The sequence below is a fragment of the Heterocephalus glaber genome, unplaced genomic scaffold (assembly GCF_053883595.1).
Source record: "Heterocephalus glaber isolate CG9 unplaced genomic scaffold, H.glaber_assembly_v1.0 deba00000621, whole genome shotgun sequence".
In the NCBI taxonomy this organism is placed as follows: Eukaryota; Metazoa; Chordata; class Mammalia; order Rodentia; family Bathyergidae; genus Heterocephalus; species Heterocephalus glaber.
In genome coordinates, this window is record NW_028258153.1 from 5,293,328 (window position 1) to 5,362,697 (window position 69,370).

General features: G+C 44.4%; 1 protein-coding gene, 1 long non-coding RNA gene and 1 pseudogene across 3 annotated transcripts; 2 read left to right on the forward strand and 1 right to left on the reverse strand.

The window, feature by feature from the left end:
- The first annotated feature begins 15,490 nt into the window (after window positions 1–15,490).
- On the forward strand, window positions 15,491–19,099 carry LOC101697706 (wings apart-like protein homolog pseudogene; annotated as a pseudogene).
- Window positions 19,100–42,190: 23,091 nt separating this feature from the next.
- Window positions 42,191–54,306, reverse strand: LOC110345733 (uncharacterized). The gene is made up of 4 exons (XR_015449139.1): window positions 54,141–54,306; window positions 51,426–52,543; window positions 43,455–43,584; window positions 42,191–42,856 (listed from the first exon to the last, which is right to left on the reverse strand). It is a non-coding gene; the product is annotated as an uncharacterized LOC110345733 (long non-coding RNA).
- LOC101705254 (Golgi-associated RAB2 interactor protein 4-like) lies at window positions 54,168–56,540 on the forward strand. Of its 2 annotated transcripts, none has more exons than XM_013065458.3 (2): window positions 54,168–54,432; window positions 54,627–56,540. In XM_013065458.3, exon 2 carries the CDS (start codon window positions 54,683–54,685, stop codon window positions 56,438–56,440), a length of 1,758 nt encoding a protein of 585 aa, XP_012920912.2. In that variant the 5' UTR covers window positions 54,168–54,432; window positions 54,627–54,682; the 3' UTR covers window positions 56,441–56,540. The 2 variants fall into 2 exon arrangements, with proteins under 2 accessions (XP_012920912.2, XP_021099908.2); XM_021244249.2 differs by having other exon boundaries at window positions 54,168–54,407.
- The last annotated feature ends 12,830 nt before the right edge of the window (window positions 56,541–69,370 follow it).

Consider the following 69,370-nt stretch of genomic DNA (forward strand, 5'->3'; position numbering starts at 1 on the left):
TGTAAGTCATCTGTCAGAATTCTCAGTCCAATTGGTCACTACCAGTGAGTCACTCCGATTCAAAATTACTAAACAATCTAGGTTTGGTTTTTAAAAATCTCCCCTAAACAATACAATTATTGTCCTTGAGTCTCCTAAGTATCTCAAGCCTTGGCCATATCAAGACAACCTACCTGTATAGAATAAAATTGGGATAAGATGTTGGAGAATGGGATGAAAATTCCCTGAAACTAATTTAAATGTGTTTCCAGTTTCTTTTAATCAAAGAAACAAAGCACATGTACAGATATCATTTTAGTTTTGAGGGTTTTTTTTCTATTTTCCACTTTTAATTACAAGACTTTCACAGTTGTGTCAGCAAGGAATGAAGGATACAGGAGGAAATGGGGCAGAAAAGAGCCATTTTTAACCATTTCAAAATAGAAATGCCAACCCTCCCTCTCTTGTTTAAGCCTCCCTTAGCTTCCTGCACCTATTTCTGCTCCATCTGGGGCCCCCACTTCCAGCCACAACTAATTTTGGTAGAGGTGCTTTTGCCTTTCTCCTTATGTTTACATGGTCTGGCCCCAGAGTAAGAACATATGCAGGCAAGTGTCCTTGTAAACAGGGTAATTTGAAAGGCCCAAATAGTTGGGGACCTGTTTTATGCTTTAGGGAGGTCAGAATCACACTTGCTAAGCCTCATGTGTGTTGGTGGGAAAATGCGACAACACTCACACAAAGTCTGCCTTATTCAGGGCTGTCTGTGAATAGAACATTCATGGACTCCTGAGCTGCTTTTCACACTCTGCTTCCAGCCAGAACCCTTCTAACTATTCCGCTTCAGGAAGTTGGTACAGTACTTGAGGATTTCCAAAAGTAACTGGAATCAAAACAATCACATATGGAGAAGTAGGAAAAGGCAAGGAGGAATGGAAGACACAATTCTATCACGAAGTGTCTGCCTTAGCATCACTCTGCCAGGCTTCTTATTCTTGCTGTGAAAACTAATTCCAGAAACCTGTCTTTTTGGAACAATTCGTCTTGCCAACACATAGTAGGGTCTTCTAAAGGGTCTTTGCAACACTGTCAGGAACTAAGAGAGAGCAAAGAAAGGGAAAACAGTAATTGACCTTCAAAAAGTTTACTGATTTTTTATTGAAAAGTTCTTGTCATCTAATGGGGGAGTGGGTTAGGGGGACACAGTGGGAGAGAAGTCAAACAGCACCTACTAAGTTCAAAATGTAGGGGATTCGGAGGAAAGAATTCTCTACTTGTAACAGGCAGAGCTTCACAGAGGAATGTTTTCCAAGTTCTATTTTGTTCCTATGTCTCAGTATTGAGGTAGAGGCTGAGAGAGTTTGTGTTTTGCCAGGGTCAACTCTTCTTGGCCCTTAAATTACAAGGTACAGGTGTGAGGCAGTGGGGAGGCAGGATGCCTCCTGCACACTGCATTTTACCATCCCTGAACCAAGGTACCTTTGCTGCTCCGGGCAGAAGTCTGTGTGCAGGAAAAACATCAAAAGGCTCTGCAGAGGCTCTGTGATTCCTCCCATATCTAATCTAGGGTACCACAGCCTGGTTCCTTGTTTAAGAAGCAAACATATAATATAGCCCAACGCTCTTGGTCAATAGGAGACCTTGTTCTCTCCAGCCAAAGAGAGCCACAGAGAATAACTTTAAGGCAAGGAACATCTCATGTACTCCCAGTAGCTGGATAATTTCTCATGTCAGACCTCAAGCAGACATCACAAACCAATCCTAGAATGCATTCTCACCAAACCCAGATGCTACCCCAGAATCCTTCTCAACATAAGACCCCAGGATGTCACTACTATCACCGGGACTTGTCACATGAGATGAAATCCAAGGTGGTCTCTGCTCTCAACTTTATAGCAATTCAGTGCCGATCCTCCTATGTAAAGAAGTATGAGATGGATAGCAATTAGAGCTTGGGCCCTGCCCAAAAGCCTAATGGAAACTTGAAGTAAATCACTAAAAAAATGGCTACATCTTCTCAAACAAACTGGATTTCTTAGGTGCAGTCTTCCAAGGTTCACTGAATAGATGATACTTTCACAGTTTAGTTTGTTAACTTAGATTTGAGTTATGAAAGAGAACATATAGAGATTCCAACTTTCAGAGCAGTTGACTTGGGAGGTTGTAAAGTCAATTTTCAAAAGGGTTAACCAAGGATTTCTTTTTTTTTTTTTTTTGGTACTGGGGATCGAACTGGGGTCCTTGTGCTTGCATAGCAGGCGGCGAAACCTCTGAGCTAAATCCCTGGCCCTAACCAAGCATTTCTTTAAATGCCAAGTTCCTCTCCACCCAATGTGCTAAGTACTCTTAACTACCCAACAGGGAAGGAAAGGAAGAAGATGATTAAATACATATAAGTCTCATCAGCAGCAAGACACCATGGCCACTTAAAAATGCATCTCAAGCGACCAGAAAGCAGCAAGGAGAAAATATAATTCTAGTTGCACACATCTTTATCTCTACACACTTCAGAATGAGTGGACTCTGAAACAACAAATTGCTGGGCTGGGCGTACAAGGCCTTGTTGCTGAATAGCTATCAAGTGTAAACCACAGGCCAAGGACAGAATAACCTCCCAGAGAGGCAGGAAAGAAACTGATCATCTGTCACTGAAAGCATGCATTAAGCCACGTCCAAAACGCACAAGTCAACCACTCTGAAGTAATTCTGAGCTTTTCACCCAATCGCAGAACTCATTCTCACTCAGCAGTTACTAAGGTCAGTTGAATTTGCCTGGTTTAATTTAGAACAGTGGTTGCCAAACTCGTCACTGGAGGTGCCTCAGGGTTGCCCAGCTGCGGTAGCAGGTGAGGTGGACAGGACGCTAATCCACCCCCACCAAGCACACACGTGCCTCCTCTCAGCGCTTCTACCGCTTGACACTACACATAAAATTCTATTTGAGGGCCGGGGATTTAGCTCAGTGGTTCCGGCGCCTGCCGCGCAAGAGCAAGGACCGGAGTTCGATCGTCGGTACCAAAAAAAAAAGAAGTTTAAAAAAAAATTCTATTTGAAATACAAAGAGGGAGAGACAAGAGAGAAGGGTGGGGGGAGAGAGAGAGATTGATTTAAATTTCTATGTAACCTGAAAAGTGCTCAAACATTAACAAGCCCCGTGACAAACCAACCAACAGAATAGTAGGGAAATAAATGCTGCTGAATCAAAGCAAGATGTGCAAGAATGAATTTTTTTTCACTGGGAAATAATTGTAGCAAGAAGAAATGTAGTAAAAGAACATCTATGTTTCTTTCACCAGGCTCACCGATTATTAACAGATTGCCCAGCTGTGCTTGCTCTTTCTCCTTTCCTTGCGTATGTTTATTTTTCCCTCAAATAATTTTAGGGAAAGTTAAATAGACCATTGCCTCTTATCCCCAAGGAGGTCCATGTATTTCCTACGAATAGAGACATTCTCTTACATAACTAGAGTGTGGTTATCAACCTCAGTACATTTAAATTAAAATAATGATTTGACCTAACTCTCTCCCTATCCCATTTTTGTCGACAGACCCAACAGTGCACTTCCAGCACTTTCCTTCCAGTAGAGAATCCAAACTGGGGTCAGGGATTTCATTTCGCTGCCACGACTCTTCCTCCTTCCTTAATCTGATCTCTTTCAGAGAGTGTCTTGGTCATCCATGATGGCGTTTTCAAGTCTGAACCGAGTCTCCCTCACCCTGCTTTTCACGGAGCGCGTCTCATCCAGAGTCGGTCTAATGTTCCCTCATGATTCAAGTTGTGCATTCTTGGCTAGAATCCTACACAGAGGCCCTTGTGTCCCTCTCAGTGTCTCTCCTCTGAAGGCACAGGATGTCCATCTGCCCCTGTTGCTGCTGCAATCCGGTCGAGGTGTTGAATTTCCCTACAATATATTTGTTATGACTTCTTTCTTGCAACTAACATCTAGTCTGTAGGGAAATTCTTTAAAACCATAAGAATATTCTTCTCTTTATCTAAATTTCCCCCCAAATTTAACATCATTGATGATTCTTGCTTGATCTAATCTTTGCCATAATGATTGAAAAATAATAACTTTCCAGCTCTAGCATCAGCTCCCAATTTGCCAGTTGGCATTCAGCACCTCGCTGTATGTATGCAAGAGCCCTGTCTTCTCCCCATATAAATGAAATCAATATTTAACCATTAATTATAAGTATGGAGTCATAAATTCCTATTTTCAATTATTTGGAACTCATTGTTTTACTTCACCGCTTAAATCACCCTAGATATAGCCATTTTCAAGCTGGTACTTGTTTCCTTGTGACATGCTCTCATCTCTATTATTTGAGTCCTTTAATTTTTAGCATAAAAAATGTGCCTGGCCCATCTGGTACAGCCCTGCCCCAGCACTTGAATCAGCTACTTCTCTCAGGAGCCCAGGTTCTTTTTGATGCGAACTGGTATTAGAGACCAAGTTCAGGGCACTGGGTGTGCTCATTGCTACTGCAGTATTTCTGTTTCTTGGCCCTTTCAACAGACAAAACTGGGTAATATGATCATGTACACAGGCATGTACATACTAGCATACACACATGCATGCATATACTAGAAATATGGTACACATCATTACTTCCAATTCCACTCCATCTCAACAGAGCTTTTATTTTTACTTCCTCCCACTCCATTGTATCTCCTTTCTTCCTAGTGAAAACCTGGGTTGCCAATAACAACATATTTAGTTTTGATTTGTGCAATCCTATAATGCAAACGAAATTGGTTTGGAATTCCTTTTCACTGCCATGAAAACACAAGTCTACTATACAAGGTTCAGAATTTGTGTGCAATTCCACCTATTCCTTCACCTAAAACTGAGGGTAGGAGATGGGAATATCACTCAATGGTGGAGTCCTTTTCTAGTATGCACAAGGTCTTGGGTTTGACCCCCAGAATGAAAAAAACACTTTACTCAGGATACATAATCAAATACATATTTATCTTTTTTCTTCTCTTCAATGTAGTTATGGTATTCATTTGGGTGATTTGTTTCAGCTTGCTTTCAGTTTTAGGGAGTTTTTCTTTTTACATCCTTATCAATTTTACCTTTGAATATATAGGATAATAATTAACATGCTTCTGAGGATCAAAACTACATAAAAATAGGGGCCAGGGATTTAGCTCAGTGGTTCCACTGCCTGCCTTGAAAGCGCAAGGTCCCAAGTTCGATCCCTGGTACCAAAAAAAAAAAAAAAAAAAAAAACTACATAAAAATATAGAGAGATAGAAATAGGCGTTTATACTCAGTAGGGTCTAGTAGCTCATATCTTTAATCTCAGCACTTTGGGAGGCTGAGACAAAAAGATCACAAGTTTGAGCCCAGCTGGGGAAAATTTGTGATTTAATAAGACCCTGTTTCAAAATAAAGAGTAAAATCAGAACTGGGGATATAGCTCAGCACAAAAGCCCTGGGTTCAATCCATAGATAGATAAGTAGGTAGATAGATAGGTAGATAGATAGATAGATAGATAGATAGATAGATAGATAGATAGACAGATCATTCAGAAAAATACTACTCACTCCATAATTCTTCTGCCTTATTTCTTCTACCTCTTGTTGGTAACTAACATTAATGTTTCCTGATTATCCTGTATTTCTTTTGAAGAAATAAACAAATACATGATGTATCCTTGTTTTTCCTTCTTTCCTACATAAGAGGTAGTATACCATATATATTCTTTTGTCCTTTGATTTTTTTCATTTAACAGTTATCTCCTAAAGCCACAGAGATCCTCACTCTTGTTTACAGCTGCATAGTATTCCAATTTAGTCAGTTGATCTTTCTGTGTTTGGTTTCCAATTTTTTATAACAAGTAATACTACAAAGAATAACTTTGTGCATTTGTATTTTCATATTATTGGAAATATATTTTCAGGATAAAGTACTATCAGTCAAGTTGCTGGGTCAAAGGGCAAATATACACATAATTTTGTTATATATCACCAAATTCCCTTCCATAGAAATTAAACTATTTTTCATTTCCACCAACAGTCTATGAGATTATTTCTTTCCCTATAGTTTTGCCAATGAATGTTTTGTCATGCTTCAATTTTTTCCAAATCTAATAGGGCAAGTTTGAATTTTAAATAAACACAGTTGCGCACATTAAAGATTTATAATGGAAAATAAAAATAACACATAGACCACTGGAGAGATTGGTGCAAGAGTCTGCCCTACTAGGGTTCTGCGTGCTACATGCATATATTAGGAAGCAAGAAATCCAATACAATGAAAGAAGGAAGTGACAAGAACTAATAAAAGCCCAAAGTTATTTCTTAATCTTTGAAATTACTAAGAGTGTTAAACTGACTATATAAATAAGCAAGAAAGGGCCAGTTTTGCTAAGTGGTGGATAAAGTCTAGGATTGCACATTTACATGGTGATAACAAACCGTGTTTTCTCTCTCTTGAGCTGCCACCTCTGTGTCCTACATATTTATCATTCAGTGGCATTTGTCTCACTGAATTAGCATCATTTTCTTTCAAGTTTCTTTCCCAGACTGCAAGCTTAGTGAGGATGGAAATAGCAGTTTGCTCTCCAGCAATTAAATTGTTGTGTTTTTTTTTTTTTGGTACCGGGGATCAAACTTGGGACCTTGCACTTGCGAGGCAGGCGGCAGAACCACTGAGCTAAACCCCTGGCTCCAGCAATTAAATCTTAATTGAAAAAAAAGAAAAAAAATATGGAATGGAAGATGGAAATATTTAATGTCAATCTAGAATGGGGTGCCATTTATCAGAACATCATTTGTTTCAGTGTTATATTTCTGTTCAAAGAAACTCCACCCCATCCCAGCTGACTTACTATAGCTTTCCTACATATTTTTGTTGAAACAAACATACTTCTAAATATTTGTATTTAAATACAATTTCCCATCAGAATAAGAGAAGGATGTCACATCCTGGGGATGATGGTTAATCCCTAGTGAACTGGGGGGAAAAAATGAAAACTTCATGAATTTTGTCGGGATTAATCCTTTGGTGCCTAAGTAAATCACCAAGCTTCAATTACAGGTGTCAGAGCAGAGTGGCATCTAGGTGAGAAATAGAAGTCAGTGGGATCCAATGAAGCATGAAATTTAAGCACAGAATCACTTACTAGCAGACATTAACGGCTAGTAAGCCATCTTTATCACTCATGTAATAAATAACTGACTTTGAGAGCCTGTCAACATTTTCACATATTATTTCTTTGAATCCTTCTTGCTGTGGGAAAAAAGTTTTGTAATAGTCATTTTCTACAAGGGGAAATCAGGTCTTACTGAATCCAGTTCCAGGGGGTTCTGATCTTCTGAACTCTGATTGCAGAACACTGCAGGCCAAAAAAGCTGAGTTAAAACCTAGCAAGTGATTAGAATTGACTGTTGAAACAGGAACCCAACTCTAATTAAGGAATTTGCTAATTACCCTTCTCTTTGCAGACATTACTCCATTCTTGGTCTTTAGCCCTGGCATAGACTTGACCTCAATCAGGTTTTCTGCAAAACAGCAATGGCGGACAGAATGTGTTGTTTTCAAGTTACATTTGGCCACAAAATAAATCCCTTCTGTCCTTTTCAGAGCCACAACCCCTAGACCACAGAGCATAGAGATGCCAGCTGCTCCCTAGAAACCCAATGAGCATTAAGTGCTCATCTTCTTAACACCCCATTCAGGCTTTTCCAGGCATACGATGTACAGGTCTGGGCCCTACCAGCCTCCCTCCTGGATTCTCCTTCCTCTCTTGGCCCATTTAGACCTGATAACATAGATTCTAGAAAGTTTACTTCCTTGTTTGATATAATTTATCAGTTAAAATGTATATGAGCCTGCTGTTGTCATATAGGTAGGTTTTCAAGCTAGGAATATACTTCCTTTAATAGATGCTATTCAAATTTTATATTTCCTCCAGAGTTAGTTTCGTTAATTTGTCTTCCAAGGTACTTCTTAGAAGTGGTCAAATTTATTTTAAAAAAGATTTTTGTAATATGCTTTCTATATCCTTTTAAATTCTGTAAAATCTGTGCTAATGTCTCCTAGATCTTGATATTGTAATTTTAAAAATGTATAATTGATATTGTGTAACAGGAAGAAAAGGTCTAAAGGAGCAGGGGAAGTGGGAGGGGTAGGGGAAAGGAAAAAAGGGAAAAGAAAAAATATGAGAAAAGGAATAAAATGGAAACAAGGTCTTTGCAAATAGAGAAGGGTGGAGGGGGTGAAGGGAGGGCAAGGGAAGGGGAAAAAATACGAACCAAGATACTCATGTGATGGTACAAGATCCCAATGATGAATGTAACTGTATTTTATACCTAAAATGTACCAATAAACTCAATGGGAAAAATATATATATATGAAAAAAAAAAAGGAAAGAAAGAAAGTTTACTTCCTGAGACCAACTGAGAAATTTGGGACATAGCTTCCAAAACTACCTCCAGATCCTAAAAGGCTTTATCAATGCTCAGTGTCCACCCCAGGCTAGACACCAAAATTGTCAATGGCCGGAACAAAGGACAAATTGTCAGCACTTTGCTCTTCCAAGCTCACATACAAACATCAATTCAACAAGCTTTCTTTACCATCAGCCACTGAACACTTAGAAGGTAAACATAACCAAGGGAAAAGAAGAAGAATCTGGATGAAAGAAGTAGTTATAAGCACTCAGATCTAGGTATTCCTGTATTTCTCTATTCATGGAGCCACACAAGCTTAGTGGTTCAGGGCACAGGTCCTGTAACCAGCTGCCTGGGTCCTAATTTTGGTTCTGCTACTTACTGTATAAGCTTGGACAAGCAACTTGCCCTACCTACGTGTGACAGTTAAGGTGGATTGCCAACTTCAGTGGCCTGGGAGTCTCCCAAAGGATGAGTGAAACATATTTCTGGATATTTCCAGTTGGATCATGGAGGCATGGCCTTAGCTACTAGGTAAGGTCCCTGGTCCCTCCGCTCCGGCACTGTTCCCCTGCTCTGCTTCCCAACCACCAAGAACTGAACAGCTTTGTTCTACCATGCCCTTCCACCATGATGTTCCTGCCCTAGCGCCAGCTGACCAGGACTGAAACCACTGAAACTATGAGGCAAATAAACCATTTCCTCCTTTAAGTTGTGGGTGTCAAATATTTGGTCCCTGCAATGAGAAAGCTAATACACCATGCACCCATTTTCTTTGTCTGCACAATAGGGCCGGGGATTTAGCTCAGTGGTTTCGCCGCCTACTGCACAAGCACAGGGACCCAAGTTCAATTCCCGGTACCAAAAAAAAAAAAAAAAAAAAAATAGAGATAATAATAGTAGGACCTATTTTAAAGAGTTATGATAGGGAATCAATGTGAAGTGCATGTGAAAACATTTACAACAGTGTCTTGCTGTTTAATCTATTGATTACTGTTTCCACCACTTTGCTTTAGCCAGGCTCCAAACCTCTATTACTTTCACCCCATTTCTTTTCTTGTTTTATTTTGACTTTTTGTTTGTTTGTTTTTGTTTTTTGAGACAGGGTTTCACTATGAGAGAAATAAATTTAGCTTGTGAAAGTGACTCACACAGCCCCTGGGAATTAATCCGGAGTAATAGGGACCCCATTACCTCTCTGTCTCTCTCTCCTAGGTTACAGCAATGGTTTCATGATTTCCCTCCCTCTCCCCGTCTCTTCCCACTTCAGCTCTCTCTGTCCACACTGCTGCCAGATCAATCTCCCAAAGCACAGCCCTACACCCTCAAAGAGCCTTTGGTCACGCACACACACACACACACACACACACACACACACACAATCTGCACAATATCCTTAGCTACCATGACTGGGGCCTTACCTTTCCATCCTTCCCAGCACTCCTTCCTTTCTTGCCCAACCAAACTTAATTTCTTCTCGTTTCACATCCTCCCTCCATTCTTTCCTACCCTTATGCTTTTACCCATACTCTGTCCCTTTCAACTTTATGTGCTTGATTCTCCACTGTCTTTCAGGGCTCAAGTGACATTCAGCCACATCTATGGACCCAGCTGCCCTAAACCCTCCACACTGGAAGTGATTCTCTACTCGTAAGACCCCTCCAGCACTCATCTCCCCTCTGGGTCAGGGAACTCCAGAGGCTTTCCTACATCAAGACCCCGAATCCTTCTTTCTCCCAACTCACCTGCTCAACTTCTCCCTTGGTCCTCTTCCCACCCAAAGACCCTCGGTCTTCTTGCCTCACCCCTTCTTCTGAGGCCCTACTTCCTCCTGCCCTCAGAGACAGATACTGAGCCTATTCACTTTAGGACTTTACCTCCAATCCCTTAGTCCCTAAAAGGAAACCATGGAGAGGGGGAGATGACAAACATAATAAATGTGAGGAAGTCACACTTCAGGAAGCTCACAAGCACCATTTTTTTCCATTTTAAATTAAACTTTTTGTTTTGAGATAGTTATGGATTTACATGCAGTTGTAATAAATAATACCAAAAAATACCATGTGTCCTTTACCCAGTTTTGCTAAATGTACCATATTGTAAAACTAGGGCGTGACATCTCAACCAAGAAAATGATACAACCCACTGATTTTATTCCAATTTTCCCATTTTTACATGTATTTGTGAGTGTGTGTGTGCTTGTGGGCACGTTTATCACATGTGTAGGTTGGTGTGTCCACCTCTATAATTAAGATATGAAACAGTTCCATTCCTACAAGGATCCCTCATGTTACCTTTCTATAATTATACCCACCTTGCTTCCACCTCGCACTCCCAGCCCTACACCTGACCATCCCTAATTTCTTCTCCATCTCTGATTTGCTCTTTCAAGAATATTAAGTGGAATCGCATTTGGGATTACTTTTTTCACTCAACACATTTCCTCTCAGATTCATCCAGGTTGCTCTGTGTATCAATAATTTATTTCTTTTAATTGCTGAGTAGTATCCAGTGACATAGGTCCTCTCTTCTTTTTTTTTTTAAGAAAAGCAAAAGCAAATTTCTATAAACTTTTGTCATGTAAATTTTATTTTCCTTAGAGTTATAAATGAAACAAGATAGTCACAAGCCTTTTCTGGCCATGGTCCCTGATCAGTAGTTCTGCCATCTTCTTGAATAAGAAGCCATAATCACCATGGGCCTCTCCCATCTTTGTGAGTGGCACTCACTAGACTCCCCAATCCATTTTAAAACTTCTGTCAATATCCTCTTCCCAGCCACTAGGAAAGAAATAGAAAAAAATTTTTCCACTGCTTCAAGTAGACATTATGTATGGAGAGAACCCTCTCAAGAGCTCTCTGCCCTCACGGGAGAGGATCTTTGGGAGTATTTCTCAACTCCTCATACACTGCATTTCATCACTTCCCACTTTCTTCACACACCATATGGAACTGCCTATTCATCTGTAACTTCCTCATCCCCAGCCATACTTGACTTCTCTCCCAGAAGACTATAAACCCTCAGGGAAGGATTTAAGTTTGGTTCGTGTTTGCAGCCTACATCTAGAACAATATTTGGCATGAGCAGTTACTCAAACATTAAATTAAAGGGAATGAGATTTATTAATTAAATCAGTGAAGACAAGCCATGGCAAAAAGAATCTGTGGAAAAGATAAGGCCCAACGCCATCATTCAAAGATTAGATAGAACTTAGATTTGCTGAAGAAAGAACTGATGTTAGTGGGGGTCGCTATAAACCCAGTAATATTCTGTAAGAATTCTCAGCCTCAAGGAATTCTTCTGCTATGCAGCCTTCTCTGAAACTCAAGTATTTCTGAAGTAAGGCCTCTCAGGGCCCTCAGATTCTAGCCACATCTAGAATAAAGAGGGCTTCTGGAAAACCAATGACAGTTTCCAGGGAAACCCCAGACCCAGGCCTGAGAGCTTGCACAATTTTTCCATCCCCATAACTTCCATCCAGCTTTGGAATTTAATAATAATAATAATAGTGACATAATATAATAATAATAATAATAATAATAGAGGGAAGGATTGGAACAAAATTTGTCAAACAAATGCGGTGTTCCACATTCTCCAATTTGCATAATTCATCTTAAGTAAGAAAAGGTATTAGATTCATATAAGGGCTCCTCTCTGTAAGAGCCTTTCAAGTAAAATTGTTTGAACTTGCACCCAAGGCAAGAAATTCTACCTTTGGAAGGGAAATAGTTATTTTATAAAACAAGCTACCAACTCCAAAATAATTACTGATGGTGAAGGAAGAATTCAATCCAATTAGGTTTTTTCCTCAAATCTATTCTGCCCCTGCTTCCAGTACTCTTGTGAAGTCTTTATGTAATCCAAGGCCAGTCTGTCCCAACCACAGGAGGTCACAGTTGAGGGAGGGAGCGGCCTGACCCAGGCTTCATGCAGAGCAGATGTTCCCACTTCATACCAATTAGGAGGCAGGAACTGTGCTCTTCGGCTCTAACCTCTGATTATCTGTTTATGCGACGTTATACATAACTGGAACTGCTTTGAAAGCTATGTGTGTGGAAACCATGTAAAATTATTTCACTTCTAATTATAAAGCAGACAGAGCTGTTTGCATGCAAGGGGTAGGACACTTCAGAGACTGTCAGAGTTCGTAACATTCCTTGGGTGACAGGTGGTTGGAAAATGTAAAGAACTTTCTGTTCTTTCTGTGCCCAAGATACCTTGGCTGGAGGAGTGAATAAGAAAATTTTAAAGAAAATATAAACTTTGCATACAAAGTGGGAGCACATGAAACACTCAGACTTCATTTTAGAAAAAGCATCAGATGGATGGGACCATTGGGTTTCCTTGTTGGGAGGCTAAATGGTGGCAGAGGTGGACCAAGGGCTTTGCTGCTGGACAGAGCTGAGCTAAGGAAATTTAGGCAAGTTATTAAGTCTCAGAGCCTCGGGTTACTTATCTATAAAAGGTGGGAAATAATGCCTACTCACAGGTTCTAAAAACTAAATGAGATAATGTATGTGAAACCATCCAAGCCTGAGTGAAGTATATGGCTATCACACCACTACATGACAATTATCTGACTGATTTATTATTATTATTATCATTATTATTATTATTATTATTGTAAGTCATAATTACACATTTGAGATCATTGGTCAGAGCAGGTCTTCTGCATATGACTGGCTATTCTTGGACAAGTATTGTTTACAATGGCCCAGGATACTTGAGCAAGAGAAATGCAATCTCCAACTTCATCGCTGTTACATAAATCCCAAAGCTTTTCACCTTTTCCCATCTTCCCAGTTTTCAGATCTTCTAGACAGAGTGGTATACCTCAGAAATTCAATGTAGGACACAACCTTCAGAATGAACAACTCAAAGGAGACCAGGAGGTCAACTTCCACAATCTTATGTGAAAGCATGTGTCCAGTTCTACAAACACCAGTCTAGCAAGCTGACCGTCCCAGAGTCATGAAGGTAAGACTGAACCAAAAAGGCAGGTGCACAAGATGGACTCTAGGCAGAAAGGGTCACAAGTAAGGGGGGTTACTTCCCCAAGTATGGTCCCAGGTAGATCAACCCTGGTTTGACAGTCTGCCCATTGGAAGTTTAATGGGCTGTAAACAAAACAATAATTTCAACAGTTGCCTCATTTGATGAAGCCTGAGGGTAGCTCCTTATAAATCCACTGCACTTCATCAGCTGCCCATAAATTTTAAACATATCAGCTGGCACTTATTTTCATGGCTAGACATGATATCTTGGGTTACAGCTTGATAATCTACCCTACATGTAAAAAAAAAAAAAGTGCAGATGTAAGTCAGAGGCAATATCCAACATATTTTGACAGCCAGAATGAAATGGATACAGACCTTTCAGACATGAGCCCTGCCTGCATCAGAAAGGACACTGTCTCTTTCCACAAACCTGGTCCACCAGTACTGGTGCATATAGACTGCATACCCGGAACAGAATTGATTTTTCTTCACACTCTTGGTCAGAACGTGCATTAACAGTTAGCACCAGTTCTACACAAAACCTTGAATGCCAAGTTTAATGCTGTGTAATTGAAAAAAGGCTGAGCTCCATATCCCACCACCACCACCAAACTGGGCTTAAATGCAGAGCTCAACAGGCTTGTAATTACATGCAATGCCACCGTGAGCAGTACTATAATACTATTTTACAACACAGAGGAGAACTACTGAGTTCTAGGCAAAGCAGAAAGTGCTACAAAGATTCCACTCTCGGTGGGTTAGAAAGAGTACGTCACAGCATATATTTTTCCTGTAATTAATTTTTATGAAATCAAGCATAAAGGATAATGCACCTGATTTTCATACCTTTTAACATCCCTTAGAGGAATTCTAGCAAACCAGGAGGAGCAGAAACAATGAAGGGACCCACCCAGATTTTAGCAAGTGAGTAAAGAGACAATCCCAGTAGGGGAAGCACGTTGTTTTATTATTCTCAACTGCTCTTCTTCCCCCTTCCCCTACCTCTACAGGCAGTTCTACATAAAATCCAAAATCCACCACAAAAGAACAAGACTTTTCTATTTCAAAAGTCCCTAAAGAAAGTCCATTTGGTCTTCATCCCAGTGACTATAATGTCAGAAAACCTGGCCTCACACTCAGCAATATGTAACTGACACGGCCAGCCTTTCTGACTCACCACCTGTCCCCCAGGGCACTGGTGTGCTTCAGCTACTTTCCAAATACAGGCAATTCAGAAGGAGTCACCACACATCACCACCTGCAGGGACCCTCGAGAGCCCTGGGAGCAGAGCCCACTCAAGCAAGAGGGACTGGCAGGACACCCACCACCGCTGCAGCCCGTCTTCTCCCATCCTCCGCCTTCCTCTGTGACTCCAAGCCCCAGAAAGAGCGATCCAGGTGCATGCAGCTGTCACCTGCCTCAGGGACCTGCACCCCCAGCCTCCTCCCAGGAAGTTACTCGTTCCTTCCCTAGACCCTGATCCCCAAATGCCTGTTCCCATCCTTTTTTCTGGAAAATACAGCTACTCTTCACCTTTTTCCTTGTCTCAAGGAGTCCCAGACATCTTCATGGGAGGTGGAGGAAAGAGTGCATTCATTGATTCCAAATGTATTCTTTTTAAGACGACTGAGATATCTTTCTGACCATCTCTGCTAGAACAGAAAGAAAATACAAATTTAATCTCTGATATAGATTATACAGTGCCACATTTATGGTGTACATTTGTTTCAATTTTTTAAAAAATTCCCTGCATCATGAATTTTTTAAATGTTCTGCACAGAGTAAAATTGATGTCTCATCCATGTTATCCTTAAAAATTATTATAGAGAGGGGCCGGGAGCGCAAATGGCGTTGAGATGTTTCGGAGCCCTGTTCAAACTCCAGCGCTGACCATTCACCGACCATTCACGCAGGCGGTGCTTGGGGCGGGGAGGGAATTTGCGGGGACGCCGCTCCTCCCCCTCGGCTGGGCTTCATATTTATCAGAGCGGAGTCCTAGGCCGTGACTGCGGTGGATCCCCTGGCCGGCCCTGTGCTCCTGCACGCCCCGCCCGCAGCCCGAAGCTAGCGCTCCCGCGGCGAACAGGAGAATATGAAACAGGTGTCAAATGACATCCAGATTTGGGAAAACACACAGTAGCAAAAGAGGCAATGGCAGTGCCAACAAACGGACCACCCTTAACACAAAATGGGGAGAGACCACATTCATGGCTAAATTAGAGCAGAAGGGGCCCAGTTTCAAACCAGATATCCAAGAAATTTCGAAGAAATCTAAAGTAGAAGAGGAAAATATTGGCGAGCCTTTTGGATTCGATAGTGATGATGAGTCTCTCCCAGTTTCTTCAAAGAATTTAGCCCAGGGTGAGGGCTCCTACTCAGAGTCAAGTGAAGCAGTGCCCTGGAGGAAGTCATTTCAGTACTTGAAGCTAACAGCAGAACCGAATCGGGCCCGTGGTGGGGGAAGATGACATAGGGTAAGCTTCGAGCTCACCTTTGGAGGCTGCTCTGCCTGGGAAAGAGAGGGCCACAGACAGACTCCTGGAAGATGAGGCGAGCAGAAGTGGCTGCGCTAAATTAATTGCTACAGATAAAATGGAGAATTTTAGTGAAGAACATGAAAAAAATAGTCACCATTTTCACAAAAATGCTGACCACAGTACTAAGAACCCCAATGCAGAAACCACAGTGGCTTCTGGATACAAAGAGGATGAAATCAAGGAAACAAACAATATTTGGAACTCCCAGTTTGGGAAACAGTCAGAGTCCCCATCTGAAATATCTCCAGTCAAGGGATCTGTGAGAACTGGTTTGTAGGAGTGGGATAATGATTTTGAAGATATCAGGTCAGAAGATATTTTAGGTTTGGATAATGATCCTCTTTTGGAGATGAAGGATGAGGATTTAAAAACTCGATTGGAAAATCTAGATGAAGCCATGGAGGAAGACATGTTTCAAAAGGTTCTTAGGCCAGGCAACTGTAGGACCAACAAGGCAAAAGCCTCCCAAGGAGCATCCAGTTTTGATAAGCTAATGGACGGCACCAATCAGGCCTTAGCCAAAGCAAACAGTGAGTCAAGTAAAGATGGCCTGAATCAGGCAAAGAAGAGTGATGTCGGCTACAGGACCAGTCTTAGAGGGACAGTTGGCCAGACCAGAGATTATAGTGTTACATCCATCTTCCTTGTCGGTCTGTAATGTCACCATCCAGGACACCATGGAGCGAAGCATGGATGAGTTCACCGCATCCACTCCTGCAGACCTGGGAGAAGCTGGCCGCCTTAGAAAAAAGGCTGTTATCACAACTTCTAAGACCACTACTAGATTCCGGCCTACTAATGTTAAATCCAAAAAGGATGTTAAACTTGAATTTTTTGGTTTTGAAAATCATGATGAGACAGGAGGCGATGAAAGAGGCTCTGGAAGTTCTAATTACAAGATTAAGTATTTTGGTTTTGATGATCTTAGTGAAAGTGAAGATGATGACAATGATGACTGTCAAGTGGAAAAAAAGGCCAACAAAGAAAGAACTAAAACAGCTCCATCACCCTCCTTGCAGCCTCCTCCAGAAAGCAATGATAATTCCCAGAACAGTCAGTCTAGTGCTAGTAACACAGAAAACTTGGATTTTCCAGAGGACTTGCCTGGTGTGCCTGCAAGTGTGAAGAAGCCCATAAGTAAACAAGGAGATAAATCAAAGGAAAATACCAGAAAGATTTTTAGTGGCCCTAAATGGTCACCTACAAAAGCCGTGTATAATCCAGACATCGGAACCATCCAAACTCAGAAGAACTACCTGGCCCACCAGTTGTAAAACCTCAGAATGTCACAGTGAGGCTATCTTCAAAGGAACCAAATCAAAAAGATAATGGAGTTTTTAAGACTCCCACACCACCACTCAAAGTGATAAAAAATGTGACAATACTTACGCAGCCCTACCAAGATGTAGTTACTGCACTGAAATGCAGAAAAGAAGACAAAGAATTACATACCGTTGTTCAGCACATGAAGCACTTCAGCGATGTGGTGGAATTTGGCGAGAATCAAGAGTTCACTGATGACACTGAGTACTTGTTAAGTGGCTTAAAGAGCACTCAGCCTCTGAACACACATTGCCTTAGTCTTATTAGCTTGACTACTAAATGTGCCATGCCCAGCTTCCGAATGCACCTGAGAGCACATGGAATGGATGCAAAGGTCTTTAAAACCTTGGATGATTCCCAGCACCACCAGAACCTGTCGTCTGTACAGCTGCCCTCATGTACATCCTGAGTCGGGACCACTTGAACATGGATCTCGACAGAGCTAGCTTAGATCTCATGATCTGACTTCTGGAGCTGGAACAGGACGCATCATCAGCTAAGCTGCTGAATGAGAAAGACATGAACAAAATTACAGAGAAAATCCGGAGACTCTCTGAAACTTTACACAATAACCATCTTGATCTAGAAAACAGAATGACTGGGCATTTAGCAATGGAGACATTGTTGTCCCTTACTTCTAAATGAGCAGGAGACTGGTTTAAAGAAGAACTCCAGCTTTTGGGTGGTCTGGATCATGTAGATACAGTCAAAGAGTGTGTGGATCATTTAAGTAGAGATGGGGATGAAGAAAAACTGGTAGCCTCGTTATGGGAGGCAGAGAGATGTTTACGAGTTTTAGAAAGTGTAACTGCATAATCCAGAGAATCAAAGCTACTTGATAGCATAGAAAGATTCACAACTTAATATTTCATCAGCTAAAGTATTGCAGCATTGTGAGGAACTGATCCAGCAGTATAATCACACCGAGAACAGCATCTGCCTGGCCGACAGCAAGCCTCTGCCTCCCCAGAATGTGACCAGCCACGTGGGCAAGGCAGTGGAGGACTGCATGGGGGCCATCACTGGGGTGCTGCTCAACCTCACCAATGACAGTGAGTGGGGCAGCACCAAAACAGGGGAACAGGATGGCCTCATTGGCACAGCCACGAACTGGGTGCTGCAGGTCCCGAAGTACCTAGCTCAGGGGCAGAGATTCAACCTTCGGGTGCTGGGCTTGGGTCTACTGATAAATCTAGTGGAGTACAGCGCTCGGAACCGGCACTGCCTCGTCAACATGGAAACATCCTGTTCCTTTGATTCTTCCTTCTGCAGCGGGGAGGGAGACGATACCTTATGGGTAGCTGGGCAAGTTCATGCCGTGCAGGCTTTAGTGCAGCTATTCCTTGAGTGAGAGCGAGCAGCCCAGTTGGCAGAAAGTAAAACAGATGAGTTGATCAAAGATGCACCCACCACTCAGCATGATAAGAGCAGAGAGTGGCAAGAGACCAGTGGGGAGAGACAGTCGGGGTCAACTGAGAAGACAGACAGCGGAAGAGAAACACAAGGAGGAGGAGGACGATGAAGAGCTTGACCTCAATAAAGCCCTGCAGCATGCTGGCAAGCACATGGAGGACTGCATCGTGGCCTCCTACACAGCGCTGCTTCTCTGCTGTCTGCCAGGAAAGCCCAATCAGCGTCACCACTGGGCGGGAATACCTGCCAGAAAGAGACTTCTCCATAATGACAGAGATGCTCAAAAAATTCCTAAGCTTCATGAATCTTACTTGTGCTGTTGGGACAATGGTCCAGAAGTCCATCTCCAGAGTGACTGAGTATTTGGAACACTGCCAGCTGCTTTACTTTTGCTTTAGGTGCTCAGGAATGCTGGAGCTACCCTTAGACAAAGAAAAATCATGAGAGGTCCTTGAAGAGAAATCAAGAGCATTCATCAGGATTTTATGACCACCTGATCTCTTCGTCATGCATTCTGCATTTGCACAGTGACAGTTACTATGTCAATCTGCAACTATCAAAAATGAGAGAAAAGGTTCAGGCTGCTCACAACCCATGCAGTACTGAAATACACTTCCTGGCAGAGTCTACCCCTTCCCCCGTGTCCTTGCTTCACTCCAGGCAGGTTTGAGGGGTGACTTCGTGCTGCTGTTAGTGAAACTGCTGTGCGTGGAGCCACTGTTGTTGCACTGGCCAAGGCAGGGCAGCTCAGCGATGAGGTTTCGGAGGTTCTGAGCTGATTTAGATAGCAGCTTAGTTCCTTTTTCAGGCTCATTGGCTTTTGCTTTTTTGTTGAGTGATTCCGATCGTAAATAAAGCTTTCGATAATTTTGTGAAAAAAAAATTATTATAGAAAGCCTCCCTATTATTCTTTTTTTCTCAAATTAGAACCTAGTTCCTTTCCTTCACATGCTACAGAATTGAGTTAAAATCCCACTGGAGCAAATACAATTAAGTAAATGTTTTCTACGTAAACCAATTTGCTTTTCATTAAAAATTTCATTGTAAAATGAAAGCATGATGGTAGATTTTTATTTCAGCAAGTTTATATTTACACTAACTATGGATGCATAGCTCATTTAAAGTTGGCAACAATTAACTAATTGCATTAAAGAGATTATGAGGTTGGTCACTGCTCTTCTTGATAATCATCAGTCTTTCCATCAGGGTATGTAAAAGTAAAAATACACTGGTATTTATAGAAGCTGTGTATGTGTGTGTGTGCATGAAATAAATTCAATCTAATCTAAGGAAAGGGTTCTTTTCAATGCAGAGAATATCAAATGTGGTGCGAAATGCTAAAACCCAATATGACTTTTGATTCCCCGAGTCATTCCATCTCCCTTTTTTCCATACTAAAAACATTTTTGTCAGGGCTGGGGTTAAAACTCAGTGGTAGAGCACTTGCCTAGTAAGTATACGGCCCTCAGTTCCATCCTCAGCATTGGAAGAAAAAAAGTTTCTGTTCCAAATGGGAAATGTGGCACCAAGCTATTCAAGCAGTAGATGTAAATGCATAAGGTCTGACCCCTACCCCATTTCCTGAATTTATATATAAACACCAGTCTCACTTTCTATCTGCAAGTCTCCTCCACACCTGACCTTGACATCTACATTTCTCTTTGGAAGCTGACCTCTTTGCACTGACCCCAGCTCTTCCCCATAAATACAAGCACAAAAAGCCACATGGGAAGTTTAAGCTGCTCTGGAGTCACCAGTGGGACACCTCTGACTGGCTGAATCAGGATTGCTTGGAGCAGAAGCGAGCAGCCAACATTTCAAGGGGCCCAGGCATCTCTAGGGACAGAACAGGAGACCATGAAGCTGTGGATTAAGTGTCCCTTGCCAGTGTCCGTGAGGGAGACTGTGGGACAGTTGACCAGAGTGGAACCACATTACTGTGAGAGGCAGAGATAGCAAAGAGGATGCTCTACTAACGGGGCATGTCTTTCACAAAGCCAGCTGGCCCAGAGCACTACATTAAAATGCTGTGGGCAGCTTGAGGAGAATGCCAGACCCTTCCTCTTCCTGTCACAGCTCTCCTAGGCTGCACCCTACATGACGAAGAGATTCTACAAAGAGAGGCACTGAGAACAGAGGTGCCCCAAATGCAGCCACCCATACTCAGTAGCACTCTGCGTAGAAACCCCTTCCTTGCTCCTCAGCAAGCCAGGGTGGTGTGGGATCCACACACCAGCCTGCTCTCTGCTGTGCTCTAGGGAGGGATTCGTGTCTTCTCCCAGGCACAGTGGTAAATGGGGAGCAGAACCCAGGAGCTCATGAGAAAGGACAGCAGGAAACAATCAGACCTCCAAAGGGGTGACAAACCTCCTGAGACAAGACCTGGACCCAGGAGTTTTGCCAGTGAAAGTCAGGGAGTGGGGAGAGGCCTGCGGGCTTGAGCAATCTTTTGAGAAAGGCCCTGAACGCTGTGCTAGGACATTGCCCTGAAGGTGGGGTGGGCACGGGGTCCATTGAAGGGTTTCAAACAGAGAGCAATATGGTTAGTGGTGGGTGTAAGACAGGATGAATTGCTTGCAGACAGAGAATGCAGGGAGGAGAGAGAAACAGAGAGATGAGTCATGAAGACACTTTGAGCATTTGCTTCAGATACACGGAGGGAGGGACGGAGCATCTGCCTCACCTACTCAACCTGCGACTTCCAGCTGTATCTCGAACCCTTGTCCTCTCCCTTCCGCACACCTGCGAGGTCTTTCCTGGGCAGCTCTACCTGGACTGGTTAGGACCCTGATCACTGCATTCTCCTCTCCTCCTCTGACACCAGCTAAATTACCTGGCGTGAGAGACTGGTTTAAGATCAACTGTGTTGGGCTGTTCTTATTTACACTGTCGGTCCTGGGGAAGACAAGAGTATTTGAAGAAAATAACCTGCTGGCTGATGGTGTCAGAGCAGCCTTGCTAGGCGACACTCACAGGCCATGTCCACAGACATATCAGACTTCCTCCCTGGCAGGAAGCTGGGGCTGCATGCATTGTTTCATTCTTCATTTTGCCCATAGGCATAATCTTTTGCCTTCTTTCTTCCTGCAGTAGCGCATGGCTTAGGTCTGGACACTGGCTCTATCAGCCGTGGGAAGGCACAGAGCTCCCACACCAGCTTCCTATCATTCACCAAGGACCCCGATCCTGCACTGTGAAATAGTGCCAGCTTTGCTTCGAGGCCCCTGGCTGAATGCAGCAGGGTGCTAAGGCAGGTCATTGGCCAGGCTTGGGGCCATCTTTTCTCTGGGGCTCCCAGCAGCCTTGCTGAGCCTTCCTTGGCCATAGTCTAGGCAGTGACTGCCCAGCCTTGCCTTCTCCCTCCCTCCCTCACTGGGGTCAGACTTGCATCACAGGCTGACAGCTCACAAGCTCTCCCAGCTCTCTCCACATTTTCTCTCACATGGGTGTCTCCTCTAATCAAATCTGTGTATGGTTAATCCTGTTTTGACATCTGCTTTTCCAAGGACCCAGATGAACTGTCTTTTGAAAAAGGGAGAGACAACCTTTTGTGTTTGGAAACTGTAATTCCCATCCGCCTCATTCTTTCATCCTTCAAGCATCCACACAGGGCTCACTGTGCACCTGGCACTGGGTTGGAGGTAGGGGGACAGTAAACACTCCCAGAGGGGAAGACGGGAGGGAAAGGGCTCAGAGTCATGTCAGAATCCACCAATCTGACCAGAGCTCTGGGAACTACCAAGAATGCAGCCTGGTTCCACCTTGGACTCAGGAGGAAAGGTAGAAAATCATTTCTTACACTGCCCTGCTCTGGGGATTATTCTGCACCCCTTGTAAAACCACAGTCTGTTTCACTGACAGGACCTAAGTACAGGTAGAGAGAAGAGGAGGCCGAAGGAGTAGAAACCACACAGGAAATACACATCACCATAAACCCTAATGCAAAGCCAAGCTGAATGATTAAATCAGTACCCTTACAACAAACCTTCATCATGAAAACCCATAAAGCTGCTGTCAATCAAGTGCTCTTGTCCAAAAAATTTAATCAATTTAGACTTTTAATGAAAATAAATCCTAGGGCATGAAAAAATTTTGTTAGCCATCCATGTCGCCTAATCATGGCAAACAAGGATCCTCACACTTACACTTGACTGAGGATTAACAGGCTGACAGCCAGTTTATTAAATGAAGTCATTGTAATAACACAGGCAGCCAAGACTGCAAATGCTGCTCCAGGGTTCGTGGTGGGTGTCATTTAACTAAGAGCATTGAGTTGATGGCTCGGGCTCAATCATCATCTTCAGGTTAATCTGCCTTTTCATTACGATCTGGAGGATGTGACAAAGAGGAGTTTCAACATGATCTGAAGACAAGTTGGTTCTGATGAGTGACGGGAGAAGAATCTCTTTATCCCACTAAGAAAATCAAGGAGCCTCAGAGTCATTAAATCTCTACATCTGTCACTAGGGGTTTAAACATCCCCCAAGAGATGGGACTGTGAAAGAGTTCACGGTGAAAAACGTGGGGTTCTGGCCAACCTCAGCACAAAGATGTCGTATTGCTGCCCTGTTAGTTTAACTAGAGGTTGGAAGCCAAGGGCATCTTTAAAGGTCTTCGTGTAGTTGGGGATTACTGCTAACAGAGCCAGCTCCAGGCAAACTGGGAACAAGGCAACTGGCTGTCTGCAGCTCCCTGCCTTCCCTTTGCATGTCCCAAAATGCCCTCCCCTTGTCTGATACACAGTTCCCACTCCAGGACCTGAGGAGGGCATGGGGAGGAGAGGGCAGCTGCTGAATGCTCCCTTTAGTCATCCTCTTTCCCATGAGCACAGGCTGTCCTCGTGGGGACTGACTGGTCCATTGCTCACGGTGGCTATTAGTCACCCTTCTAACAGCTCCAAACACTGAGTGCAGACTCGCTCCATGAGGCTCTATCACTGGTGTCCAGAGGACTGAAGGAAGGCTGGGGGTTGCAGCAAAGGGTGAAACAGGAAGGAGGAGAAGGCAGTCCCAGGAGGCCAGTGCAGGAGAGGAGAGAGACACAGGAGGACAAAGGCAATGCTTAGGTCAACACAGGCTGATGCAACACAGGACTTAGGCTAGAGGAAGAGACTCTTCCTGAGGGAGACAGCAGATATTTGGGTGCCATGTACATACCTAGGTTTGTATCTGCTTTCTTTAAAAAATTGAGGGCTGGGGATTTAGCTCAGTGGTTTCGCCGCCTGCTGTGCAAGCGCAAGGACCTGAGTTCGATCCCCTGTACCAAAAAGAAATTGAATGATATAATGTACACAGTTAAAGTGAGGGCTGGCTTGACAATAGAGGCCCACCTGTAGGACTATACCTTCCTTACATATTAGCTATCCACTTCTAGAAACATCTGGCCTTCCCAAGATATTGTCAATACAGTTTCTTGAAAAACTTAATGTTTACTAAAATCCAAAGTATAAAAATTAAGACAACCTGATGTGAACAGAGTCTTCAAAGGATCTTAATCTTAAAAAGTTAAAAGCTTTCTCAACGGGAAAAAGTATAAAGGTGCTAAGGGTAAACTCAGCCGCAAACCAGGGACCCAGGCTCAGAGAAGTGGGGCAAAAATCCCACAATGGGGCAGCGGTTCCATGAGCCAGGTCTCTGCACACCTAATGCTTGGTTCTGATATAATCTAGCCAGGGTGCATCCTTCACTGTCCTCTAGGAAAGAAAAGGACTCACTTTTCAAATTCTCAATCCTAAGAGCAGAACTTCTGTAGGACAGAAAACCCTTGTTTAGGCCAGGGATTAGCTCAGTGTTTCCGGCACCTGCCTCGAAAATGCAAGGTCCTGAGTTCGATCCCCAGTACCAAAAAAAAAAAAAACCCTTGTTTAACTTTTTTTTCACCTGTTTTCCCCTAGGAATTTGTTCTAGTCCTTTGCCTTGACCCTCCTACCTCCTTAATTGGTTCAAGCCTCTGGATTTACTTAGCCGTGGTTGGAATAACGAGACAGAGGAGGAGATGGTGTAAGTTCATCTTTATTAAGCATAAGCTGGCTGGCTGCTAAATCCCTTTCAAGAATTGAAGCTTTTGCTGTCTCGCTGCTTTTCAGTCAAATTACAGGGAATGATGTTTTGGATGATTAGGCCCGTGATGAAACTGGTTAAAGAAGCTATTTCAGGACCCACAGTGGCTCCCACTTAAATCTAAACACGAACACCTGCCAGAGATTCTCCACCTAAAACTATTTCAGCTCGTTTTGGTCTTCTGCACATGTCAATAATCTCTCCTTCACAAAGGTAATCAATAACTAAAGAGAACAGGAGCAAATCTTGGTTTAAAAATGTTTGTTTGGCAATCTCTGGCTGCATAAAATACAGCTTTCGTTTTGCAATCTTCCATGCATTTGTGAGCCCCAGTTAGTTGGCCTTTGTTATACGTATAAACTGGCCTTGGTGCTGTTTACTTTTGCAACTGAATTTTTTATTGCAAAGTGTGCCAAGAATGCCATTGTAGACAATCCAAACTCATGCACCATAAAGTGGAGTTAAGATCTGATAATACTCTCATTTAGTTGGTTCATTAGCATATATCAAATCAATTCTTTTAGTCCCAAATGCCCATTTGCAGGACTGAGAGATCCCACATAGTTCTGAAAATCAATCACGTTAACTGGATTCTAGCCAAACTCCCAAGGGCCCTTGTGCTATAGAGAACTCAACTCATCGTTATTAACCATGAACTATTACCAATCAGTTGCAGCATGCTTTTGTCTTAATTCATACATTACTCTGTGAAGAATTTTCCAGATCGAACCCTACACACTACAAGGTGACTCACAACAACAAAAGAATCAGGTGGGGTGATGTTCTCCTCCATTGTAATATCAATGTTTTTTTTTAATTTACTTCATAAGGAAAGCTAGAACAGATATAGCATTTAGCAAATGGCCAACAACTCTCTCCATAAAGCCTTAAGCAGCTGTTTTCTCCCCTCTATGTGCTGGGCTCCCCTTCCCTACCCATTATCCCTGGGGAGAGAAACAGATTCAGAGATAACTACATTGTACTTACTCTAAGCAAGTGGAATTACTCTTTCCACTCAAACCGTTAATAATCTCTTAAGGGGTTTTGTTTCCTGCCCTGAATTCACTGCAGATTGGGTATAAGAAAGTATAGGAAATAGCAAGTAAATGCCTTTAATACCATGTCCAAGAGGCGACCGCATCCTGGGGAGGCACAAGCTTGCTATGGAATAAAGGAAGGGCTGAGATAAACAGGCCCCCTTCCAGCTGCATGGGAATTGCTGAACTCAGAGAAGTCTTTAGAAGGAAGAAATAAGCTAATAAGTGTGAAGTGCTTGTAAGTGATAAAGTGCATAAGTGTTGGTTGTCCTCATTAATTTGTTAATTGTAAATGCAAAAGTTCTAAAATGCTCCTTTGTAATGAATAAGACATCCACTTCAGGAGACCCAAGAAACACTTACTCTGTCTTTCACATGCTTAGGTGACAGTTCTTCCTATGAAAGGCCTCAGATTGTAGGAATGAGGTTTCTTTTTCCTTTGGATGTCTCCAGACATGATCATTTTTCAGTCTCTGAGACTGAAGGGAGTCGAGGATAATAGGAAAGATGGTGTTATGGCTTGTGTTCAGATGTCCCCCAAAAGCCTCGTGCTTTTTCAGAGATGGCTGAGTCTAGAGTGTGTGATTGATTCACACTGGGGCTAGGCCTGAGGGCACTAGGATTAAGACAGTGAGTGCTATCTGCCCTAAGTAGTCTGAATAAGATAAAAGGGGCCGAAAGATGCTGTTAAACTCCCTTACTGCTTTTGCTACCTTGTGTGCACCATGTTGTTTCTCCTCTGTGATGCCTGTTTGCCATCCCTGCCTTGGAGCCAGGCAATTATGGACTGAAACCTCTATGAACTTAAGCCAGATAAACCCATTCACCTTTCACTTTGGGTGTTGGGTATTTTTTCTGAACTACAAGAGAAAAGTAACTAACGCAGATGGTAGTGAACCTGGTGACCAGATTATGGAGGAAAGTCTCCCAGCTCGTTCTCCTCTTCCTCCTCCTCCTCCTCCTCCTTCACGTTCTCCTCTTCCTCTTCCTCCTCCTTCTCTTCCCTCTCCTCCATCTCCTCTTCTTCCTCCTCCTCGTCTTCCTCCACCTTCTCCTCCTCTTCCTCCTCCTTCTTCTTTTTCAGTACTAGGGATCAAACCCCAGGCCCTTTCTCATGCTAGGCAAGCACTCTACCACCAAACTACATCTGTAGACCTTTCTTGTTATTATTTTGAGACAGGGTCTCACTAAATTGCCCACCTATCCGCAAACTTGCACTCCTCCTGTCGGACCCAGGTTCTTATGTGTGATAGATTAGAGAATGGTGAGACTATGCCAGTAGTGTGCAAATGTTTAACTGTTCTCTGGGGGAAAGGTGTATGTGTATATAATTATACCATGCTTATAAGTATAATATAAATTTTACTAATATGAAGGGTATATAACACCCAATTTACAACTTATACAATACTCTTTATTATAAATTCTATACAGTCAATAGAGTCTCATTATGCTTTTTTTTTTTTTTACTAAGCTTTGTTATTTTTTGCCAAATTCTTGTACCTCTACTCAGTTAATGGTTGCAATTGAGAAATAAGCAGTTACATGAATATTGATCGATGATTTCCTTTATGTTAACAAATATAAGTTCACTTATGTTCATTTGGAAAACAAATGACCACAACCCAGCTCCTGTCGACTAGTGATAGCTTATTTGTCCACCCCTCAAATATGGGTGTGGCATGTAACTGGCTTTAGCCAGTGGGACATTAGCCAATGTGACACAAGCAAAGTCTTGATAAGTACTTGGGCAAGTGGTTGCTAATTACTGTCCCGTGGTAGGAACTTTTCTGCCATATGGACACAGTTGTATTGTACATACAGTTCAGTACAATTGCTGCCAATGGCTTCGTGTGGTGTTAACTCTGAGTAATTTTTAAATGTCGCCTAATATTGTGATCAATTTATTCATATAGATTTTTAAATTAAATTTAGAAGGAGTAACTTTAAGCCAGGTGTGGTGATGATATAGGTGAAAATGTAACTCCCAACCTGCTAGATGTCAGATACACCAAGTCCGTGCCCCCTGAAATCAAAGAATGATATCTAAGGAGCAACAGAGGTTAAGAGTACGGAAAAGTTCATTGACAGCTCGCTCCTGAGAGACAGGAGAGGACTCAGAAGTGGGGTGCCACAGAGCCCATTTCTCTGAGAATGTTTTATAGAGCAAAATCATGAACTGGCTGCAATGTGGGTTAAACTGTAATCAACCAATAAGATTACAAATATAGCCGCTTAGGTAGCATTGATCTAATCGGGAAGTGAGTCACAGAGCAGGTGTACATGGAAAGAACAAAGACATATTTAGGAAGGGATGGATCTGGAGGTTCTGGTCACCCACCTGGGTGGCTGATGTCTATCTTAGACTTTATGGGCCTAGGTGATACCCATTATAGAAAAATCTCAAATTATTGCTTATCCTTAGGGGAGGCATATGGGTCTGGTCATTCCATCTTTATCTTGAGGCCTGGCCTTCAACAGATGCACCTCCAGCTACAGTTGTGATGTGTTCTCATCCTCTGCACTGACTCCCTTGAGGGCCTAACCCTGTCTAACTGTCTATAATATTTCTACCTAACTTAGCTGTCTATAACAGTGGCACATGCTTATACTCCCAGCACTCAGGACGCTGACGAATAAGGATCACAACTTTGAGGCCAGCCCAGCCTACATAGTGAGTTCCAGACCAGCCTGAGCAACACCATGAGATCTTGTCTCAAAAACAAACAAACAAATTAATAAACTTTAAAAATTTTGTAAAGGAATGACTTTATTTTGTACCCATACCTGCTCGAGCAGATGTCCCAGGAGACCAGAACAAGATGTAAAGTTCCCCCACATGAGCACTCCTGAACTAGTACAAGAAAGCCAGCCCAGCTAGACCATTTCACTTACCTTGAGCTACCCCATATCAAAGTCAGAATGCGTGCACCTACCCAAAGTTATCTACATTATCATTTCGATTAAACATATGGCCGAGGAATCTAATAAAGAAAGCTTGAGTGATGCCCACAGAATCAATAAAGTCTTTCTGAGCTTATCGATTTAGCATTCTCCATGCAGTAGAATTGATTTATGTCCTAGGATTTATTTTGATAACTCAATGATAACTCCACTATTCCTAAATTAATGTCATCTTTTCTTCAGGCCAAAATTTTTTCTAAGCAAGGGAAGAAAATCTTACATCAAGCCAAACTGATTTTGCTAAGTAATTCCATGGTTAACAGGATGCCATAAATCACAGGGAACCGTGTACTACTATAATTGTAAATCATCCATGGCATGGAAAAGTACAACAGCATTTATTTGTCAGTATTGTGATTGCATCGTGCAGGGCCTCTTCCCTGTCAAAATTCATATCCTCCCATAGAAACTCTATTGTCTAATGTGCAATTTTATAAGTGCAGTAGATGTTTAAAAGCTACATTAATTTCCATCTCACAGTTTTAGTTTCCAGAATGTATGAGATGGTTAAGTTTTGATTCTTAATTAGCATGATCTTATTGAATAAGATAAGCTATCCTTTCTGTGAGATGAATATTCACCTCAGACATACACAGGCGAGACAATCAATGCCACGTAAATGAATATATTTGCCAATGCTTTTTGGAAGAAAAAAAAAAACTCCTGCATTTTCTAACCAACTGCAAACCAGAGTCAGAGAGAGAGAGAGACAGAAATTTTTCAATAAAAGGGTGTCAGAGTGGGATAGTCCGATGAATCACAAGTTCTGCTGAGCCTCCCTCCCACAGATCTCTGCAATCCACCCAGTTCTCCCCATCAGTACAGCCACCATCTGGTCCACAGTAGCATCAAAGCTCACTGAATGCCCTGACAGCCTCCTGGCTTCCCTCTCATCGCTGCTGCTAGCATTTTCATTTTATCTGCTACATTGAAGCTAGAGGGCTTTTTTTCAAAAATGCAAGTCTGATCACGACGTTACTGCCTACCCCTTCCCATGGCTCACGGAAAAAAGAAAAATAAGTTATCGTGGGGCCGGGGATTTAGTTCAGTGGTTCCGGCCCCTGCCTCGCAAGCACAAGGTCCCGAGTTTGATCTCCGGTACCAAAAAAAAGGAAAAATAAGTTATTGAACTGGTTTATGAGAGCCGGGCTGCCTCTCCAGCCTCACCCACTGCAGCGTCCACGCACTCAGCCCCACGCAGGCTGGCTTCACTCCGGCACCCTCCAGAGTCCCGCACACATAGGCCCCTGGGGCATCCCCTGTCCTGCAGCTCTGGGATCAGCAGCACCACTTCTCCCAGAACCCCCTGAGCCCTCAAATGGGTCACAACTCTCCGCAAACATGCACCTCTCTTCACAGCCTTCTTAGTTCAGTTTCATTTCCATCTGCCCTGTTTGCTGCTCCCTGAGGAAAAGGATGAGAGCAGCCACTTACTTCCCACCCCCTGTCCTTGTCACAGTCCCTGGCTTACAGGGAGGGAGCACAGATCCTGGAGCTCAGGCTATGGATGACAACTTCCTGGCCGAGATGGGGCAGACCTTTGGCAACAGAGACCGGAAGAGCAGAAGCATTCGCTCTCCTAGGGTGAATGATTAAATCCAAGGACACACCAAGGCTACTATGGGGAAGGTGGGGCCCAGCCAGCTGTGTTCAAATGTCTCAGGTGCTGCTCTGACTACTGATTCACTTTCCTAACTCATGAAACTTCGTTTTCAAAAAGCTCCAGACCAACAGGAAAGTTGCAAACACACCATAAATGAACTTTCATATACTCTTCACCTAGATTCACCCTTCATTCGAGAAATTCATCAACATGTTGCTGTATCTGCTTTATCTTTCCACATACATGTATGTGTGTCTGTACCGTTTGAAATAAGGGGCGACGTCATGACCATTTACCCCTCAGTCCTTCAGCATGCCTCTCCCAAATGCACCAACATTCCAAACCACAATAATAATGATCAGGGCCAGGGATTTAGCTCAGTGGTTCGGCCGTCTGCTTTGCAAGCGCAAGGTCCCAAATCACTGGTACCAAAAAAATAACAATGATCAAATTCAGGAAATTTATCATCGATACAATATTATTGGTTAATGACAATCCATATTTACATTTTACCCATTTAGCTCATGTATTTAAACATCTTTTTTGCAAATTACCAGTTGAGGGCAGCTTAAAAACCTTGTCTCCAAAATTCTCCAGAGGTTTCAAATTATTAAAACTCAGTAAAACTCTCAAGTTTCAGTTAAAGTAAAATTTCTAGGGTTTCCCTGAACAGAAGCAAACCACAGGTAAGCACAATTCTAGGATTAGTTGGGCCTCTCAGAAATCTTCCAGAAACAATCCCCTCAGGTTAAAAAAAAAACTGAAATCAGATCAAATCCATCTTTAATGCATTCAATTAATGCATTGAGTTCATTCCCAAGTGTAAGTTCCGTCTCTCAACTGGACCAAAGTGAGCTGTGGAAACTGCTAGTAAGTGCAGGGACAGGGCCAGGTCTGGGACAAGCAGAGCAAGGGGACATTTGGTAAATTAAGTGACCCAAGGGAGGCAGCCACACTCAAAAGACCAATTTAAACTATTTATGATCACTGATGGGCCCTGAATTAGTTATAACTCCCTAAAGAAAAGATCTTGAGTTGATCACAAAGGAGCACAGAGCAAGGCTGCTCAGGGTTGCTGGAGGTCAGGGAGGAGAATGAGCTATTAGTCTGCATTAAGGGGCCAACACCACCGTAATGGTGTGCTGGTGTGTAATACAAATGCAGGCAGCCTGACCTTGACTGCCATTCAGGTCTCAGCCTGCATCTCAAAAGGAAATAGAAGAGGCCACTGGAGGGCCGTGGGGTGATTAGCACATGAGGACTCAAAAAAATCTTCAAATGCGGAAACGTTTAATTATACAGGCAGCTAGTTAGGAAGAAGAAAGGAAAAAATGGACCAAGGTGTGCACGTAGAAAGGAAAGGAACTGAAGATAAGTCAGTTAGGCCCCCTAAGGTTCTAAAAAGACTGATAAAAACGTTCAGGAGGTTGCTTTAGAAAGAGAATTTTCAATGGCTCCACTAAACCTTTTCAGGAAATAAAAGGCTCCTCCAAGCAGTGCCAAATGCCTAACTAAAAACGTGCCTGCTTGAAATGGACAACACATTTTAACACTTTAGGCACTGTGTTTTGTCCAGGACACCGGATAGAACACAGTCCTGAGTCAACCATTTATGGTTCTTAGAAAAATTGCCATCAGCTAGAGAGGGGGCAAACTACTCACTCTAAGGCAAGGGTCAGATGACTGTGACCTCAAAGCCACTTCCAGCCTATTGCCTGTTTTTGTGAGGCCAGCAGGTTAAGAATGATTCTTCCATTTAAAAACTATTGAAAAATATTAAAAGAAAAATATTTCACAATATGTGAAAATCAAATGTTTCTGAAGTTTTATTGAAATACTAGCATTTATTTCTGAACTGTCTATGGCCTTTTTTACACTGTGCCAGTAGAATTGAGTGTCACAGTTATGACAGACACTTTGTGGCCCACAAATCTAAAATATTTACTTTCTAGCCCTTTACAGAAAAAAATCTGCCCACTTCTGTCCTTGTATGTTGTAAGCGTTAACTATTTTCAGTGTAGCCAAGATGATTATGAATATTATATATAATATGATATATGGTCTATGCTACATGACCTATGATATACATGGTTTACATCTATATAATATATAACATCAGAATGCTGCTGTCCCCAGATCCAGCATCTGGGCTGCAGCTGGAGAGACATTTAAGCCTCTTGAAGGGTTCCAGCCTGAACCCCTGGTAAAGGAAGTTCTAATACTAGCAAAATGACCATACACCACAGCCCCAACGAGGCTGCCCAACTGCCCCCTGGACACCTGGACAGATTCCTCAACAACCTGCAGTCAGCCTGCCCAGGCTGTTTAGTGCCCCCAGAGCCCTGTATTAGCCAACATGTGAGACACCCAGAAGGTACAAGACACATCTCATTTTCACAGAAAGCTTCTCAGAAAAAAAAGTATGCAAACTGCAGGGGAAAATATATTATTTAATTAATATACATATGGTACATAACATTGTGAATCCACTAAAATAATACATTTTTCATACACAGTGTAGTCTGTTATTCTAAAATAGAAGACAATCACAGAGCTAGAAATACCTTGACACTTATAAATGTGGATTACAGTGGAAATACATTTAAATATATAACATGAATGGAATTACCCAAATTCTGTATTCATCTGCCAGATCTCTAGCTTTCTGTTTGCTAAAGAAATAGATACAAAATTTTTTTCCTGAGAGTGTGTTGCCAGGCTCAGCCACTAGGGGGTAGCATGACCCATTATTTTACCTCTCCAGCCTTCCAATACCCCCCCACACAATGTTGACTCCTTGGAAAATTTAAATATATATTAAACGATTATGTATTATACAGTGCAATATATTACGTATAATATGCTATATATACTGCTATGCAATATATTGTTATACATAGTATTACATAATAGATAACACTATTACATTAAACAAAATATAATAAGATTATATGTTGCATATATAATATATAATTTGGAAGAAAGTAGAGAATGTGTCCTATATACAAGTAATTAAGGAAATCTCACTGAAGCACAAAGAATTCAGTTAGAGTTCCTGTTCCTATCAAAAGAATGAGAGTACCATTACTTAAAGTTAAGGGAGCAAGAGGTCCATAGGAGCCTGTCTGGGACTGAGAGGCACAAAATCTAAATCTGAAGCCAAGACACCCAGAGAGCTCCAGAGCCAGGGAGCAGAGAGCTCCCCGGACTCACCCCGGGGTTGAGGCCTGAGCTGCAGGTGAAGCCAGGTCAAGAGGCCAGGGTTACAAATGGCAGCAAACCACACTCCAAATACCTCGGTGGGTCACACATGTGGAGCCTCAAAAATTCATTTCCAAATTAAGAGTAGGAGTGGCAGAAGGGAGGTTAAAGCTTCAGCTTGTTCAAACATTCTGAAATAGAAAACCCTGGATGTTTGGGGGCAAGTAATCCAGAAAATATTTCAATCAGTTTCAGCATTTGTCTCTGGAGAGAGAGGACCGGAAGCCCTGAAAATGAAGGGTTTTCCAGAATCTTCAAACCTGGGTGCATGGGAAGTCTTGAAGCTGGCTACAGCTGCCTTCTGCCCAGTCCATGTACATCAGCATCATGTCTCTGGGCGCATGTTGCACTTTCCCCATGAGCCACTTCTTTTAATCCCCCTAAATGACATGAGGTAGGTATTAACATTCTCCCCATCGTACAGGTGGAAAACAGAGCCCAAGTAACTTGCACAAGACCATGATAGTGTTAGAGAAATCTTGGAAAGAAATACACAGAGACACAGAATTTGGATAAAATAATAAAATTTCTTCTCCTGAGCGGGTGGGAATGCCAGAAACCAGTCTGGTCAGTATCCGCCCGCTTTGTTCAGTGTTTCCCTTTTTGTATTCTTTTTAGCCATTATCTCATCCCTAGTGGTCTTTGATGTGTAAATACAATTCCAATTCCTATTTACAAGTCACAGACACAAGATAGGCATATATACATTGTAAATTCACCCTGGCATGGTAACTTTCGTAGGTTAATGAAGTTACCAGTTAGAGTTAGATAATCGTCACCTTAAACAAGGAGTTACAGGAAAAGCAAATCTTTTTTTTTTTTTTTTGTACTGGGGATCAAACTCCAGTCTTTGCGCTTGCACAGCAGGCATCGAAACCACTGAGCTAAATCCCCAGCCCTAAGAAAAGCAAATCTTAAAAGAACACATTACTTATTTTGCTTCTACAACTACCTTAATATTCAATCTATTAAGTTATCTAAAACTTTTCCATATCAGTAGAGAGTGATGGTACAGGACTTAAAACAGAAAACTCAGAGGCTGGGGATTTAGCTCAGTGGCATCGTGCCTGCCTCGTAAGTGCAAGGTCCTGAGTTTAATCCCCAGTACCGGGAAAACAAAAAAACAGAAAACTCTTCTCACTACAAAACTGCTAGTTCTCTCCACTGCATTTGCTGCTTCCAACAAAAGTACTTTTCTAAGAGCCAAGAGGTATGTGAGAAGGCAAGCTTCAATGACAGCAAAAGATCTGTATATATTTTTTTTAAAAAGCTGGGTGCAGTGCCACATGGCTGTAATCCCATCACTCAGGAAGCTGATGCAGGAGGATTGCCACAAGTTCCAGGCCCACCTGGGCTACATAGTGAGGTCAAGGCCAGCCTGAACAACATATGGAGACCCTGTCTCAAGTAGATAAATAAACAAATAGGCAAAGAAACAAAACAAAAAAAAACTAACAACATAAAAAGAAATTGTGAGAAGAAAAAAAGGATTGCTTCAAAAGGTGGGAGGAAAGGACTGGGAATTTAGCTCAGTGGTTCCCCTGCCTGCCTCGAAAGCGAAAGGTCCCAAGTTCGATCCCTGGTGCCAAAAAAAAAAAAACAAACACACAAACAGTTGTGGGGCAAAGGTGGGAAGAAGGCAGATTTTTCGCCTGGCTTTCTGGCAAAGGGATGCAGTGGGAGTAGGGGATCCACGAGCCACATAGAAACAAGGAGTCTCAGCGCCGCCAAATGAGGTTTCTCTCCTGAGCTGCCCAGAGCTGCAAATGCCATAGGCTGTGAGGCGAAGGCTCAGAAAGTCTCCAGCTCGTCAGAGGAAGTGATAGGGCCATTGTGGGTGCCTTGGTAGACAAAAGGGCCACAGGGGATTCCAGAGGCCCCAACCAGGGCCTGCAGGGCTCCTAGAGAGACAGTGAGAGCAGGGAGTCAGGGAACCAGAAGACATGGAACGCTGGATGCCACATGTCCCATTGCCACCCAGAAATGAGGAAAGCAGCCTGGTCTTTGCTATTTCCCTCATCCCTCTCCTGCAGCCTGTGCTTTGATGAAAAACAGAGAGCTGACAGGATGAGTGCTATGTGTCTCTAGCAGCAAGAAAATGGCCACAAGTCCAGCTGGAAGGCAGGTGAAGGCAAGGAGAAAGTGATAAATGAGAAAGAAAGTTCTGTGAGAGGGTATGTGAGACCTGAGTGACTCCATTTTAAAATTTTGGCCCCATTTTAGAGTAAAGGTGGCCTGGACATAAATTCTAGTTCCAAGAAAAACCACAAGATGCACTTTGGCCACCTGCCTGTGATAATGTCCAACAGTCCCCTAGCAACTAGCCTAGCGACAGCTAATCGGTAGCTGCCTCAATGTCCCAGATGCTCTTCTCGATGGCCTGCAATAGCTAATCAATAGTTACCCCAATACCCCAGTATCCCAGATGTTCTTTTCGATGACTTGAGCAGCCGTTTGCAGTTCAGCACGCAAGGCCCAGCCAATTAGGTTTAAACTTTCAAAACTTGCTAAATGCTAGCCAATTGTGTGATTTGCGTGTAATTTGAAACCCCGCGCCTTTTCAAAACCCCGCGCCTTGCTGTAACCTCTATAAAAACCCCTGGTGTTTTAGAGTCAGGGCTCTCAATCTTGACGCGCTGCGTCGGTGACAGTTGAGAGTCCCTGCTGGAGCTTGAATAAACCACCCTCGTGTGCTTACATCGGAAACGGCTTCCTGGTGGTCTTTGGAACTTCACGATCTGGGCACAACAGGCAACCTCTCGAGAATCCTTGCATTGTGCCCTGGAGGGGGTGCTGACCACACAGCATGGCCCTGCCTTGGCTCGTGTGCTCTGGTTTCAAGTAGAGGAGGGGGAACAGTTGTAGTACGTGGGGCAACCGTGAGCTAAGTGCTAGGGGCAGATCTAGTTCCTTTCTCTTGCACCTCACTTTCCTGCTTGTCTAGGTCTATGTCACTACAGATGTGTCCACCCCCCTCGATGCTTTAACCACCACCTTCTCCTGGCTCCTTGGGGACCCTACCCCTACTCCAAGTGGCCCCATTAGCAAGGACATGGCAGGTGGCAACCTTGCCCAAGCTCCCCCCTCAGAAACCCGCTGAGCTCGCTGTGCTGACTCGATCCCGAGTGAACCAACCAAGGCCAACAGTGATCTCGGCAAGACCTGAAACATGACCATAAAGAGTCCACGCTTAGGCTACAGGTGCTTCCATGTGGGAGAGAATGGGTCTCACACTGATCCTGGTCATCTTATCTTCCACTCAGTGACAGCACCCCAAGAACAAAGCCAGAAAGAAAAAACTTAAAAGACAACGCTCTTGACTATACAAATCTGTGCTCCTGGATCCAGATATGCCTGAAGTGAGCCCATTCTTGGGGTTGCCAAGTACACAAGCCAGTTATTGTTCCTGGGTGCTCACTCCAGTTTGGGTGTGGTTTCTACAGCTTATAGAACCAGTGGACACTGGCTCACCCCTCCTCCCCAGCTACGCCTCACTTCTGACTTCCTTTACTCACACTGTGGCTGCTCTCCTCCCTTCTCTACCTAGTTCACTGGGAAGACTTTTGAATCCCACTTCAAATACTAGCATCTCCTCCAGGAAGCCTTCCCTGACCCACCCTGTGCCAACCTTGCCAACCCCGGCACCTTGCTAACCCCTGACACTCTATTTGTACTTTTCTGTATTTTGCTGCAGAGAATAGAAAGCTTGACTTGCAGCGGCTTCGATAAATAGGGACTTATTTTTCTCACATAATGAGCCTGAAGGCAGGCAGCTGCCAGCTTTGGTTTGGAGGGCTGACAATATCAAGGACAGCATTTTTACAGAGGCCTTTGTCTTAGGCTTGTTGCTTCTGCCAGATGATCCCCGGATGGCCTTGACTGACCCAGCCTCCCTCACCCCTTATCTTCTTGCCTATGTTCTCAAAATAACTATAGAATGCACTGTGAATGCAGGATTCTGGGATAGGAGGAACTGCCTGAAACAACCTGGACCTTGTTCCCATCCCTCCTAGGGAATGTGACAGCTCTCTGCGACTGCCCCTAACAGCCTAGGCTTTGTTCTTCTCTCCCCTGGAGCAGGGCATTTTTTCAAAGCTCCTCCTGTTGCAGAAATCTCTGAAAGAAATACACAGAGACACAGAATTCGGATAAAACAATAAAATTTCTTCTCTTGAGCGGTCGGGAACACCAGAAACCAGTCTGGTCAGTATCTGCCCCCCTTTGTTCAGTGTTTCCCTTTTTATATCCTTTTTAGCCATTATCTCATCCCTAGTGGTCTTTGATGTAAATACAATTCCAGTTCCTATTTACAAGTCACAGACACAAGATAGGCACATATACGTTGTAAATTCACCCTGGCCTGGTAACTTTGTTAGGTTAATGAAGTTATGGGTTAGAGTCAGATAATCCTCACCTTAAACAAGGAGTTGTGGGAAAAGCAAATCTTAAAAGAACACATTACTGGGCTGGGGATTTAGGTTTCACCGCCTGCTGTGCAAGCGCAAGGACCAGAGTTCGATCCCCGGTGCCAAAACAAACAAACAAAAAGAACACATTACTTATTTTGCTTCTACAATTACCTTAATATTCAATCTATTAAGTTATCTAAAACTTTTCCATATCACTCCCAGTGAGTCATGCGTATAACTTGGGACAGGTCATCTTCCAGGGTCCCTCAACTCTGTTGCAAGTAAATATGAGCAGTCAAGACTCTATGTGACCCAGATAGCTGTCTCAAGCCTGGGGGGACTCACTCATCATGGATCCTAGATCATGTTTATCCCTTGCCACCTATCAATAAGTATTAACTCCAATTTATGTAATTTATTATACTGTTTTTTTGGTTCTGTTTTTGGTTTTTGGTACCAGGGATCGAACTCAGGTCCTTGTGCTTGTGAGGCAGGTGGCGGAACCACTGAGCTAAATCCCCAGCCCAATTCATGTAACTTATTACATGTCTTCTGTCTCACTTGTAACACTGTAGCCAGCATGCAGGGGAGGAGAAGTGTTTGGACTGCTATTCCTGGTAGTTGACATAATGATGTGAATTGCTATTCATGCCCTGGGACTGGTTATTAATGAACCTGTTTGAGAGCCTGGTGGTAACAGGTTCGCTACTGTACAGGCAGGCGTTTACTTGCTTTCCAAGTAGAAGGAGAAGCAGGGTCATCTACATCTCTTTTTTTATCAGGAGAACAAAAGTTTTCCTGCAATTTCCTTGGAAAGTTCTAGTTACAATTCATGATCTCAGACTGCATCTCGGACCACTACTAGTCAGAAAAGAGAGTAGAAAAGAGCATTTAACTCCTTTGACCTCTAGAATAGATTTAAAAAAGGGTTGAGGGGCCAGGGATTTAGCTCAATGGTTCTGCTGCCTGCCTCAAAAGCGCAAGGACCTGAGTTCGATCCCTGGTACCAAAAAGAAAAAGAAAAGAGGAAAAAAAAGGGATTGAGGGGCCAGGGATTTAGCTCAGTGGTTTCGTTGCCTGCTGTGCAAGCGCAAGGACCTGAGTTCAATCCCCGGTACCAAAAAAAAAAAAAAGAGAGATTGGGAATGGCTAAAAGGGCAACCCAGGAACAGTGTCCACCCTGCTCTCTTAAGGCCCCAGTCACAGTGGAACCCTCTATTGCAGTTGTGTGCACGCTAAAATCTGAGCTCCCTCTGGGAAGGGGCTGAGTTCCCCATCACTATACCACTCACCCTGCACGTAACCCTTTGATGAATGCGTGCTTGGCGCACGCAATCTGCCTCCTTCATGCTTATGCTCCTCGGGCCTCCTGGAAGGCTGAGCAGATTGTGGCTACAGCCAGGTAATTAAATGTGCGTCCTTCTTTGATCCTTGAGCTCTTCTTTTTAAAATTCATCCAGATGGAGCAGAAAGATACCAAGCATGTGTACTCCTGGCCCCCTCTCTAGTCATCCGAAAGGGTTAAACCATTTCTGTTTCAGGTCTCCTGTGATCAAGAGAAGCTCGCTGGCAGGAGTGTCTACTTGGTGCCTTCAAGGCAAGCAATTGTAGGAATTAAGAATTAGCTCTCTCCCTGACTACCCCCTTGATGTAGTTAGAATGGAAGCAGCAGTGACATTGCCAATGACCCAGATGTTGGAGAAACCTTGGATTAAGCCACAGAGGCCCTTGCCTCCAAATCCTATAATAGTGCATTAACACAGGCTCAACCTGCAGAATTGGATTTAAATCCAGCACTTGAATGCTCATCTTCCCGTGGCCCCTTCCCCACACCTAATCTCATTTTGTCCTCAGAGTGTTGAAAATAATAGTAATGCAGCCACCGTGGAAAGTGAATGTGTGAGCACTTTTTTTACATGAGAAAGGCACTTAATAAAGTAAAAGGGTTTCATTTATTTATGCAGAAGTGTTTTCCTTTGCATTCCCTCTGCCTGGGTAATAAATGCCTTGTTTCTAGCTGCTGTGGCACAGGGGCTGGGGACAGCCAAGCTGCCCCTTTTCTTTTTTTTTTTCTTTTGGTAAGAGAAATTGAACTCAGGGCCTCACACCTGCCACAGGTGCTGTGGCCCTGAGCTACATCCCCCGCCCCAAGCTGCCTTTTCTTGGACACAAGGGTTAGGTATGCACTGGTTTGCTGGATCCAGACCCACACAGGAACACAGAACAAAGAGTAAGACAGGGATGGCTTCATGGACTAAATTCTCTCCCCCACCTTCCCTCATTTGTGTCAGGAAAACAATCTCAAGTACCAGGACACTTACCCTTTGTTGCATTCTTATGGTACGTTAAGAGTATTGCACACACTGTCTCATACAATCTCTCAATTTCCCCCATTTTATAGATAAGAAAATTGAGGATCAAAGATGCTGCCATTTGCTCAGGATCCCATAGCCAAAGGGTTAGGAAATCCAGACGCAAACCCACAGGAGCCCCCAAGCTTTCCTACAGAACTCCACCGGAAAGTAGGGCAGTGGTTCTCCTTCAGAGATGCCAGGATAGAGCCACCTAGGGAGTTTAGGGAGCCCTAACCCAGGCCAGTGCATCAAGGGCTTCAAGCTCCCAGCTGCATCAAAGTTGAGTGTATATGATGACACCTAACCTCAGTGTGATGGCATTAGGCAGTGGGGTGACCAGGTGAATTGTGATAGCCAACCCGGCTCCCTTCATGTAAAGGAGAGTGATTCCAGGTGGCCGCCTCTCCCTTCCCCCTTGGGAGTCCCCTCAGTCAATGCATGACAGACCATTGCATCCTGCAGTCTGCAGCTCTATGTTATCTGTTATCGGTACACCTTCCCATTTGGTAGAGCAATCTGCCACTAGGTTGGCTTTACAACCTTGTAAAGAGGATACTCCACACCTGTGTGATATTTTGTTTCAACTAAACTGTGTGAAACTTCCCCTAACCACCACTGACTTAGCAAACTTCTGCTTCTGTGAAACTCTGCTTGCACTTCCCCTCTCCCTGAAACCTCCCCCATTAGAAGAGCCTCTTAAAAGAAGCCCGCAAGATGTTTTTCATCATGGAGAGTTTTCCGAGCAGGAGCTTGCTCTTGACCGCCAGCTGACAATAAAAAAGACTCAAAATTTGGCTCAGAGTGTGGTGATTCTCTATAATCTCTTGCGATTAAGTATAACAGAATGAAATTCGTTTCCTAAAGAGGCTCCAGAGAGTTGCCCCTCTCACCATTGGAGGACACAGCCAGAAGGAACATCTCTATGAGGTAGAAAGCAGGTTCTCACCAGACATAGCACCTGCCTTGGGCTTGGTCTTCCCAAGCTCCAGGATGGGGAGAAATGAATTTCATTGTTTATCAGCCCCCTAGGCTATGGTATTTTGTCACTGCAGGCAAAATGAGCCAAGTTGTACAGGTGAAGTAGAAAAGACTCCTTTCTTTAGGCCTGTGGAATGGCCTTCTGGCTCTGTGGCTCAACTGCGGCTTCTTGGGATACAATCAACCCACGCCACCCACTTCACAAGGCATAGGAACCAATGGATGCAAACACACTGTGTGAATTCTAAAGGGCTCAACAATATCCAGTGGGACAGAAGACTAGGCCCTGGGCAGCAAGGCCCAAGGCCACTCTGAGAAGAGCACCAGGAGCTGTAGTTCAGGGGTTAGCCTCATGAGTGCTTCAAAGTTGAGGTGATTATAAAAGTATTGCTAGATTTTTATTTAATGGGTTTATACAAAAATAAGCTGTCACTATATTCACAAATCTGCTTTGTTTTGTTTTCAGTGTTTGGAGAGCATATTTCAATATGATAGTTTCCTTTATAATTATATGTATTATAAAAGAGATTCCCAGGCTCTACCAGGCACAGAAAGCAGATGAAAAGTACCTGCTACTCACTCTCCTAGATGAAAGTGCTTATCAATGCTGGCAATAGAATCTTTGTGCTGTTTTACTTTATATGCTTGTGTCTGTTTTAACCAAATAAATTCCTAGCTCCTAGAGCATGGAATGAGTTGTATTGGGTTTTGTTCCTTAAAAAGAGTAGATACTTAACCACCATTTGGTGATTGACTAGTACTAATCCTTCAAGCTTCAGTGGTCTAAAACCACCATTGCATTCAGTCACCGGAAGACAAAGACGGCAAGAAGAGGAAAGACATTGAGATCAAACCTTCAGAAAGGTTCTCAAATTCTGGCAATGGGGTGCTGGAGCTTGCTTCATAGGGACTAAAGATAGCTGGAGAGGAAAAAGCTCCATTGGAATTTTCCAGCAGGACTTTCCATCAGGGTACAGCAGAGTTCCCAAATGCCATGGGAACTGCAGGAGATTCCATCCAAGCCGGGAAAATGTTCTTGGACAAGATGGCATCATTTTTGTACACTCTGGAAGCCTTATAAAATAATACCAAGTACCCTAAGTGCCCAGTTGTTTGCAAAGAAACCCAGCCAACATGGAACCTCATACAATCCTCACTCTTTGGCACTAGAAGCTGAAGAGGTACCAGGCCCTCAATTGTAGTGGCTACCAAGAGATTCTGACTACTCCTATTGCCTTTGTTATATAATAAACACCACAGCAGACTTCACAGCATAAAACAATCACCATTTTATTTGGTTCCCAGATTCTGAGGATCAGGAGTCCTGGCACCAGGGCCATTGTTCTTCTGTCCACCACGATACCTGGAGCTTCCAAGGTGGTTTGTGCACTCCCATGACCGGGACCTGGGCTGAGATGGCTGACGACTGGCCAGAGCACCCCCACGTGGCCTGTCCATGTGGATTGGGCTTCTCACAGCCTGGTGGTCAGGCCCTGAAAGAAGGCTCCCCCGTGATGAGGAGAGGGGGTGGGGGTCCTGCAGAGGGAATATTGCGAGAGCCCCAAGTGGAAACCGCACAACCTTCCATGACCTAGCCTGTCCACCATACTCTATCAGTTGAGGCACTCACAATCTGCCCAGAATCAAAAGGAAGGGTCCTGGCCCTACCCTTTAACAGAAAGACTGCCAAGTCCTTTTGAAACCACCTTTTACAACCTCTACACTCTCCAAATAAACATTATTACTCCCAAGCTTAGAGATTATACTGTGCACCACTGGTGAGCTAAACACGGGCTGGTCTCTGACATGGGTGGGAGAAGATGAGAAGTGTGTGGTCCCAGCAAAGCCCTCAGGGCTGTCTCTCAGGAGGTGGCTACCCCGCCCCAAGAGAAGTTCTGCTGGAGTCTGGGCTGACAGCCCTTCCCAAACGGAAGAACTCTCTAGTCACTCCACCCACCACCCCACCTTAATTGCCATTTCTCCTGAACGTCTCTTCACCTCCAAATTACCCTCTAGCAAAAACCTGCTCCCACAAAGCAAGCTGTGCATGCAGGTGTGTCTCATTGTTCTTCTATTAAGACATATCATTCACAAACCCTGCATTTCTTTAAAAATACCCTCAGCTGTCACTTACATAAGAGAACTTGCCAAAACAGATGGAGCATCCCAGAGATGTCTTTGCCTGGGGCAGTATATGCTAATATCTTGCCACAAGCACCTTGAGCTGCTCTCTTTCCCAGAAAAGTTCCCTCAGTTGGAAAGTTCTAAGGGGTGAGTAAAATTAGGAAATGTGAGTAGAGGAAGCTGTTCCTTTTTCTTTCTTTTTTTTTTTTTTCCTCAGAAAATGAAACCACCCTCTCATTAATCAAGTGGCTGGAGAAATCTGCAGAGCTGCTTCTCAAAATCACTAGGCAGGAAGAAGCTGGAGGCAACCTAAAGAAAGATGCTACACTCAGAAAGAAGCAGATGTACTGCCTGGGATATGGAGAAAGGGGCATTTCAGAGGGAGGAGATGGTGCGCATGAAGATGAGGAGGCAAGAACAGGCCTGGCTTGTTCCCAGAGCACCATCACTGCTGTTCAGTCTGCAGTGGAGGATTTAGGCTTGGTGTAAGAGCCATTTATTATTCCGCGTGCCCAGAACAACCCAACACTTTCTCTGGTAAACAGTTCACTCCCAGTGGCTTCTCCATAGCCCTGGAGTGCACATGAGATAAAGGCTGGGCTGATCCCAGTAACTGGTCCCTTTGATGTCAGTAATGGGGAAGGGTTTATAAATGACCAAGTCAGCCAATGAGAGCCAGGGCTCAGGTGTGAGACCAAATGTGACTCCATTTTGTGAATGTGGGACCAGAATGACTCCATTTTGTCCAAAATGGAGCAGTCTCCTTTGTTCTTTCAAATTAATGATTAAATGTGCTTAATCTGGGACAAAAGACATGATCTGTAACTCAAGATTCTTAAGCTCATGACTCAGCCATCTGTTTGCCCTAGAAACAAGTGTCCCAGGCCCACTATCTATAGGACAATCTGTTAACGTGCTGACTATCCACACAAGGTGGTCATGACCATGAGTCAAGATGTCTGCTGACCATCAGTACGTGACAGTGGGCCACTAACCTTTGTCCCCATTTTTCTTGTAAAAACCTATACGTAATCCCCTTCAACCCCCAATGAGCCTAGCCAATCAAAATTCTACACTTCATACTTGCTAAATGTTAACCAATCATATGGCTGCTAATGACCGAAGCTTGCTGTAACCTCTATAAAAACCTTGCTAATTTGGAACTCGGGGCTCTCAATCTCGATCCGCTGTGTCGGTGACAGTTGAGAGTCCCTGCTTAAGCTTGAATAAATGACCCTCGTGTGCTTACATCGGAAACGGCCTCCTGGTGGTCTTTGGGACTTCATAAACTGGGCACAACACAGGAATGTTTCCAGCAGGACTTAGCAGACCTCTCTCTCTCTCTTCTCTCAAGGGGAGAGGTGAGAGAATGTTTAAGGACTAAGACCCTGAGCTCCTCAGTCAAAATCACTCCAAATCCCAAATCTACTGGCTTTGTAAGTTTGGGAAGGTTCTTTACCAGGGGCCCATTTCTTCATTTGTAAAATGTGAATAACTGTATCACCTTGTAGCTTCATGTTGAGGATTGAATGAGATAAACATGCCATGTGCTCAGTAGAAGAGTGTGGGCACTTTAAAGAGTGTTAACTCTAAAGAGGGCAGCCCAGGGCCAGGAGGATGTGTGTGGAACCAGCTTCAGGGCACTGGCCAACCTGAGAGAGTAATCTGTCCTCAGAGAAAGCCAGCACAAGAGTGAACTGAGTGACAATCCACTCTTCCTGTAGCTTAGCTATACCATTCAATAACTTCTCCTTGTTTAAAATTTAAGTTGCTTTCAGCTTGATTTATGTTCAGGGCACCTAAAAAGCATCTGAGTAGCATTTTTTTAAAAGCAAAATTATACTTAAAAATACATCCATAACGCATTTCCTTAATTATAAAATCTATCCATTGAAATAATGCTAGAGTTCTTTGGCTATTTCTTTATTGTTCCTTTCCCCTAAAATCACTTGCTAAGTTTTTGAAAAGTACAAGCCAAGCTGGAAGAGGCTCCATGAAGGAGGCGTCAGGATGGGACAGTGATAGGAGTTACAGGGATGGACCTTGGGCAGAACATCATGGTCCCCATATCCTAAGAACCTCCTGAACCCTCAACTGATGAAAACTCGGGTAAGAACCCAAATTCAGGATCCCAAATCGTATGCAAAATCAGAGGGACAGAAACCAAATATAAACGCCAAGAAAATAGGAAGGGGCCCACTTTCATCTCTAAGATTCAACGCTGTTGTAGGAGAACAAAAGCCATAAATCATATGTATAAATAAGAAGAAAGCATTATAACTACTTACAAATTGTTTGTTTTGTTTTCTTTTTCTTTTCTTTTTTTTTTTTTTGGTACCAGGGATCGAACTCAGGACTTTGCGCTTGCAAGGCAAGCACCAGAACCACTAAGCTAAATCCCTGGCAAAATTGTTTTGACTCTATACTTGGAAAAATCAAAGAGAATTGAGTTTTTAAAACTTTGTTAAAATCAATAGAATTCAACAGGTGGCTAGCAATAAACATATGAAAATATGATATAGGAAAATCAGTAGCTTACTATATATACAACTAATCTGAAAATACAAAGAAAATCCATTTAAATACCAATCCAAAAAAGCTAAGAGTAAGCCTAATAAAAAATATGCAAAATCTATATGAAGAAAAATGTTTAAATTCTAACGAGAGCCTTACATAAGTTTTTAAAAGCCAAGCAGAGGATAAGGCAGAGTGGGAGAACTGACATATGGTGCCTGAGACTAGAGATCAGAGGAAGCAGATAAAAGAGAAGCGTTGGAGAGAAAGAGGTGGAAAGCCAAAGCCTGGCCATCGGCTGCAGCGCCTTCCTCGGTTCCCTGGGCCTGGGCATGGGTGAGCAGGAGATGATGTTCCTGCTCACTAAAACCAAGGGAAAACCTGAATAAACTCTCTAGCCGCACTTGCTTTTAGTTATAGCTTTTATCACCAATTTTAGAGGTCATAACCAAGCAACCTATTACCATTAGCTTTGCTAAAATAGCACCTCTGCCATGTGGATCATGATGCTAACAGCTGCCTAAGTTGTTTTCTGGGAACTTAGAGGCAGCTCGACCCAGCTGAAACTACCAATCCTTCACTTGGGCCTGCATAAGTGTCCAGTGGGTGGCATTGTGATGTCAGAGGATCCAAATTCCAACCTCAGAGCATGTTAATGCCATCGTTTTCTGAATGCGCATCCATGAAGAGCCATGAAGTACGATTACACACATGCAGACCACTGACCACTTCATTTTTCTTCATCTCCATGCACATTTCCCAGGTCTTAGGCCACTCTGCTTCAAGGTCCCATAAATATCCCTAAACCGTATCCTAGGGCAACCTTATTTGAGCTTATTTTCCCATCTCCCCCAGTGAAAAATGCTTTCTTTTTTGCAAAATGCATTCCTTCGATGATTGGCCTACTGCACAGTGGGCAAAACAGGCCTTGTTGACTAACACCACAACCCATTTCTGAGGCGTCTTTTCTCTCCTGGAGTTGCATTACACTCCAGGCCCCCAAGATTTAAAGGCAGCCCTGGGGACTGACCAAGCCAGCAAAGATGGCCCCCGGCAGAAGAGACAATATCGTTAGCAGAAGTGGGTCCCTATTCCAACGAAATGAAAATCACTCCACCACTCGAAGTTCCCAGTTCACAAAGGATGTTCACTTTCATGCGTCTGTATGTTGCTCCTGGCTTCCTTGAAAGAGAAGAAACTCATGGCAAATATCCATTTGCACAGCTGTCCGAAGATTCACCTGGGTAACCCAATTCCCCGGGTCACAGGTGGCTCACTAGGTGGCAGATCCTTTTGTTACTGGACAGTTGGCCTCAGCCTCACCAGATAGCCAGGATCTTTGTACCCTAAACAAAATGTTGAGCAGGACACATAGAACTATTAAGAAAGGCAGAGATTTATTAAAGAAAAAGTACAGGGTCAGGGATTTAGCTTAGTGGTTCCAGCTCCTGCCTCACAAGTGCAAGGTCCAGAGTTCGATCCCCGGTACCAAAAAAAAAAAAAAAAGAAAGTACACTCCAAAGAGTGGAGTTTGACTCAGGGAAGCATCTGTTTTAGATTTGAAGTTAAAGTACACACAGGGAATTCCAGCACCCAGAGATAGCACCTGGCAGTAATGAAAGCACACCCTCAAGAAGGGAAGGCTGGCAGAGCTGAAGATGACAATTGCAGTGAGCTCCAGGGTTAGCTTTACTTTTATTTTCCTCGAATTTGGAGAGTGGTCAGAGGTGGTAACTAATGGCCTCTTCTCACTCAACTGTAAATCTCCATCCTCAAGTAGGGGGGAGTTTGTGAACTTGTAGGGGCCTAAACAGAACCTGTGTAGCTACCAAAGCCCACCAGGGGGATCAAAAGCAAAATGTTGATGACATTGGAATGATGTGCGGTTACTCTAAAGCAGCTAGAACGCATGTTCTGCAAGTTCATGCCAGAGGTCAAGGAAGTGTGATAAGGCAGGAACATATTTTTCAGGCTCATGTCAGGATGCTATGGTGAAGATATAGAAGCATATTTCTCAGGTTTATGTCAAGATGTTAAGGAAATACGATGAGAGCAGGATGGTCTTGTGATCTCCAAAACTCAGAAGGCATCTTGTCTGTTGTGAGCCTAGGATGTCTCCCACACTGTCTCCTGCCTCACTTTCCAGGTAATAATTTTATGACTTTCAGCCACACACATACTGTATGAACATTAAATTATTTTAAATAAGAGCAGGACAAGAATTCAAATCTTCCAGTACAAGGCAGCTTTCCTTCCACATGACTCAGTAAACAGCTTGATAAATACACATCTGCTCATTTGATATGGAAGGTATCAGAAGAAAGCACAGTAATTGTCCATCCTTATCCAGTTGCCTGAAAAGCCCTGCCTTCACTCATTTCTTCTGGCTGAAAGTACTGAAACTTTCCTTTAAAATGCAAATATCATCCAGGAAGATTAACATATAAATCATTGTCTTTCGTTAATCCCACAGAACAAAGCACTTCATCAAATACTAATTTTTCTCCATGCTATGCTAACTTGGAGCATGTCTAGACACTGAATAGAATGGGAATAGGAAACTACCAGGACACCTGTGTTCTGGCCTGTATGTTTTCACCTGAAAAACAAAGAGGGATGGAGTTGGTTACCTATAAAATCCCAAAGTCCAGTGTCGTCTGCAAGATCTCAACATGCCCCCCTAGTTCATATGTTAAAATTTAATCACCATTGCAATTGAGGGGTGGGGCTTTTTAGGAAGTGATTAAGTCATGAGAGCAGAGCCTTGGTGAATGGGACTAGCCATGTTTTAAAAGGTGTGAATGGATACGCCTAGAGGACAAGATTTTAAGTGAAATAAGCCACACCCAAAAGACATATATAGTACGTTCTCACTCATATGTGGAAGCTTAAAAAGTTGATCTCAGGCCAGGGATTTAACTCAGTGGTTTCGTCACCTGCTGTGCAAGCACAAGGACCCAAGTTCGATCCCCGGTACCAAAAAAAAAAAAAAAAGTTGATCTCAGCCAAATTCTGTGGTGTGCACCTGTGATCCCAGTACTGTAGAAGGCTGGGGCAGGATGATCATGAGTTTGAGGCCATCCTGGGCTACATAGCAAGTTCAAGGCCAATCTAGAACATAGGGAGACCCTGTCTCAAAAAACAACAACAAAATGTTGATCTCACAAAAGTAGACAATAGAATAGTGGTTCCCTGGAAAAAGGGGAGAGGGGTGAGAAGTTAGAAACAGGTACCAAAATACAGTTAGAAGGAACAAGTTCTAGTGTTCTATAGCACAGAGGTGAATGTAGTTTACAACAATTAATATATTTTAAATGGGCAGAAGAGAGGATTTTAAATGTTCCCCACACGAAGAAATGACAAGTGTTTGAGGTGATGGAAATACAGGTTACTCTGATTTGATCATTGTGCACTGTGTACATATACCCAGATATCACACCATAAATATGTACTATTTTAAAAATAAAATGTGATATTGCTACTCACTCTTTCCCTTGATCGTGGCCTCTCGAGAACTATGAGAAATAAATTTCTGTTGTTTCTTAATTACCTGGTCTAAGGTATAGTATTACGACAGCCCAAACCGACTAAGACCCCTGATTCCATCAGGGGTGAACTCAACCTTGCACATGTGCCTTGGGACTGCTGTCTCAATAAAGTCCAGCTCCTTTCCCATCCCTGGCATTTTAATCCAAATCTCTTTGTTCTATTAGGCAGCTGTTTAGAACTTTTTATTCATTTAACAGGTGGGCCTTTTTTAAGTTCTCATTTAAAATAATTTGAGATTCAAGCAGTACGCATGCAGTTAAAAGTCATAAAATTATTCATCAGAAAGACCTCTTCTTTTCTCTTGGATACCAATTGAAGTGAGCTGTGGTTCCCCTGAGCAAAGCTCACTGCCTATAAAGTCCCTTTTCAGCAATGCTTTGCCACCAGCACTAAATTGAGTTATTCCGACAGCCTTTGATGCTCTGCACTTATTTTTTCCTAACTGTGCATAAGGAAGCTGAGCAGCCACATAATTTAATTCTTCAAGATTTACTTTTTAATCACCAGGGTGGTTCTTGAAGGGTAGAGAGAGTTGACCCCATTTCCTCAAGTTGAAATTGATTTAGGTCAAATAATTCTTAGAATCTGAATTAAGTATTTTTCTCTTTATCACATGAACTTCAAGCTTCATTTTCCAGCAGCTGGGAATCTGTGCTTCCTAAGGATGACAGATGATTTGAGGAAACATGGGCAAAGAGGGTATTCAAAATTTGTTGAATTCTAGAGACAGAATTCTCCGTGACAATCTGAATTGGTGTCGAGGTACAATTGTCCGACTCTAGCCTCTGACACCATCCTTTCCGGCACTGCGCTCCTCTGAAGGAATTATCTGCTTGGATTACAAGTGCTGTGACATCCAAATGTGTGTCTCCGTATTGTAAACATATTCCATATATCACTAAAAAGAATGGGAAGGGGATGGGGGAGAGAGAACAGCGTGGGGCAGGATGGATGTGGTAGTTCCCAGAAAGGTATTCCACTTAATTTTCTGGACTTCCCAGGCCAGATGACCCCTCGGGTCTGGAATAGAAGCAGGCTCCCTTGCTCTCTGCCTGAGCACATATATACCACACCCGGGCCAGAGATGAAACTGACCGCTCTGCTTCTCTCACTGTGATGTTCTGCACACTGACTTCATTCTTTGGCCTGAACGGTGTGCCTGCTTCTCTGAACTCATGGATAGTTCCTTTCAATGACCACGTATGATGCAGGCTTACTAATTTTGCTGTTTGAATTGCCCATGGGGGCTGTTCCTCTGTAGAGAGTCACCCCATGCTACCACCATTCCCCGTTCTTTCATATGTAATCTGTGTGTCTTATCTGGGTGGAAGGGAAAGTCTCCTGGTTAAGCTTGACTATGTCAGTTTGATTGGCTTGGGAGCCACCCAGGGGATTAGGAAAGCACACTTCTGAGTGGGTCACGAAGGTGTGAAATTAGGGACTCTACCTGATCCCAGGCCCCTGCCTCTGCACTGTTCCCCTGCTCTGCTGCCCCACTGCCATCTGCTGAACATCTGTGTCCTGCCATGCCCTTCCACTATGATGTTTCTCCTTTAGAGCTAGCCAACCATGGACTGAATCCCTTAAAACCAGGAACCAAAGTAAACTCCTTTAAGTCGTGGGTGTTGGGTATTGTGTCTCCGTGTCAGGAAGGCTAATACAGCCTGCGTCGACCCTCTGACCACGGGTAGAGTTGCCTGTGCCAGCCGCTGTGAGACTCAACACCACCGTAAACTGCCACGGACAGCAGGGGATTAGGGGAAGGGAGAATTGGCAATGGCGAGAACACCTGACCTGAGAAGTGCACTGTGTGGTTAGTGTGACCATGAGTTCTTTTAACAAATGCATTTAAGTTAGTTGTTTTCTGTATCCAGGTTTATGTTTTGATACTTTAATAAAAAGACGAATGTGTATTTACCATAAGTCACTTGGTTGATCTTATTTCACATCTGAAGGAGAAGGGAAGCTGAGGAGGGTAGGCGGGGGTCCGGGGGTGTAAATGCAGATGCAGGAGCCACCAGGATAATTAAACACCGGCCTTCAGCTGCCTCCTATGGTGACATCACACTGGCAGGGCCTCGAAGCCCACCCTCCCTCTCTCACTTGTTGCCCTGACATCTATCCTGTCATCTGTTTAAGAATAAAGAGTCTGACAAGGTCTGCCTCGGGGTGGGGGCTTTGGAATTGAGTCCTTCCCATCAAGAAGTAAAGTGGTGGGCCGGGGATTTAGCTCAGTGGTTCCACCGCCTGCCGCGCAAGGACCTGAGTTTGATCCCCAGTACCAAAAAAAACAAACAAAAACAAAAACAAATGAACAAAGAAGTAAAGTGGTAACTGTTTCCCAACTGGATCCTCATCTCTTCCCACAAGCTTTGAATAAACCTTCGCCCCTCAAACCCACATCAAGCTCTCTCTTCTTCCCCATCCCACGCCCCTGAAAGGAGGCCTGGGCAGCATGCCGAGTATCCTGTGTCTCATGGTGACTCTGATTCTGGAAGCTCTTCCAGGTTTCTTATGAAAAACTGCACTCGGGAAGGAATTCCTGAAAAGCACTGCTAAGGACTAATAGTAGCTCACCTTTATCAAATAGGCAATGTGCTAGCACTTTATATACATCACACCATGTGTTAGTTAGCTGTCACTGTAGCAAAATACCTGAGTGAATCAGTGTATAAGAGAGGGAAGGTTTATTCTGGCTCACAGTTTTGGCAGTTCCAGTCAATGGTCAGTTGACCTCATTGCTTTGGCTGTGGGTGCCAGCACCTTATGGTGGGCATGGGTGGCCTAGCAAAACCATTCACGTCCTAGCCAGGAAGCAGGAAAGTAGACGAGGAAGGGGCCAGAGTCCCACAGTCTCCCTCCAGGGCCCCCCCAGTAACCTAAGCACTTTGCTCGGAGTGTCACCTCCCAAGGGTCCCCTCACCTCCCAACAGCCCCACTGTTGCTGGGACTAAGCCTGTGACACAGACCTTCAAGAGACACTCCAGATCCAAACTGGCATCCCATTCAGTGCTCACCACAGCCGTTACCCCCATCCTGCAGGAGAGTAAGTGGAGAGAGAGATCAGCAGCCTGCTCAAGGTCACACAGTTGAACTTTCTATAACAGAAGCCTATTTTTTAACCATAAAGCAGCCCCTGGGCAGTCACCCCTGTCTCCTCCTCCAGCCCCTGGCTGCCACTTGGCTGTCCTGAGCACCCCATAGACACAGAACCATACAATCTGCGGCCTTTTGTGTTTGGTGTCTTTCCCTTAGCATGCGGTGAAGCTGCATCTGAGTGGAAGCTCACACCAGCACTCTGTTCCTGCTTCCAGCTGAATAACGCTGCAGCAAATGCATACTCTACATCCTGTGTGTCCATCCATCCAGGGAAGAGAGAGAGCCTTTGTCCTCAAGCAGTGACTGAGGTGGGGCTTCAGGCATAACAGTCCCAAGAAGTGAGTCAGGACCAGGACCTTCTCCCAGCTTTCATTATTCTGTGGCTCGCTGAGTGCCATGGCATCAAAGCAGCAGCCATAATGGCACATGCTCCCCGCCAGTGTACATGGCTCCAAACCACTGGGGCATGGCAGGGAAGTTATGACCAGAGGGTGTTTGACAGGATCCTGGAATTTAAACTTACACCTCCAGTCCTGCTCCCACAGCCCAGTATTTCACTGAATAGAAGATGGGAAAACAGAGAGCAAAAAATGGGAGCCTTAAGAGAATAACTGGGCTCCTACACTCTGGGTATACATGGAGGGGAGGAACTGAGGGCACCCACTGGGTAATTGAATCCCCAACTCAAAGTCAGAAGTGGTCCTGGGTTCTCCATTACACACACACACACACACACACACACACACACACAATTTGTTATGCAACTTCTCATAATGCACCAAACTGCTCTCTTTCGGCAATCAAATCAATCCTCTTTGAACACATTTAACGGGCCCAAGCTCCTTGCAAGACAGAGTACTGCAGCAGTCTAGAACAGAGGTCTTGGATCAGCTGGACCTGGACTTGCAAAATAGCATTAATTTGTGAATGCGGGTAAATGATACAACCTCAGTTTGTTTACCTGTAAAATGAGAACGGTAAGAACAGTATCAAACTCAGTAGGTTCTCACAGTAGCATGCAAACCACACAGTACAATGCCTGGGAAAAGCAACCCTTAATTATTAATTTAAATATTAATTATTGAAGGTCAGAATTATTGTTAAAGCTCACAATCGTCTAGATTTACTGAGATCCATGGTAGGCTAAGGAGCAAGACCACCAATTCTAGGTTTTCTCATAAAATTAAACCATGATGGTTAAAATCCACCCCATCATCTTACATTTTTATACTTTGTGTAGTTGTTGAATCTTTTTTTTTGTTCTAAGGATTGAACCCCATACTTTACACTGAGCTATATATTGGCCTTTTTTTAAAACATGATTTTTTGAGACAAGGTCTTCCTAAGTCACTAAGTTGTCCAGTCCGGGCTCAAACTTGTGATCCTCCTGCCTCAGCCTCCCAGAGTCCCAGGATTACAGAAATGTGCTAATGTCCCTGGCCAGTTGGTGAATCTTTTAAATTTGGAGTGGACAGGGAAGCATTCATACAAAAATTTCCCTTTTTAAAAAAAAAAAAAGTATTTTGGTGCCTACCTGGGTCCCTGACAGGGTGGGTCCTGACCTTGTGGGGTCACAGGGCGTAGAAACAAAGGGGTGTGTGACAGGGACAGGTCACAAAGGCAGGAGAGGATAAATACAGCTGTGCAGCGCTGCAGACCAAAGTGTTTGCAGCTTTTTCTCCGACTGCAGACTGTAGCCTCCTGGAGAGAGAAACAGTATCGCGACTGGAAGTGAGGGACGCTGATCCGGAAGAAAACCTCCTGGAGGCTTTTTTTCATCTCTGAAGAGAGTCCGTCTGAGGTCCAGACACCCTCCCCGGGCCCTGGTCAGCGCTCCCTGCTGCCACACACACACACACACACACACACACACACACACACACACACCCGCCACCCCACCCCCCGCCTGCTCTCCCGGGGTTCTGAGGCCGGGAGGGGCCTGTGGGCTGGACTGGGGAGGAGAGGCCTGCTGTAGTCACCTTTGGGAAGCAGGATCACCAGAGACCCTTTATCTGCCCAGGACACCAAGGCAGAGGACACAGGGCCCCCTGGCCGGCGCCCCTGTCATGACAGGAGATGGTCATGAACAGTAAGTCTCTATTACCCTGCTATGCAGTCAAGGGCGGCTCTGCGGCCAGCATCTTCGGCACCAGCATGGGGAAGCTGCAGCAGCAGCTGCGCAAGGGCAAGTACTACATGTTCAGGTCTGCCCCGATGTTCGAGAGCGACTTCATCCAGATTACCAAGCGCGGGGAGCTCATAGATGTGCACAACCACATGGACTTGATGACCGTGGGCGTGGCCTGCACCAGCTCCTACCTCCCGATCCCGATCCCGATCCCTGACGTCATGCTCCTGGCCCGGGAGGCCACCAGCTGTGAACAGTGCCACAGCCAGGCCCCCAAGAGGAAAACACGCAAGGAGCCTCTGGAGCTCACCAGGCTCCTCCCCTTGAAGTTTGTTAAGATCTCCGTTCACGACAGTGAGAAGAAGCAGCTTCGCCTGAAGTTCACCACGGGCTGCTCTTTGTACCTGCAGCTGTGTCCCCCCCTGGATGCGTGCGAAGACCTCTTCACCTACTGGGAGAGCCTCATTCACCTCCTGCAGTCGCCCTTTGAAAGTATCAGCGGCACCTACGCCACCCCGGCCGAGGACATTCCCTGCCTGCTTGAGCTGGCCAACGCTGACAGGGCCAGCCTGGCCGCCTCGGACGCCCACGGCAGAGACGCCTGGGACCAGGTCAGCATCCGGAGTGTCCGCTTGGACCCCGAGCTGACCGGGGCCACCTCGGACGCCCACGGCAGAGACGCCTGGGACCAGGTCAGCATCCGGAGTGTCCACTCGGACCCCGAGCTGACCGGGGCCACCTCGGACGACAAAGGCAGAGACGCCTGGGACCAGGTCAGCATCCGGAGTGTCCACTCGGACCCCGAGCTGACCGGGGACACCTCGGACGACAAAGGCAGAGACGCCTGGGACCAGGTCAGCATCCGGAGTGTCCACTCGGACCCCGAGCTGACCGGGGACACCTCTGCTGCTTATTCCAGTGGGGAGGGAGACCAGCCCAGCTCTCGTACATCCACCGCCATTCCCAGAGTATGCACCCCAGAAATAAGATCTGCGGGGTCTGCCGAAGCGTCAGCACGAGGGACAAAAAGAGAGGCGGCAGCAGCTGGGGTGGCATCAGGTATGCCAAGTGTGGATTCTGGCCAGGTGAACACAGCCCTGGCCGAGGCCACCTTTATAGGGGTAGGAGGAAGCAAAAGCCCCATGGCAGGCCCTGGGGGTGCAGAGGCCAGACAGCAGGGCGTCCCCCAGGCCAGCAAGGCCTCCCGCAAAAAGCACAGGGAAAGGAAGGAGAGGAGTGAGGACAGACCCCTCAGTAGGAGTTCCTACCACCGCAGGACACACGAAGGTCGCCACAAGACAGAGGGGGACAAGATGGCTCAGAAGTCGTCCAGCCGGTCCTTATTGGGCCACAGGACACACAGAGTCAATAAAAATGAAGAAGGTGGCCACCTCAGAGCCAAGAGCAGCAGCCAGGGCCACAGCCCCAAAGGCATCAGCCACACCCCTCTTGAGAAGGAGTCCAGGAGCTCAAACAAATTCAGGAGGAGCTTGTTCAGCTCTTTCCTGAGGAACATCAGGGCCAAGCTCGGCATGAAGGGGGCAGCCTCACTGCATGGTGGCGACGGGGACATGGTGCCCAAGAGGGTGGAAGAGACCAACCTGGAGGTCATGGTGGAGATGGCAGAGTTTGGTCAGGGAGTAGAAGTTGGTTCTGTGACATCTGAGGTCATGAAGACCTCAGAAGACCTCTTTAGAAGCCCATGAAACAACACCCAGAGCCAGAAGCCCCAAAGGGCCCCAGGAGCACCCCAACAAACCCCACTCTAGCTTTCTTACTTCGGGTGAAATAAAGAGCTATTCAATCTGAGAACCGTTTGCCAGGGTCTGTCTGAGCGTGAGTCCATCAGCTCAGTGGCGACCTCACAGAGGACTCTGTGACATCAACTGCACTGCAGGCTGAGGCCTCCAGATCCAGTCAGGGGGACCCCTCACCCCTGCTCAGCAGAACTGAGGTGACTGCTCCTCTTGCCTGGAACCTTCCTGGCTTTGGTGACCCTGGGCTCTGGCTGGGAGGCACGGTTCTACCTCCATGGTTTCCCACCCTTTTGATAAAATTTTCTGGAGAACAGGGCCACTTAGAGGTCAGGAAGGGGAGCAGCAGCAGCGCTGGCAATCAGAACAGGGAGGTCACAGTCTGACTGAGCCACTCCACTCCTCGGCATACACCTCGGAGAAACACACACACACACACACACACACACACACACAGGCATGTCCTAGGGGATGGGTGTGAGAATGTTTACAGCAAAACACTGGAGACAGACCAGTTCCTATCTCAGAGCCGACATGACAGAGAGGTTCGGAGAGGTGCTCACGGGGAGGAGTGAGGGGCAGTGACACGCTCACAGAGATACAGGTGCGCATCATAATATATCACAGGATATAATTCCACGAGGCCAAATACCATATTGCATACATGTTTGGTAAACCTGGAGTCAAAAACCAAGGCGTGGCGAGTACTGGATTCGGACCAGTGGCTTTCTCTAAGGTAGAGAAGCCAGTGGTGGGAACAAGGAGGTGGCAGCAAAACACCTGGTGGCGTTGGGAATTCATTTCTTAAGCAAGGAGGCGGGGCCGAGTGTTTATTATTGTTTCACCATTGCACACTCTCACATCGCTGAAATCAGCCTGGCCCTACAGCCATGGTGACAGATGTGAGGAAGTCGCTGTTGCCCCAGACAGGCCTTACCCGATCCCTTTCCCTTCTGTGTGTGCACAAAGTGACAGGGAAGCCCCCTTTGTTAAGGCTCAAATTTTAAATGACGCGTCCACACAGCCATAGTTGGCTACTAGGACAGGAAGGGATGGGCACCCTACTTTACAGATGAGGACACTGGGGCTCAAGATGGTACCTGGCCCTGGCCCTGTGGGGCCTTTGCAAAGCATTGTTACGCACCCCACTTCTTACAGTCTGGGGCTTGGAGCGAAGGCAAAGTGAACAGGTGCAGAGAGACAGCAGCGCCAGAAACTTCGATCTCTCCAGAGCCGAGCACTGGATTTGCTGAATTCAGATTGGGGAAAGACGGGCAGGGAGACTCCTGAGCCCCTGGCAGCTGGGGCCCGGGTCTTAGGGAGCCTGGTTTCCCTCCAGGTGTGCCTGCCTATTACACACCACAGCTGGAAATATTCCTCCTCCTGCTGGAGTTTGGGGCTCCACTGGCACTGGGTTGCTCCTGACCAGACTCCAAAGCCCAGTCTTCCCAGCCACTAATTACATGCTGGAAAAGTCAGGACCAGAAGTCTTTCTTTCTCTTTTTTTTTTTTTTTTTTTTTGGTACTGGGGATTGAACTCTGGTCCTTGTGCTTGGGCAGCAGGTGGCAAAACCACAGAGCTAACTCCCCGGCCCCAGTCTTTCCTTCTCTATGCCAGACCTGCAGGAACTTTCTTCTGAAGTCCCCACAACAAATCCACCTTATTCCGCATGCTTATTCCTAAAGGTGTTGTGGGGGGAAGGCACAGACTTCAGGGAGCCAGTGAGGAGAGGGCTCTTCTGTCCCTTGAGGGAATGGCAGGCACTGGGTGGCTGCTCTGTGGAGAAAGGACCAGGGCCCACAGAGTACCCACATCCACATCTCCCATAAATCAAAGTTCCTGACCCCAGGATGAGGAATTACTGGAGTGAGTCAAGTTTTTCTTAAGAAAGGAGGGAACATGCCAGAGATGAGATACAAATCAGCCCTGGGAGGAAAACAACCTCGGAATCATTAACCCAGAGGTCCAGGGCAGGAGGCGGGGTGTCAGGGAGGTGAATTCCCCTTTGGAAGGTGGGGAAATTACAGAAGGATCACACTGCATTCCTCCAATCTGAGATTTCCACACAGGCAAGTGTGGGTAATACCTTCGTCACCTGTAGGGTTCTTGAATGTCCCTGCTCTCTTCCAGCGCGCACGCCACTCCAGTCAGCTGGTCAGCAAACTGGGGTTCTGCACACCCGGCACTCCAGCGTACGCCTGTCATGCAGCACCCACTGTGCGCTAGCCCTGGGTCCCCCACAGTTCTACAGACCCAGTGGAGGAGACAGGGCAGGGGTGTGGGCAGTATTACAATGCTTGGGTGCAGACGCAAGGAGAGATGCATGCTGGGGAAGAGGAGCCATGCACAGGAGGGGTTCCAGGTATGGGCTGGAGTCTCGGGTCAGAAAAAGCTTCACAGAGGAACTGGGGGTTCTGAAAAATGAATAGGGTCAGGGACAGGGGTGAGGGAAAGGCTGGAGGAGGTACCCAGAGACATGGGGAGAGGGGATCAGGCTGAAGACAGCTGAAGGCCGGTGTTTAATTATCCTGGTGGCTCCTGCATCTGCATTTACACCCCCGGACCCCCGCCTACCCTCCTCAGCTTCCGCTCTCCTTCAGATGTGAAGTAAGATCAACCAAGTGACTTATGGTAAATACACATTCGTCTTTTTATTAAAGTATCAAAACATAAACCTGGATACAGAAAACAACTAACTTAAATGCATTTGTTGAAAGAACTCATGGTCACACTAACCACACAGTGCACTTCTCAGGTCAGGTGTTCTCGCCATTGCCAATTCTCCCTTCCCCTAATCCCCTGCTGTCCGTGGCAGTTTACGGTGGTGTTGAGTCTCACAGCGGCTGGCACAGGCAACTCTACCCGTGGCCAGAGGGTCGACGCAGGGTGTATTAGCCTTCCTGACACGGAGACACAATACCCAACACCCACGACTTAAAGGAGTTTACTTTGGTTCCTGGTTTTAAGGGATTCAGTCCATGGTTGGCTAGCTCTAAAGGAGAAACATCATAGTGGAAGGGCATGGCAGGACACAGATGTTCAGCGGATGGCAGTGGGGCAGCAGAGCAGGGGAACAGTGCAGAGGCAGGGGCCTGGGATCAGGTAGAGTCCCTAATTTCACACCTTCGTGACCCACTCAGAAGTGTGCTTTCCTAATCCCCTGGGTGGCTCCCAAGCCAATCAAACTGACATAGTCAAGCTTAACCAGAAGGAGACTTTCCCTTCCACCCAGATAAGACACACAGATTACATATGAAAGAACGGGGAATGGTGGTAGCATGGGGTGACTCTCTACAGAGGAACAGCCCCCATGGGCAATTCAAACAGCAAAATTAGTAAGCCTGCATCATACGTGGTCAATGAAAGGAACTATCCATGAGTTCAGAGAAGCAGGCACACCGTTAGGTGTCTGAATTCCTTTTACAAAAGGAAAATGAGACAATTACCAAGGACTAAGGACATAATCAAAATAACATAACCATTTTACTGTTGAATAGGAAATCTTTCTCCAAACACTATGGCATATTATTGCAAAATAAATGATATTTACCATGAGGGGATTCTACTGAAAACTGTGTCATAGAAAGTTAAAAGACTTTTTTCTCTTAATTCAAATGTGTACCTACAGCATTGCTGCTGGTTATTTATTTAATGAATAAGAAGGAGGTATATTTATCTATAATAAAGCAATCCAATTATACCAACAAGGTATTTCTCCATACAGGGATTGATCAGGAAAGTCAATTGATTAAAGAAAAATAATTAGAGAAGAGAATAACTTAAAAACCAAGGTCCTTCTGCAAAGCAGCTCTACCCCTTAGCTGCCTGCAGACTCATACCTTTATTTATTTGACCATCTGAGCCCTCAGATGGCTTTATGGCTGTTCATATACTCATAGTTTAGGATTCTTTAGGAGTACAAAGAAGGGCTGGTGGAGCCCCAAACCTGAGCCCCTGGAAGATGTCAATTTCAGGGAGTTTTTAGGTATTCAGATTGGCCAGGGTCTTATAATAGATTTTCTTTTCCTTCTAAACCAACAAAAACATCTCCAGCAGAAGGGAGAAGACTAAGACACTCTTAGGTCAATTCTGTAAACATTTTCTGAGCACCCATTGTGTGCCCAGCACTGTGCTGACTGTATGGAAATTCCAGATCAAGGATTCGAGCATAGGGGGACACAGATCATGTTCCAACACACATGCAGCACTTGATATCTAGCAAAGGAAGAAGTGATGGAAGAAGACAGCATTGTAAACGGAAAGAATGAACAGAGAGACATCAAACAGTAATCCTGCAGAAAACATTGAGGGAGTTAATAACTGGTTGAGTGGCAAAATGAAAGAGAAGGGAAATTGGATGAGGGTCCCCAATGGTTTCTAACATGGGGACCCATACACCAGGAGTGCTGTGGATCCAAACAGTGAATTTGGAGAAAGTCAAGGATGACTTAGTTCACAGAAGTAGGAGGACATTCCAGCACAGACAGGTAGCCTACCTCCTCTCAGATTGGACCAGTACAGAGCTAGCCCAGAATAGCTAGAATGGAGCCCCCAGACAGCTCCAAAGGGAAGTTCATGTTATAGAAACAGATTCTCATATTTGAGGGTTATATTAAAGGCCTTTATATCAACCATCCATATGATCTGTTAATTTATAATGATCTTCTTCATATGGGTCTCAAATTTATCTATCACTCCGAATAAAATTTCCAGAACTTTACATTTACATCTTTTTTAAATCTATTTGTCCATGATACCTTAAAATACATGTTCTTCAGTGTCTCTCTCTTCATCCAATTTTGCTATCTCCTTCCTCAATAGAAACAGCTAGTGGTCATTTGCTTTGCTTTCCTGAAACTTGACAAATTGGCTTTCTTTCTCATTTAGAAGGAACAAGGAATCCAGTACACAGGAAGAGAAGCCATGGGCTTGGGTTTAACAAAACTGTATCAGTTGTTCCTAGTCCCACTTCCCGGAGTCCTATGATTCTCCAGATGTCTGTGCACTGATTAACAGAATCTGGCCATCTCCCCTAGGAACCTGGACTCCAGGAATCACAGGGGGTGCAGAGGGTGTGGCTCATCTCTGTAGCCACACAAGACTGGCCACTAATGGCCACGAATGGCAATGTAGGAAGCCTCCTTGCCCAGAGATATCCTCAACCTGCAGGTGTTTGTGCTGGAAGCTCCTTTGGCAAAACTGCTTTTCTATCATTTCCCAAACTTCTGTCACTCATGCTCCCACCTTCACAATCTTTGCTGTCTTCATTTTCCACTTATACCTATCATTTCCTTAATGTTTTTGCAAAAATCAACTGACATTTCATTTAAGGTTGCTTTAAAAAATAAAGTTTTACTTGCCTATAAATGTGAGATATGAAGTAACCATTTCAGTAAATGTAATGAAAACTAAAATCGTTACATTCTAGCTCCGGAAACTAACCCCTGCTCTTTGTTAAGCAGATTAGAATGTGCTAAGAGAGTTGTTAAAGACACTGGCACCAAAGGGAGACTTCTCCTTAACCAGGGTGATAGAAAACAAATTCATCATTGCAACTAGAAACACACAGCATTGTATGCCACACTAGGTCTCGTGACAACCCCAAAACACAAGTATGAATCTATGGCCTTGAGAAATGTGGAAACTGGGGTGCAGAGATTAAGTAACCTGTCCGAGATCACTTTCCTAGTAGATGATTAGGCCAGAGTTTAAACCCAGTAAGTCTGACTCTAAACAAAATCCTTTTCTCGTCACGTTGCTTAATATTGCGCCTCCCGTCACATAAACCTTCACCTTTAGCCACCTTTGATCAACAGCAGCTGGAACCATAAGGGAGACATGCCAGGCCAAGTTCACAGGACTAACACCAGGCATTGACACTGCAGTGTGCATCTGTAGTCAAGTGATGGCTACTTAGGAGGCTGAGCAGGAGAACCACTAGCGCTCAGGGGTTCAAGACTAACCTGAGGGCCGAGGATTTAGCTCAGTGGCACCACCCCTGCCTCAAGACAACCTGAGCAACATAGCAAGACCCCATCTATAAATAAATAGATAGGCAGGAATAATACTCACTATATCATGACATTGATAAAAAAAAAACTTTTCTTGAGGTCAATCTGCCTTATTAATATGTTACCTTCAACAAATATTTCTTTTACAGTTCACCCATCATATCAGTTTCTAGGTGAACTCTACCTATTGGCTCTGTTTCTTAATCAATAACATGGTCCTTCTTAAAAGCCCTGGGCATACGTCAAGCAACTTGAGCGCTTAACATTTAATTTTCAGCTTTACCTTCTTCAGGCTTCAACCTTTATCATGCAAATCCTGCAAGCCCTTCAGGAAAACACGGGGGAGACAGAAGAAAAGGAGGCTCCAGCCCCCACCTCGCTCCCCCAAGCTTAACATCTGATTGTAGAAGATGCAGCAATTGCAACCTTTTGGAATTATTGACTGAAGAGAAGATTTCCATAATTACTCAAACCAAGGATGGCAAGGTAGTATAATATACTTGTGTTTGGATTAGTTATTAGGTCAAGTCTAAGAGGTAAATCCCAGGACTACCAGCTTCACTCTAATTTGCAGCTCAGGACTGTCTGTAAAGTTAGCATTTACAGTTTCCTCAGAGAGAAGGAGAAGTAAATGAAAAGAGGGAATATTTGAATACTGAATGAGTGCTTTCAACAGCCTCCCCTGGTCCTTGGAGAATCATAGTGAAATGAGTAGTCCTGAAAGATCACACAGTGGAGTTGACAGGACACCGTACACACGCTGAGACCACAAGGCACCCCCTTCAGTGTGACACATGCATTCTTAGAATCTGGTGGGTCACCGTGGTGGAGAATGTATGAACTTGCTTGCTGGTTCCCACCCACAGCTCCACACTTCTCATCCCTTCATCCTCAGGTCCCTGCCCCACCACCTGGTTTGTCTCTGTCTCTCCTGAGGCTGTCTTGTCCCAACCTCTCAAGTAATGTTCCTAAAGTCAACTTGATCATGTCCCTTTTTAAAGACAAGCCTCCTGGTCCAAATGAAGATCTGGAAAAAGACTTGTTTATAGACGCTCATTTTCAGCTTTGCTACCTGCTGAACTGCTTATATAAAAAGCCAGATTGGGACTCAGCCATGGTGGCACATGTCTATAATCCCAGGACTCTGGAAGGTAAGGTAGGAAGACTGCAAGTTTGAATTCAGTGTGGGCAATTTAACAAATTAGCAAGACCCTGTCTCAAAATAAAAAAGGACTGGGGCTGTAGCTCAATAAAAAAGCATTGAGCTCAATCCCCAGTACCAGAAAAATAAATAAATAAATTAAACCCAGGTTGGGGTTAGGGGTATAGCCTAGTGGTAGAGCTCTTACCTAGCATTCATGAGGCCCCAGGTTCAATCCCAGCATCACAAGCAAAAAGCCTGGTTCATGCTTATCTGAGGCTGATCAATCCTCCAATCTGCCTAGAAAGGGAAGCACGAGGGATAAAGAAAGAAAAGCAATAAAGACAGGCATAATTTCATAATACATGGGGGGCTAAGAGGACAGTGCCTCAGAATGGGCAAAGACAAAGACACTCTTGAGCTAGGCATTATTTATTGAGTACACACAATAATTGGAGGGAATATCTGGTGACTTAGGACTCAGAAGGTTGCAGTAATCTTAATGTTGATGAGGACAGTAAGGAGAACATTCTTACAATAGTAGATGGGATGAGATACCAGGCTAATAAAGAATCTGAGCTTCCCCCAGGTGAAATCTTTCTCTTTTTTATTACTACTTCGTTCTCAAAGAACCAGGATGTCTTCAGCTGATGTACTCGTTTTCTTTTTTCTTTTCTTTTCTTTTCTTTTTTTTTGGTACCGGGGATCGAACTCAGGTCCTTGTGCTTGCGCAGCAGGCATCGAAACCACTGAGCTAAATCCCCGGCCCTAGCTGATGTACTCTTGCCCTTGAGCAGCACAGTATCAGAGGACCTTTGAGGGTTCAACTTGTGACCCAAGGTTATGACATGGAACTATGTTTCTGCATACCATAGCTGCTGGGGGCAAGGTGACATTGGAACTTAGACAGCTATCATCACACTTTAATTATTAAATGATTTTTCCCAAAAAATTATTTGGAATGGCTCTCGACAGTGTTGAGGCTGAAGCCAGGACACTCGCCAACTGGATTTTGCAGATGCAAAATGCATATGCATTTTGTAAAGTGCTTAGAACAGTGTGTGTCAGGTAGAAAGTGCTTGATGGTGACCATAGCCTTCTAATCTTTCAAACATTAAATGCATAGCTAAGATGTTTGTTATGGCTTGTTTGTCCCTCCAAAGCCTTGTGGGGTCATAGGTGGGGAATTTCCAAGGTGGCTGGATCTAGGGTGTGTGATGCTCACATTGAGGGTGTGTGATTACTAAATTAGTTCACTGACTGGTTTGGCAGAGTTCTGGGAGTGGATAATGGGAAGGCCCACCCCTCCATGTGGGTGGCACCACCCAAAAGGCCAGTAGCCTGGATGGGATAAAAGGGAGAGGCAGGCTTGCTGCTTGCTGCTTCGCTGTCTCCTGCCTGCTTTACCATGGAATATTTCTCCTCTTCGATGCCCCTCTGCGATGCCACCCTGCCTTAGAGACAGCCAACTATAGACTGAAACCACTACAAACTGAGCTGAAATAAACTTTTCCTCTTTTAACTATGGGTGTCCAGTACTTTGTCTCAGCAGGAAGAAAAGTAACTAAGACAATGTCCTATAAGCAATGTCAAGACCAGTGTACCATCTTGTCACTCCAATCACCTTGCATACAGTAACACCACCTTCATAGAAAACATCCCAAGACCAGCCTCCTCACCCACTGTGGGGCCCTGCCCCAGGCAGGAGCCACTCCTTCCCCCAGGATCACCCCACTTCCTCCCACACCAATGTCCCCTTCTTGCCAGGGTCTCCTCTCTGCCTCAGTCAAGTCATGCTCCTCCCAGCTTCCAACCTTAGCTCACCCTCACCCACCCCTTCCCTCTCTTTCCTAAACCCAAATTTCTGAATCCCTATGACACTGACATTCCTATGTGTTGCCTGCACAGTGAGAGGTGCCCACATCCAGCCTAGTGACACTCACAGTTCTGCCAACTGTCAATGGCACTAATGGAACCATCTAACTGCAACTTCACCTCTCCTTTCCACCTCGCTCCCCAGACTTGCTTTACACTAGACACATGCAAATATGTTTTAAACACACCAAAATAGATATGCCAAATGAGTTGCCTGCCGGAGGCTGAAGAGGAAAGAAGAGTTGGGCCTCTTCCCATCCACCTTTTGATGTACCCCATGACCCCACAGACCAGCGCCGGGCCCTGCCGCCAAGACCACAGGGCTGCTGGCTGTCCACAAGCACCTTTTCATGGTGCACACAAAGCAGTCACAGCGTGTGGCAATGAAGAGGATCATGGAGTTAGGGTGTGCTTGATCTCAGTTAATGCATCAGGGGTGTTGAGGGAAAAGGAAAAGGACAGTAATTGTATGCAAGGAAGTGGTTTCTCTCATTTTAATTAAATGCAGTTTTATGATTTGGTGCATATATTCCTATTTTCCATTAAATTAACTTTCTTTCCAAAGCATATTTTGATTTACCATCAAGAGCAATAAAGCATTGGGCCAGGGATTTAGCTCAGTGGTTTTGCCACCTGCTGCACAAGCACAAGGACCAAGTTCAATCCCTGGTACCAAAAAAAAAAAAAAAAAAAGAGCAATAAAGCATTAAATCTTAAAAAAAAAAAGGTACAGCAATACCTCAGTTGTCGAACTCAATTCATTCCAAATTCGTTTTCAAGAACTAAACATATTTTTCCCAAAGTATTAATGCAAAACTAAACAATTGGTTCTTTTCTTGTTGTTGCTTTTTGGTTTTTTTTCCTGGTACCGGGTATCAAACTCAGGACTTTGCAAACAATTGGTTCTGAAGACCAAAAATTACACTTATAAATTCATTTTTTCAGAATTTTAATGTATTTCACGATAATTTATTTCACTCTGTCGTGGTTCTCACAGTTTTCCTCTCAGTTTACTGCTGGTATCAATAACTTTCTTTGGAAGCCATGGTTATGATATTTTATGCAAATAAAGTGCAAAAAAAGCACAATGATAATAAGTGTTTTAACGTACTAACAGGAGCACTATATGTTGTCTGGGTGAGAGCGCTGTTTAGACTGAAGTCACTCCTTTGTGTCCTCTGCCGAGAGGCAACGCATGTATCACTTGGCCCACACAGACTTGTTCATCAGATTTTTGATTCAACTATGGAGCAAAGTTACAAACAACCAAGCAGAATTTTTTTGAACTTTCCTGTTTGAGTAGTGGAAACTTCGAGCTTGGAGCCATTCAGCACCCAAGCTATCGCTTGGGTTTATTCTTTTTCATTCTTTCACTTACTGAATTCACCAAAGAAAGTATCCTCGGTATTTATGCAAAGGATCATCGGAGTTTCTGTTGAGGAATCAGAATGTAAAAAGGGAATAGGCATCATAGTGGGGGGTGCACAATATCCCCTCACTCATTCATCCATTTATTCACTCAACAGTAGCTACGGGGTGCCCACTATATGATTATATCCCATGGAGGGACTCAGTGCTATGGAACAATAAGCACCAGAATGTGTGTTTCTAACAAGATCCCAGATAATACCATGCTGTGGTTCAAAGCTACACTCTGAGCTGCTCTGCCACAAAAGGTCCCCACTTGGTGGCATGAGGACCTACATGCCCACATGCATGTCTGCTTCCCTGCCTGCATCAGCACCTCTGCATTTGCCTTTTCCTCTAACACTCTTCAGCAACGGTCCCTTCACCATTCCCTATTGACCTTGCTGGTCTTTATCAAAATCTCCCTTCCCCACCTGCTCCAACACACACATTCTCTATTTCTGGTCCTTATTTGTTTCTTTTATAGAACATCTCAGAATTTGCAATAGGTTTTTATTTATTTGATTTACTAATAGAATAGGAACTCCAGGAGAGTAGAAGAAATGTCTTATTCTTCTATTCATCCCCAGTGTCTAGCACAGAGCCTGAAAGACTGCAAGTGACCAACGAATATGTGAATCCATTAACTCACTCCTTCAGCAAATATTTAGCAAGCATCTACTCTGGGCTAGGCACTGTTCTAGATCATGGGCATTCACTGTTCTAGATCATGGACAAAACACACACATAAACCCTGTTCTCAGAATGTACATTTTCATAGCAGAGAATGACAATAATCAATGAGTACAAAAAATGACTACATTATAGGGTCAGGGATTTAGCTCAGTGATTCTGCCACCTGCCTTGCAAGCTCAAGGTCCCAAGTTTGATCCCCAGCACCAAAAAAACAAAAAAACAAAAAAACAAACTACATTATATAATACGCTATAATGTATTAGAGCTCCAGGAAAAAATTGAGCAGAGTAAGGGGAATGCTTAGAGGAGAGAGCCGGGTTTCGGGCTGAGATTTTAAACTGAGCGGCCAGAGCGGGCCCATGGAGGTGATGAAACCTAAGCAAAGACTCCAGAGTTGGGGAAATTTGCCATGCAGAAATCCTGGAAAGTGCTAAAGCAGCACCATGCAATAGAACTTTCTTTGATGATGGAAAGTTCTCTGTGCTGTCCAGTGCAAAAATCACCAACCACGTGTGGCTACTGAGCACATAAATTGGGGCTATTGCAAATGAGGGACTGGGCTTTTAACTTTATTTGAAACTGAATCTGAATAACTACATGTGATGAGTGAGAAAGAAGCAGGGAGTGCACACCTAAGAGTGATGGGAGAGGGACTTTGAATGTAGTGTTGCGGCAGGTGCCGGGGAGAGAAGGGGGAGATAAGCTCAGAAAGGTGAGACAAAATGGGAAGAACCTGGCTGGCCATCGTGTGGACTCTGGCTTTTATTCTGAGTGAGCTGGGAGCTATCAGAGGGTTCTGAGAAAAGCAGTGATATATAATTTCTTTCTTTTTTTTTTTTTTTTTGGTACCGGGGATCGAACTTGGGTCCTTGCGATTGCAAAAGGCAGACAGCAGAACCACTGAGCTAAATCCCTGGCCCATGATTTCTATTTTTAAAGTATTCCTTTAGCTACTTCTATGACTTGAATGTGACCTCAAAAATTTATGTGTTGGAAACTGAATCTCCAACTTCATATATCAGTGGCATTTGGAGGTGGGGTCTTTGAAAGATACTTAGGATTAGGTAAAGTTATGAGGGTGGGGCCCCCTTCATAGAGTTAGTGACTTTATAAGAACAGTAAGAGAGACCCCAGCTAGATGCTGGCTGTCCCACAAGATGCCCTCGGCAGCATTGTGGTACAAATCAACACCTGCACTAAATGCTGAGCAGACACTGATGCCATGATCTTGGACTTCAGTTTCCAGAGCCATGCACCAAATAAACTTCTATTCTTCAGAAATTACCCTGTCTCATGAATTTTGTGATAACAATAGAAATTGGGCTAAGGCAATTGCTATGTGGCAAATAAACCACAGAGGTGGAGGGTGGACACAGGGAGACCAGTTAAAAGGCACCAGGTCATGGATGATAGTGAATCAGACCAGGACAATAGCAGTTAAGAAAATGCTAAGTGTTAGACTCCAGATGTATTCTGAAGGTTGAATCCATACAATTTCCTGACAGGCACTGATTAAAACATATATTAAGCTTTTAATATATGCCAGGCACTAGGCAGGAACTACTTCTGAGCCAGATTTGCCAGAGAAATGTCACCCAAGCTTTGACTGGTATCAGCCATTCCTAAGACAGATTGCACCACAGGGCATTTCTCACTCAGTGTCCTGCAATTTGGTCTTCAAACATTGCCTCTTCTGAGCAGAGCCAATATAGCCTGCTGGCACCGTGAAATTTGTTGTTGTTCTTATTATT

What these genes read in the sequence shown, in the direction of transcription:
- LOC101705254 (XM_013065458.3), top strand. Translation starts at nt 54,683, where the DNA reads ATGGTCATGAACAGTAAGTCTCTATTACCCTGCTATGCAGTCAAGGGC.